General features: G+C 50.1%; 2 protein-coding genes across 2 annotated transcripts; one reads left to right on the forward strand and one right to left on the reverse strand.

The window, feature by feature from the left end:
* Positions 1–17559: 17559 nt before the first annotated feature.
* LOC103649150 (DNA glycosylase superfamily protein) lies at positions 17560–22061 on the reverse strand. Its single transcript, XM_008673484.4, has 5 exons — positions 21314–22061; positions 18828–18885; positions 18637–18720; positions 18389–18530; positions 17560–18240 (listed from the first exon to the last, which is right to left on the reverse strand). The coding sequence occupies exons 1-5, from the start codon at positions 21882–21884 to the stop codon at positions 17830–17832; spliced, it is 1266 nt and encodes a 421-aa protein (XP_008671706.1). The 5' UTR covers positions 21885–22061; the 3' UTR covers positions 17560–17829.
* A 17473-nt stretch (positions 22062–39534) lies between these two features.
* LOC103649151 (uncharacterized) lies at positions 39535–41162 on the forward strand. Its single transcript, XM_008673485.1, has 6 exons — positions 39535–39633; positions 40293–40368; positions 40477–40562; positions 40729–40830; positions 40941–41022; positions 41107–41162. Exons 1-6 carry the CDS (start codon positions 39535–39537, stop codon positions 41160–41162), a joined length of 501 nt encoding a protein of 166 aa, XP_008671707.1.
* Positions 41163–71477: the final 30315 nt, after the last annotated feature.

Genomic DNA, 71477 nt, shown 5'->3' on the forward strand with positions numbered 1-71477 from the left:
GATTGTTGTCTACAACTAGTATCATAATAGTATGAAAGTGGGTACAACCAATTCCTGATCTCGCGCGAGTGCTAGAAAAATCACTCGTCTTCTACCGAGATCCTAATTAAATAAAGCAACTACTCGACCTAGCATACTAGTATCCATCTCAAAAGGATTCCTGAGATCATGCAACTAGGGTTTCAAACAACTCCTACACCTAAGTGCACATTCAATCCTACAATCATTAAGTATAGTAAAATAGCATAAATAACAGGTTATGCATAAACCGGGGCTTGCCTTCCAAGGCTGTGGCAGGCAGGTCCTCTGGTGCAGGCTCTGGTGCTGGATCTGGGGCTACCTCCTGAGCAGCTCCTTGCTCCGGCACGAGGACGTACTCTCCGTCAGCAAGGTTACAGTCTATCGAATTGCAATGAACATGTATGTCATGATTATGCAGGATTTAATAACATTATGCTAAGAGAAGAAAAACTAAGTTAAAGAGTAACTTAGGGTTTCTTGGTCATACGTGGCTTTTAGTGGTTTATGCTTATCACTCTAAGTTTAGGTTTTGGTAAGGATAAGCATAGTGAATTGGTATTGCCTCTATATATTTCAGTGGACAAGTTATAAAGGGTTTTAGGATGACACAATTTTCTATTATTCATCTTTCCCTTTTCTTTATTTTCTTTTTTATGGTTTCTAGTGTAGGTTTGAACTACGACAGTGGTTTAATATTTCCCAAAAATTCTGTCAAAATTACAGTGGGCTGCTAGGGGTCACTATAGCCTATTCTAGGAATTTGGGGTTTAAAATAAAAAGGCTATGCTTCAGACAAAAATGACAAAAGTTGTGTAAAATGGGCTACTTTGCACTACATCCCTTAATTAGGGTTGGGTTCTGCCCTAAGGGTCATTTTTGTTGGCATCTAACAGTAATAATAGGCTTCTGTGCAAAAAATCACAGAAAGTTAAGGGATGGTTATTTAGTTATGATTTTTTAAAGTTAAATGCCAAAAAGGCACTTTCTACTACCTTATTATTTGAAAAATGTCAAACAGCAGATTTTATATTTTTCCTAAGTTCCTAATAACAAAACATTAATTATTCCAAGGGTTGGGGTGTTTTCACCTTGGGGTTAGTTTTGTAGGGTTTTTTCTAAGTTTTTCTTGTTTTCTAAAAATAAAAGGGATCCTACTTATTTCATACTAATTCAGGGTGTAATAGATTTTTCTAGTAAACTACATTGAATAAGTACTCTAACAAAAATAGGAGCGCCCTCTGGTTCATTATTTAAATCACCTTTTCTATTTTTCTTAACCTTAAGCATATTGTAAATTAAAGGGCAAAAGCTACCTTAATGGGGTGAACAGAGAGATTTAGTATTTTTAAACAGGTCAGTAGGTGGATATAAACTTCTCCAAATTTTTCTAACCCTAGTTAAATAGTGCAACTATTTTTTATCCCTATTACTTAGCTTTTGGTTAAAACAATAATTAAATCAGAACCCTAAAGTTTTATGTAGTACATAGGGGTTTTATATTTTCCTAAGTAGTTTACATCATTTAGAATCTGACAAAATTGGTTTGACAAAATTTGGATGAACTAAACAGATGTTATGAATTATTAAAGTTTCTGTTCAAATTTAAAATCAGATTTAATAAAGGTTTTCTGGAAAAGCAGTTTACACCGAGGACCCTTGGGTATTTCCAAACTAACCCTCTCAGTTATACCCCCGCGCTATTATTCATTTGAGTCACTGACATTTCACAAAACCCCCCAGACTTCTTTCCTTCTCCCCCGCGGTCCTTCCCTAGGTTTAAACACTACCCGCAAGAAAGAAAAGGGTGGCACGGCTTACCGGCGGCGAGATAGGTCCGGCGAGGGGCGGGGTTGGCTCGGGGAGGCTCTGGCGGTCACAGTGATGTACGGCTCAACAGCGGGGATGGCCGGAATCGCTCGGTCCACGCGCGCAGGCAGGTGTCCTCGTCGGCGGCGGGTGTGCCGGCCAAATCATGGTGATCTGGTTCAATCCAAGGGCACGGTGAGCTTCACGGGGTGACGTAGAGACCGTGTGCATAAGGAATCGGAAAATGGTTCAGTGGATTACCCGGTCCACGCACTCCGGCGGGGTTGTGAACTCCGGCGACCGTGGACTGGCCTCTCCGGCGAAGCAGGCTTCGATTCCTCGCTCGGGGAGCTTCACTGAGGTGTGCTCACTCGTCTCCGAGGATCGGACGGGGTTGGGAAAGGCTGGGCTGGTCGGTCTACGGCGGCAGGGGCTCGGGTGGCCGCGGACAGGCCGTGCACGGGTAGACGACGGTGAGCTGAGCTCCGGTGAGGTTTGAGCGTGCACGGAAGAGTGTGGTCGACGCCTGAGCGGGCTTTATAGGCGCGGGCGCGGGCCATGGTGTCGGCTGGACGTTGGCGCGACGCGGGGCGCGTGCGGGCGTGCTTTAGCGCACACAGAGCGCGTCGAACACGTGGAGCTTTTCTTCTGCCCGTGTTCCACAGCTCACCCAAGTCGCAAACGTGCGAATCTTGGCAAAAATCCGGCGCGAGTCTTTTCCTGGCACCTAGGGCTGTCTCTCATCCGTGAGTTGCCATGGCAGATATGGCCTAGGTAGGGAGATCTTCGGTCGCCAAATCAGGTATGTCACTCTGCCCACCTCGCGACAAAAACCATGCCAAGGCATGTCAAACGTCAAGATCTCGGGCTCAGCTTTTTCCAGTGGGTGCCCTAGGTGGTATGCCACATTTTTGGTATAGAACATAGGTGGTTTTGGTGCCATCTTCAAGGTGAACATGGTTGATCTTTAGTGTAGGTGTAGTTTTTGACTTAGAGAAAATTAGAGAGCTCTAGCTCTCTCTCTACTTAGGGAATGGATTTGGGGTTTCTCCAGGGGTCTTTTTGCAATATTTCCTTCCCACAATTGCTGGTTATAAAGTTACTCAAGGTTTGGTTAAAGATTAACTCATGGTTTGCACATTTGCCTATTCTTTCCCCCTTTTAACCATGGCTCTGGAAGATAGGGTTCAAGAGAGGTCTAGGGTTTTCTCTCCTCTTGTCCAAGGTAGTGAGTGCACAAAAGCTTGAGTGATGCTCTTAAGTCATTAACCATCTTGATTAACACATGGTCTCCAAGGTTCTTATGTTCTCCTTAAGTTATTACCACATGTGATCACAGTCTTTAGCACCAAGGTGTGCTCTAGCCATGGTAACACCTGAGGTATTACAGCCCTCCCCCCTTAGAGGAATCTCGTCCCGAGATTTTAGGCAGAGTCCTCTAGAGGGTGCTACGAGGGCACGATGGTGTGATGCTCCTTCTTTTGTTCAAGTTTCTCTAGTTAACTGCTCTTCGAATGTCATTCTCTTTGCAACTTCAGAAGGAAGCCCTTTTTAAGTTAAATTCACAACTTAGACTATCCTTGCTATCTAAGTTTTTCTTATAATTGTATTCAAAGGGCAGGTGGGGGTGGGGTTTCGGGGTTACGTACCGACTCCTTTGGGCAGAAAGTCGGGGAAGCGGGAGCGTAGAAAATCGTCCATCTCCCATGTAGCTTCTTCTGCTGAATGGTGACTCCACTGAACTTTATACATTCTGATTGACCTTGCCCGTGTCGATCTCTCCTTCTGATCCAATACCTTGACGGGGTGCTCTTGATAGGACAAGTCTGGTTCTATCTCAATGTCTGGCTCAGGTAGCACTTCAGTGGGTAGGCGGACACATTTCCACAGCTGAGATACATGAAACACATTGTGAACTGCTGACAGGTGAGGTGGCAATTCCAATTGATAGGCTACGGGTCCACAACTGGCTTTGATCTCATAGGGTCCAATGTAGCGAGGAGCTAACTTGCCCTTAATCCCGAATCTCTGGACACCCTTGGTGGGTGATACCTTAAGATAAACATGATCTCCCACCTCGAACTGCAGAGGCTTCCGCCTCTTGTCATGATAGCTCTTTTGCCTGGCCTGAGCAGCTTCTAAGTTCTTTGTAATGACTCTGACCTTTTCCTCTGCCTCAAGTACCAAATCTGGCCCAAATATTTCCCTTTCTCCTGCTTGAGACCAATTCAGCGGGGTCCTACACCTTCTCCCATATAAGGCTTCAAAAGGTGCCATCTTTAGACTGGACTGATAGCTGTTATTATAAGAAAACTCTGCCAAGGAAAGACACTTGTCCCAATCTTTGCCGTAGTGTAGTGCACATGCCCTTAACATGTCTTCCAAAATCTGGTTTACCCTTTCTGTCTGGCCATCTGTTTGGGGATGGTATGCTGAGCTTCGTATTACTTGGGTCCCAAGTGATTCTTGCAGCTGCTCCCAAAAGCGTGCCACAAACAGTGCTCCTCTGTCAGATATAATGGTCTTTGGAATACCATGCAATCGCACTATTTGATCAACATAAATTTCTACATACTTCTCTGTCTTGTGGGTGGTATGCACTGGCAAGAAATGAGCAGTCTTGGTCAATCTGTCCACAATAACCCAAATAGAATCATGGTGCCTGGAGGTATTGGGCAATCCTACGATAAAGTCCATGCAAATGTCCTCCCATTTCCAAGATGGTATGGGAAGGGGTTGCAAAGGGCTTGCTGCCTTCAAATGACTAGCTTTAATCCTCTGGCAGGTGTCACACTCGGATATGTACTTGGCAATTTCCCTCTTCATTCTGGTCCACCAATATAAAGATCTGAGATCATGATACATTTTGTTGCTACCAGGGTGCATGGAGAATTTGGAAAGGTGAGCTTCATCCAATATCTTCTTTCTGAGCTCAGGGTCCTTGGGAACAACCAATCGATCTCCAAACCATAGAATTCCCTTGTTGTCCTGATGGAAACACTTGTATTTCTCTGCCTTCCGCTTGATCATTTCTTTGATAACCTAAACACCCTTGTCTTCAACCTGGGCCCTGACTATTTGCTCTTGTAATGTGGGTTCCACCGAGATGTAGTTTAATTCACCTGAAGAAACAACTTCCAGGCTCAGCTTGCACAACTCATCACACAGGGTGGTAACCCTTGCATCCATGCTCATACAATTGCACTGGGCTTTTCTGCTCAAGGCATCTGCCACAACATTGGCTTTACCCGGATGGTAATGCACCTCCAAATCATAGTCCTTGATTAACTCCAACCATCTCCTCTGCCTCATGTTCAGATCTGCCTGAGTGAAGATGTATTTGAGACTCTTGTGATCGGTGTAGATGTTACAGTGAGCTCCCATCAAGTAGTGTCTCCATATCTTAAGAGCATGAACCACAGCTGCCAATTCCAGATCATGTGTAGGGTAGTTCTGCTCATGGGGTCTGAGTGCTCGGGAAGCATAAGCAATGACTCTGTTATCTTGCATCAAGACACAACCCAATCCCGTACCAGAAGCATCACAATAAACTTCAAATGGCTTGGTGTTGTCAGGTTGAGCCAGCACTGGGGATGTTGTCAAATGTTGCCTCAAAGTATGAAAGGCATCTTCGCACTTTTGGCTCCAATCATACTTGACTCCCTTCTTCAACAGTTCAGTCATTGGTTTGGCAATTCTGGAGAAATCCGGAATAAATCACCGATAATACCCTGCCAATCCCAGAAAACTTCGAATTTGCTTCACTGTAGTCAGGGGTTTCCAATCCATCACCTCTTGTACCTTCTCAGGATCAACTGATATCCCATCCTGAGAAATTGTGTGACCCAAGAATTTAATCTCCTTCAGCCAGAATTCACATTTAGACAACTTGGCATACAATCGATGGTCCCGCAGCCTCTGAAGTACAGTATGCAAATGTTTGGTGTGCTCGGCCTCATTCTTGGAATAAACCAGAATATCATCAATGAAAACGACCACAAATTTGTCTAACTCTGGCATGAATACTGAGTTCATCAAGTACATAAAATAAGCTGGGGCATTGGTCAGCCCAAAAGACATTACCAAAAACTCATAAAGCCCATATCTGGTTGAGAAAGTTGTCTTGGGAATATCACTGGCACGGATCTTGATCTGATGGTAACCCGAGCGAAGATCTATCTTGGAGAATACCTTGGCTCCTACCAACTGATCAAACAGAACATCAATGCGGGGCAGTGGGTATTTGTTCTTGATAGTCACCGCATTGAGAGGGGGGTAGTCAACACACATTCTCAAACTCTCATCCTTTTTCTTCACGAATAAGGCTGGGCATCCCCATGGTGAAGTACTTGGGCGAATGAATCCCTTGTCCAGCAACTCTTGCAATTGCTTTTTCAGTTCTGCCAATTCCGCGGGAGGCATCCTATAGGGTCTCTTGGAGATAGGAGCAGTCCCGGGTTGCAATTCAATGGCGAACTCGATGTCTCGGTCAGGTGGCATCCCTGGCAATTCATCCAGAAAAACATTCGGGTAGTCACAAACCACTGGGATCTTTTCCACTATGGATTCTATCATAACGAAGGCACAAGAACGGGTGCATCCCTGGTCAGGCAAATATAGTGTGGTTTCACCATAAGTCGGTGAGTGCACCTCAATGGCCCTAGCTGCAATATCAATCACATCCTGATGTTTGGTCAACCAGTCAGTTCCCAATATGATATCCACACTATCCAAACCCAAAATGAGGAGGTTGGTTTTAATTATCAGACTACCAAACTTTATAGGCACATTCTTGTTAATTTGGTAAGTGGTAACCCTGCCTCCCGGTGTTGAAATTGTGATACCCCCATTGGTGTGGTGAAAAGGTAATTGGCACTTGGCACTAAATTTGGCACTGATAAAACTATGCGATGCACCAGAATCAAAAAGAATAATGGCAGGATAATTCAAAACTGTAAAGATACCAGTCATAACGGGTGCCCCCTCTGGAATATTAGCCATGGTGGTGAAGTTAGCCTACCTTGCCTCACTTGCACCTTCTGCCTCTTGCCTTGGCTCTGATTAACATTCTGCCCCTGCTGGTTCCGGGGGCATTTCTTGGCATAGTGTCCGGTGTTGCCACAAGTGAAACACCTGTTGTCATTCCCCTGGCGATACGGCTGCTGCTGCTGATTGTTCCTCTGAGCTGGAAACTGGGTGTGGTTGGGTGCCTGCTGCTGCTGCTATGGTCGGATCACCCATCTCCCTGGCTGCTGCTGAGGTCCCCTGCTCTAGGTGTCAGACACAATCCTGAAGCGTTGTGGCTGAGCTGAGGGTCCTGCCACAGGGGTCTTCCTCTTCTTTTCTTCCTGTCAGACTGTGATGCAATCCTCCTGGGAGATAGCCATGTTGACCAACTCATTGTAGCTGTTGGCACTGACGGTGTTGAGATGGTCACGGAGCTTAGTGCTGAGCCCCCTCCTGAACCTGTCTCTCTTCTTCTCGTCCGTATCTGCATGATACCCAGCATACTGGCATAGGTCATTAAAAGCCTGAGCATACTGCAACACTATCCTGTTGCCCTGGGTGAGTGCCAGAAACTCGTTGAGCTTTCGGTCCATAATCCCGGCTGGTATGTGGTGTCCCCGGAAAGCTGCCTTGAACTCTCTCCATTCCACCTCTCAATCCTCTGGCTGCATGGCAAGGAAATGGTCCCACCAAGTCCTTGCGGGTCCGCGAAGCTGCTGGGTGGCGAACCTGACTTTAGTGACCTTTGAACAAGCTCCATGGAGTAGCGGGAATTTGGATTCCACTACTCTCAACCACACATCTGCATCAAGTGGGTCCTCTGCCCTTGTGAACAATGGAGGCTAGGTACTGAGGAACTCCTGGTAGGTAGCTGCCGCGGGGTGACGCTGATGGTCCCCACCACCATAATGCTGAGGTGGTGGCTGACGCTGAGCTAGCTGCCTCAAGATCTCATTCTGCTGAGTCATTAGCTCCTGCAGAGTGGGAGGTGGTGGCGGCGGTGGAGGAACGCGCTCATTCTGACCACGGCGCTGTCTCCCGGCCATCTGAAAAATCACGTATATACTTAATAACATATCTCCAAGTTCAAGGTTTAATCACGGCGAAAGAGTCAAAAGCAAATTGATAGATTCCGACATAAACCAAAAAGGATTTCAAAAGGCATAACTTTCCTTCCAAATTTAAAACTGACACCATCCATCAACCAAACTTCCAAAAGAGTTTATCACGGTTACATCAATGGTCCCAAAAAGACTCAACTCTACCCAGCCTAGTACCCTATGGGTGCAAAAGCTAAGCTAGCGGTGAGGAGTCCTACCATCACCAACTTCTAACTCTATCCCTGACACCTAGTGAGCGAACGAGGCAACACTCGACTCGGGGGAAGGGGGTCTCCCTGAGCCAGCAGTGTCCACGCTGGAGGCAGGCTCCTCTCCTCCCTCAATGTCGACGTCCTCGTTGGCCTCCATATCCTGGATCTCCTGGTGATGCATATCCAGGTGCTCATTAGCCTCAGCTAGCTGCTGCTGAGTGTTAAGGAGCTTATCCTCGAGAACCTCGATGGTGTTCTCCCTGGTACCCACTAATTCCTCCAACTCTTGGATCTCATTGGATAACTGCTCCACCTGCAAATCCTTTTCCACCATCTCAGTGGATAAATCAACCACAAGCTCCTCTCTGTTGTCCAACGTGATCTTTGTCGCCTCCAATAGTGCCATCAGATGGGACATCGCCTCACCGCGCATCACTTGCAGACGGTACAGAGCATTCATGCACCGTACGGTCAAGTGCGCAGTCTGACCTGGGTAGATGGCCCAGATGTCCTTGGCATGCTCCACCCGATCCTTCCACATTGGGTCGGCCTCCCTTTCGGCGGGGAACAAGCCAATGGGGTGGGTAGCCAGCTCCAAGGGATGGAATCCGCAGAAAGTGGTCAATCCGTGCAGAGCAATTGCCTCTATCGTGTCCTCATCCCGGTATCCAAAAGACTCAGAGTCCAATGAACGCCATCTTGGCTGTAGGGGATGAGGCTCCAGAGTCATCCTCACCCTACAGCGGGGCACTCGATGCTTCTCAAACTGTTGCACCGCATACTGAGGAGGCGTCGTGTATCCGGCCCCCTGAAGTACCTCCCACAAAATGCGGGGAAAGCCCTCCCGTGCAAGCCCGTCAGTGTGGGACAGTGCATTTCCATCATCTGAGGATCCGTGGGAAGCCATCTGTGCACGGTTAAGCGTAAGTAAAAGAAAAAGAATTATAAAAAGAACAAGCAAAATAAAACTCAGCTTCTCTCCAACTATAAACAAAAAATGGTATTAGGATACTTAGTTGGTCACCATTTTGTTTTAAGTGTTTACTTAATTATCCATTTGCTTAATTAAGAATGCATGCATGCTCGTCCTGAACGACCTCACAACAATGTAAAGGGAATAGGGAAGAACTCCCATCCTTTAAAGTGGCCTGTAGGGCCTAATCACTTAGCCACCTAACTACCCCTCTATCATCCTAAGGCTTCACGTCCTAGGTCTATCCTGATCGTCCTACGATCTATCCAACATTTGTTTCTATCAAGTTTTACTTCGAAAAGGATGGTATTTATATTTTATTGATTCCTCTGTGGTGGTACAAGCTCCGATACCAGCTGTGGCGGAACTGCCCGAATGATTCCAACTTAAGTGCCTAAGCCCTGCCTTAGAGGCTAGACCACACTTAAATGGGAATAACCCGTCAATCCCTCGGATCTAGTCCGACACGGCCACTAACAGGATCAAGTACCACAATCTCACTCGATGGTGAGTCACAGAGCAAATACAATAAAGCATAAAACCATGCATGTAAGAGTATTAAATTATTACATCACCATCGGAGTGTTGCAAAAGTAGTCCTCATTGTTCGAAGTGCAGCGGAAATAAACTAACGGTAAATAAACAGAGAGATGGGGAAGCCTGTCCCATCACTCCTCATGCTCCTCCTCAGCCGAGGTAGGGTCCCACTCGACAGTCCAACCTGGTGGCAAGATGGACGGCCAAGTCACTCCAGCAACCATGTCCTCCAGAGAACCTGTAAAAATTATGCCACAAGCAAGGCTGAGTATACTAATACTCAGCTAGACTTACCCGGTGTGAGGAGTCTACTCCTCTACCTCTAGACATGCAGCTGTTTGGCTGTGGGGTTTGGTTGCCAAAAGCACTAGCTGAGTTTCTAAGTCAAGTTTTAACTTTGTCAATTTAAGTGTGACTCTCTTAAGGCTAAATGTGTACTATCTACTCATACATAGTAGCAAACATTTTTAGCAATCAACATCTTATATCAACTCATCATATTTCCACTTGTTACTCAATGCAGTACAATGGATCAAGCAGTCTCATTAGCTGCGAGAAGCAGACGATTTGAATCGAGTTTTTTATCCTTGCAAGGTAAACCTAAACACACGACATGTAGGGGCACTCCGTCCCCACGCACATCAACCGTCCCCATCGATCCCCTGGCAACAGATCAGGGCTCACCGCCTTGGCGTACAATGCCTCACTGACCCCGACTGCCGTCGTGCAGTGACCGCACTTGTACCCACCATAACGGAATGGGAGACCACGTCTCAGGTCGCGTGAGGGGATATGTCTGCGGGCAGGTTCACTCAGGTACTAGGCTTACCGATTTACCATATTTCTCGGTATGTGTTTAGTACGTTCAAACGCTTGACACAGGTATCCGCACGTTAATCCTTATTCCATTTTCCCATCTCGTAGACAACCAATCCCCATGGATTGTTGTCTACAACTAGTATCATAATAGTATGAAAGTGGGTACAACCAATTCCTGATCTCGCACGAGTGCTAGAAAAATCACTCGTCTTCTACCGAGATCCTAATTAAATAAAGCAACTACTCGACCTAGCATACTAGTATCCATCTCAAAAGGATTCCTGAGATCATGCAACTAGGGTTTCAAACAACTCCTACACCTAAGTGCACATTCAATCCTACAATCATTAAGTATAGTAAAATAGCATAAATAACAGGTTATGCATAAACCGGGGCTTGCCTTCCAAGGTTGTGGCAGGCAGGTCCTCTAGTGCAGGCTCTGGTGCTGGATCTGGGGTTACCTCCTGAGCAGCTCCTTGCTCCGGCACGAGGACGTACTCTCCGTCAGCAAGGTTACAGTCTATCGAATTGCAATGAACATGTATGTCATGATTATGCAGGATTTAATAACATTATGCTAAGAGAAGAAAAACTAAGTTAAAGAGTAACTTAGGGTTTCTTGGTCATACGTGGCTTTTAGTGGTTTATGCTTATCACTCTAAGTTTAGGTTTTGGTAAGGATAAGCATTGTGAATTGGTATTGCCTCTATATATTTCAGTGGACAAGTTATAAAGGGTTTTAGGATGACACAATTTTCTATTATTCATCTTTACCTTTTCTTTATTTTCTTTTTTATGGTTTCTAATGTAGGTTTGAACTACGACAGTGGTTTAATATTTCCCAAAAATTCTGTCAAAAGTACAGTGGGCTGCTAGGGGTCACTATAGCCTATTCTAGGAATTTGGGGTTTAAAATAAAAAGGCTATGCTTCAGACAAAAATGACAAAAGTTGTGTAAAATGGGCTACTTTGCACTACATCCCTTAACTAAGGTTGGGTTCTGCCCTAAGGGTCATTTTTGTTGGCATCTAACAGTAATAATAGGCTTCTGTGCAAAAAAATCACAGAAAGTTAAGGGATGGTTATTTAGTTATGATTTTCTAAAGTTAAATGCCAAAAAGGCACTTTCTACTACCTTATTATTTGAAAAATGTCAAACAATAGATTTTATATTTTTCCTAAGTTCCTAATAACAAAACATTAATTATTCCAAGGGTTGGGGTGTTTTCACCTTGGGGTTATTTTTGTAGGGTTTTTTTAAGTTTTCCTTGTTTTCTAAAAATAAAAGGGATCCTACTTATTTCATACTAAACCAGGGTGTAATAGATTTTTCTAGTAAACTACATTGAATAAGTACTCTAACAAAAATAGGAGTGCCCTCTGGTTCATTATTTAAATCACCTTTTCTATTTTTCTTAACCTTAAGCATATTGTAAATTAAAGGGCAAAAGCTACCTTAATGGGGTGGACAGAGAGGTTTAGCATGTTTAAACAGGTCAGTAGGTGGATATAAACTTCTCCAAATTTTTCTAACCCTAGTTAAATAGTGCAACTATTTTTTTATCCCTATTACTTAGCTTTTGGTTAAAACAACAATTAAATCAGAACCCTAAAGTTTTCTGTAGTACATAGGGGTTTTATATTTTTCCTAAGTAGTTTACATCATTTAGAATCTGACAAAATTGGTTTGACCAAATTTGGATGAACTAAACAGAAGTTATGAATTATTAAAGTTTCTGTTCAAATTTAAAATCAGATTTAATAAAGGTTTTCTGGAAAAGCAGTTTACACCGAGGACCCTAGGTTATTTCCAAACTAATCCTCTCAGTTATACCCCCGCGCTACTATTCATTTGAGTCACTGACATTTCACAAAACCCCCCAGACTTCTTTCCTTCTCCCCCGCGGTCCTTCCCTAGGTTTAAATAGTACCCGCAAGAAAGAAAAGGGTGGCGCGGCTTACCGGCGGCGAGATAGGTCCGGCGAGGGGCGGGGTTGGCTCGGGGAGGCTTGGTCACAGCGATGTACGGCTCAACGGCGGGGATGGCCGGAATCGCTCGGTCCACGCGCGCAGGCGGGTGTCCTCGTCGGCGGCGGGTGTGCCGGCCAAATCACGGCGATCTGGTTCAATTCAAGGGCACAGTGAGCTTCACGGGGTGACGTAGAGACCGTGTGCACAAGGAATCGGAAAATGGTTCAGTGGATTACCCGGTCCACGCACTCCGGCGGGGTTGTGAACTCCGGCGACCGTGGACTGGCCTCTCCGGCGAAGTAGGCTTCGATTCCTCGCTCGGGGAGCTTCACTGAGGTGTGCTCACTCGTCTCCGAGGATCGGATGGGGTTGGGAAAGGCTGGGCTGGCCGGTCTACGGCGGCAGGGGCTCGGGTGGCCGCGGACACGCCGTGCACGGGCAGACGACGGTGAGCTGAGCTCCGGTGAGGTTTGAGCGTGCGCGGAAGAGTGTGGTCGACGCCTGAGCGGGCTTTATAGGCGCGGGCGCGGGCCATGGCGTCGGCTGGCCGTTGGCGCGACGCGGGGCGCGCGCGGGCGTGCTCTGGCGCACACAGAGCGCGTCGAACACGTGGAGCTTTTCTTCTGCCCGTGTTCCACAGCTCACCCAAGTCGCAAACGTGCGAATCTTGGCAAAAATCTGGCGCGAGTCTTTTCCTGACACCTAGGGCTGTCTCTCATCCGTGAGTTGCCATGGCAGATATGGCCTAGGTAGGGAGATCTTCGGTCGCCAAATCAGGTATGTCACTCTGCCCACCTCGCGACAAAAACCATGACAAGGCATGTCAAACGTCAAGATCTCGGGCTCAGCTTTTTCCAGTGGGTGCCCTAGGTGGTATGCCACATTTTTGGTATAGAACATAGGTGGTTTTGGTGCCATCTTCAAGGTGAACACGGTTGATCTTTAGTGTAGGTGTAGTTTTTGACTTAGAGAAAATTAGAGAGCTCTAGCTCTCTCTCTACTTAGGGAATGGATTTGGGGTTTCTCCAGGGGTCTTTTTGCAATATTTCCTTCCCACAATTGCTGGTTATAAAGATACTCAAGGTTTGGTTAAAGATTAACTCATGGTTTGCACATTTGCCTATTCTTTCCCCCTTTTAACCATGGCTCTGGAAGATAGGGTTCAAGAGAGGTCTAGGGTTTTCTCTCCTCTTGTCCAAGGTAGTGAGTGCACAAAAGCTTGAGTGATGCTCTTAAGTCATTAACCATCTTGATTAACACATGGTCTCCAAGGTTCTTATGTTCTCCTTAAGTTATTACCACATGTGATCACAGTCTTTAGCACCAAGGTGTGCTCTAGCCATGGTAACACCTGAGGTGTTACATTTATAGGCCGCTCAATCGCTCGTACTGCTTCAGCTAGCGAGATGATACTATGTGGAAGTGTTGCGCCGCTTGTGACTTCCTGTTATGTTGAGCTTGTGTGGGTTTTCAAGGGTCAATTGTAATGTAATGACCCATTGTTAGGTGAGAGCGAGGAAGAGGGACATACCTACGCTTGACACACGGAACTGATGCTTTAATATAGTAATCATTAAAAGGTCGAGAAATGTATGAGTTGAAAACGACTCTGTCCCTTCTTTTTATAGGCCGCTTTCAGCTGGCAAGGTGGTACTATTGTGAGCGTTGCGCTACGTGCAACTTCATATCATGTTAGACTTAGATGGTTTCTCAAAATCCATTTATAATGTAGCGATCCATTGTTAGACGAAAAGCGGAGAAGAGAAACAGATTTACGATTGAGGCACGACGCACGAAACTGTTGTTTTAATAAAGTTGAGAAGAGATAGAGATGATGTGTCTCACAGTCTCATAATGAAGGGAAGGAGGTCCCGCGAGATTTCAAACCATTTCCTTTTATTTCTAAGTAATTTAAACATTTTTAATTTTTAAACTTCTGCTTGCAACCCAAAATCAATTGCTGAGTTTGTTTCAGATATTCGACACCAAGAGCTCTGCACGCTACTTAACATACATGGACGTCGTAGCTGAAGGAATCGAATACTTTGTCGTACGTGCTTGTAAAAAAACAATGTTGAAGATCATGCACAGCTCGAGTTAAAGAATATGCGCCCTTTCATGATGAATGTTGATTGATCGATGATTTCGTAACCGATTGGTGCAACTCGAGTTGAAGATTATGCGCACTAGTGCTGCTCCTGATGCCCGTTTTCAATTTCCATGCGTCCCTTTGTGTCATCTAAGGCTGTCTCCAACAGAGCCGGTAAAATGTCCTCTACCCTAAATATAGCGTATATATGTATCCTGTAAGCGTCCAGCAACAAACGTTAAATCATCCGCTATAATATAGCGGCTCTCTCTCTCCCTCTATTTCTGGCGGACACACGACGCTGGCTATGCACTATTCAATCACGAACGCCAACTCCTTCCATTCTCTCCTGCGCTTGCTCGTCGTCGTCGTCGTCGAAGTCGTTTGAGCTCTCGACTGCTGAGCTGGACGGCCTCGCCGCCTTCCCTGTCCCTGCCCCCGGCCATGGAGCAGAAGATGTCGAACCATCACCAAGCTATGCGTCCGAGAGGGAGTAGACGAGAGACGGCGGAGGCGGGAGGTCGACGGCTGGGGAAGACATTGGCAAGGTGAACCTCATGATGCTCGTCGCCAATGGCTGGTGCTCAAGGAAATGTTTGAGCCCCTCGGAAATCACGGACGCCTGGCTGGTGCTCAAGGAAATATTTGAGCACTATAGTCTATAGACATGAACGATGTGATGTATTTTTTTTAAAAGTCGGATAACCTTTTCCTTATATAAACACGAGTAGTAATGTAGGATACAAAATGTAATTATTTTTATTAGTTTCTAATTCATTTTTGCTAGAAAGGATTTTTATTGCGAAATCTGGCACACTGTAGATATAGAGGACTGAATTTAGAGAACATTGCTGTAGATGATGAAAATATAGAGGACAGAATCTTTTAGAGTGTGCTGTAAAGGACAGAGAATATTCTTTTAGAGGATGAATTTTAGGGGACGTTGCTGGAGACAGTCTAAAGCGTTGAGACTGACACCTCAACGATTTAATCACATCGTTTAATTGCATACACTAGTCTCCCTTTCCACCTTGTCACGCGTTCGAAATCCAGCAAATTTTGTTGCTTTAACTCGGAAATTGAACGCTCAACTTTAATTGAAATGAAGAAACCGCTCAAACCAAAAGCATATTAGTCAATTAGTGATCTCATGATTTTAAAATATTTATAGGACTCATATGAGACCAACAAAATAAACGGATCGCAAAACCGACAACGAAAAGTCTGAATCGGTCTAAAACCGTATCGATTTCTAGTGTTGTTTCCAGCATCTTAAAATTTAGTTTTTAAGTGCAAAACTGATCCAAACGGACTCCGATTGAGCTGAAATTTTACACATGCATTGACAAATGATTTTCAAGGTCGTCTCCATAAATTTTGAGCTCAAACGAATTTGTAAATCATCCGCATATCAGAAAACACTAACATAATTGGGGTTTGCCTTTTTGATCAAAACGAGTCCAGATCATTCCACAACCAAAAACTGTGCAAACCAGAGGATCTTAGTGGTCTAGGAACTAAATCAAACCTAGATGGAAACCCAAAACAATCTTCAACTCAAGAACTCAGTGATTCTCACAAAAATCAACTAGAGAGAAGAGAGGGATTGAGAGAGGAGAATCCAAATGAAAACCGCAGCAGGATGAAAAACACGACTTGAACAAACGCTGGACCAGGGGTGGTTACGACCACCCTTCCTCTCAAAATCACGAGTACACATATGTGAATTTTACAAAAGCACCTGCGAATCTCAGGGTTAAGAACTAGAGCAACCAAGAAACTGGAAACTAGGGTTTTCTGAACAAGAGTCTAATGAGATAGTGTCCAAAGAGATAGCTGAAACAACTAGCCCATCCATCTATTTATAGAGGGTTGTTACTACTTCCTAAACTACCCCTAGATACATGTAGCATATCCACTTTGTCAGGGGAAATGGACCAACTCCTCGGATATTGATATGATGGCCACGCGCTCCACACGATGTTACTTCGCCTCGACGCACCCTTCGTGATGACACCACGTGTCGCCTTCGATTTTAGTAGCTAGGTGGTTTTGCGGCCCAACCACCGAAACCTTCGTGAGTAGCGCACTGCATGTGCGTCCCTACGTCCTAGACACGTGTCCCGTCAGTCCTCGATCGCACTGGTAACATGACCCGCTTTGCCATGTCCTCGTGTCGGTGAGTGTTCTGATGTCAGGCACTGCGGCTAGTTACCTGACGACTCTGGTACCTCGGTCAAGTCCCACCGCTTCCGGTCCATCGGCATGAACCCGCATGACCTTCACCTTCGCTGTCGACCACCATCCCTGTACTCCATACCTGCACACCACGAGTCGAGAGACATAGTTGCACAACACAATAACTCATGCCTCGGTTAGTCCACGACTCAACTCGAGATGCTACCCGTTGACAATCACTCATCATCAATCTGAACCACAAGGGATAAGTCAATCTTATGCTCACAAATAGAGGGTTGAATGTTCACAAGGTAAACAGTCGTAGACACAGCTTCAGCTCAGAACTGCGAAGGAATAGACGATGTCAAGAGTAATGCACGAGTAGACGATGCTTACGCTCAACAACACCGTTCTGAGCATGAGCATCAATACAAAAATATTTAGGAAGGGTGTCTTGCTCAGCGAGAAACTGATAGAGAGAGCGAGACAATCACTCACCTACATAATCGACCTAGAAACACATTGGAGAATCAAATTGGGTGTGAACCATAATAGCAAAATTCTAATAAACCGTGAGCATTTAAGCTCGTGAATCCAAGAAATATACTCATGTGAAACGAGAAAAATTATCAATGAAGGTCACAAGTAACAAAGTCTCCCTTCAAAACGAAGGAAACCAAGTCCCATACATCAGAATAAACAAGATCAAAAGGTAAAATAGTCAATTTCTCTGATTTTCTTCGGTCTCATTTTTATATAGAGACCAAAGAGGCTAAGACACTTGATAAAAGAAGGGAGAATCTTAAACTAGCATTTTCTTGCCTTTTCTTGTTTTATGTAACTATGAAAAAAGAATGACAGGGAGGCTCTTTGTTTGCTTCAGAGTGAAAGAGAGTTCTGTACAATTATAGTACGAACATTTGTGCTATTTGGTTGCTTGTGGGTGTGAAATCATGCTGTATTAAATAGCAACACAATGGCAATACTAAAATGATATCCATGGTTGATAATAGCTACTGTACATGTAAGCATTAAACCACTCGCAGACACTAAAATGACAAACATGTTCTCGTTCGTTAGTCACCAGCATAGCATGCAGGTAACTGAAATTCCCTGCTACGAGATGCTGATCACAGTGGCGGTGGCGGCTCTCGATGGCTCCAAGGCGACGCACTGCACCAGCCCACAGAGCATGCTCAACTCCTGGTCGCTCGCCGCCGCCGGCGGCTTCTTGCAATTGTCACCGCCGTAGCCCTCAGGCGCCGCGCAAGATTCGAGGTCGCAGCACTCCTCGAAGCGGTAGCAGGTAACGAGGTGGTCATTGGCCATGCCGACGGCCTGCATGAAGGCGTAGACCACCGTCGGCCCGACGCCGAGGAACCCCCGCCGCATCAGGTCCTGGCTGATGGCGTCGGCCTTGGCCGTCCGCAGCGGCACCTCCCGCGTGTGCCGGTATCTGCCGACCGTTGGCTTGTTGCTCAGGAAGCTCCAGCAGTAGCTGTCGAACGATCCGAACTCGTCGATGACCTGTCAGCAGCAGCGTATGTAGTAGTTGCAGAAATCGATCAATATTAACACTTGCAAATTATTGGTAATAATGTTTCGGCTCATCAAAATTTAGGTGCGGGGCAGATGGATAGGATAGAATGGCGTGCTGCGTGCATGATCACCTTACCTTCAGCAACTCACGTGCGTTTTCAATGATTATGCGCAGCCTGTGTTGCGACAGCAGGGAGCTAGCGGGGCTGCTTGGCGCCAAGAACTTCTTCTCGTTCAGCTTTGCCACCAACTGAGGGTCAAAGTTCATGAACACTTCCCTGTGCAGTGTAATCGCTTTTGAGTTTGTTTTAGGACATCTGAGATGTTTTGGTGAGCAGTTAAAATATCGACTACGACTATACTGTGAGTCTGTGGCTGCTTTACCTGAAGGTGTCCCTCTTGCTGAGAATCGCAGGCCATGCCATCTCAGCCAGTGCACCAGACAGAGTCAGCATTTCGAACAGTTTCCTGCGGTTTAGGACTAAAAATCGTAACTTTTTCAATCCACTGCTGATCATACGTCTCAGAAAATAATAAAAAAAAAATTAGCTGATCTGAGCAGGTTTAGAGCATACATGTCGTCATGTACTGGAGCTCCCCACTCTTGGTCATGGAAGGCAGCGTAGCAGGGATCTGTTGCAATGCAAGGTCACATCGATGAATTCCTTACAGTCAGCTGAAAGCAACTGGTCATTCTAGGAGAAGGCTCAGTAAACTATTACAGGTTTTCAGATTAGGTGGCTTTACATTGGAATATTTGGTAACAGATTAAGCATTTCATTATTCCAACAAATTAAGATCAGTATTCTTCTAATAGAATAATATATAGCATTTAAACTTGTTCTTCGGTGTTGAATCTTGAGGCCAGGAGCAGAATATATATGTTCTTGTTCATGGAAGTAATTATAGGTCCCAGCCGAACAGGGTGAACAAAGGTAGCACCGGTAGCAGCCTAGCATAGCAGGTAGGATAGGACTGACTGATGACTAGGAACAAATAAGCAAAAGCTCCACAGAACTAGTAGCACTGAAAAGATTGCGAGCATAGCGCTACATAAACTATCTACAGTGATCATGGCCTTCCAGCTGCTAACCGTACTGCACAAAAGATGTAAAGCAAAGCTATGCATAAACTAAGAGAACAGCAATGATTAGGCATATTATCCTTGTAAAGAAAAAGGTCGCGATATGGTCAGCTAATACTTTTCATTTTGAGGCGACACCTTTAGGTGAAACTGGAACAGTGTGTGGAAAATTCAGGTCCAGCTGATCATGTACTGTTTCAGATCGAAGCCGTCATACTTTTTGGGTTGTCCATTAGGCGCCTAAAATCGGTTATATTCTATCCACAGTAGCCAGTTTGGCAGCTAGGTTTAATTGCAGAAGGCACTGCTGCCACTTTATACATACTGAGCTCATACTTCAGAGTTCAAACAGATGTAAATTTAAAAGGGTTGGATGAGCTACGGTTTAATTAATTTCCGAAATATATATTACTTCCGTCAGGTAGGTATAGCGTGCAATGGAATCCCCTTTGGAAGATAAAAATCGACAAGTTGCTCGATAACCGACAGCCCACCAGATATTTCAGTGCATCTTTTTATTCTAGTAGTATTTTTTTTATGCCACTGCCACCAAACGGCTCCTGTGATGTCATGTATGATCTAAGCGTCATCTATTGTCCAAGATTGGCCTAGGCGTCTTTATCATGCAATGCATGGTAAAAAAAAACATCTTGTATATACTCAGGAGACAGTATGTATCGTCTAGTGTGGATGTAAAGCTCCCTTTCCAGCCCGTCGAAATAGAATTATAGAAATGAGCAAGCCTATGCTAATTATATTGATGGAACTATAGCCTATATGCTAATTATGTTGATGTCGCTAAATTCGACCTTTTGAATGAGAAACAAGAAACTTTAGTCTTTAGCAAACATCGCAAGTGAGAAGCACCCATCCCTGATGCAACTTCGAAATAAAGAAATTAAAATAAACGCCCGGGAAAAAAGATATCTAAGGGCTATGGCGGAGTAGAACTAGAATCTATTTGAGAAACTGACATGACTAGAGTTATCTGAGAACTCGAAGATATATCATAATCTTCCGGCCAAATATCCTAGTGTAGCTAGCAAACACAGCATAGGTATCGATCAGTCACCTAAATTGGAGGTAAGGACAAGAGTTCAGAAAGTGGATTTGCTGTATTTTTTTAGATAATGGAAATAAAATTCAGCTTTCACCTCTACCGAGGTTAGGGCCAAGGTTTTACAAAACTAGTAGCATCGCTGACTGCGCACTAAGAAGGGACAAACCTCCAAACCAAAGTAGAGGATAAACCCCAAAAAACACAAACCCAATACCAACGAAAAGTAAGATTTCATTACAACGCAATCCTATTTGTAAATCTCCAACCATAAAAAGCGAAAAAAAATGCATGACCACCGTTTCTCTAAATGTAGGCAAGCATTCCTTACTAGACCAGCCGCGTCTTCACTTCTACCTAATGGCATATACAAACTAGATACTATATTATGGTTCTTTAAGCACTAGATACACCTAAGAAACCCCTTCATACAATCCAATATATCTAAGCCTTATATTTTATTCACTAGAGCCTCTTGAGTACGACTCATTTACGTGAGTTGTATGTGTGGAACCGTATCTAGACTTAGAGAACTGTGCCAGAGACGTTCCTTTACAAGATATTGTCTCTTGTGTTTTTAATACCCTTTAAGATATGTAAGACATTTATGTGTGTTGTACATGCTCTGATCTCTCCAACCAAATTGATTGGGGGGTTGGGGGGGGGGGCTGGCACTAACTGTGTACGTATGTATATTGTTACAATTGATATCTGTTAATCTAGATGTAATAATCTAAGAATATATATGCATGATGTCTATCATGAGTTCATGACAAATTAAAGGTGAAAAGCAGTCGTCTAAAGTGTCTAGTATATATGTTGTAGGTCTTCGTATACATACGATAAGCTAGCAAATGTGTCTTGACCTTACCGAAAATAGCCATAAATAAGCTCATGAATGATTTGTTTTGACCACCTACCACTGTTAGGGGTAATCCAGGGGCACCTCGGCGGCCCCGCTGACGCCGCCGCGGTGGGTTCTCCGTTCAACAAGCCGCCTGCTACCACCGGCGGCACCGCCTGATGGTGAACAGTAGTGGCCGCTGCACCGCCGCCTGGCACGACGCCGCTACTAGCGACCTTCCTGGACGCCGACGCCGCCGCCGCCGGCCGCGCGGAGGGAGGTCCGGCAGAGCCCGCCGCCCTCCGCCGGGGAGCCCCCGCGGGCGGGCCCGCGGGGCGGCGGCCGATCCGGCCCGTGGACGCCCGGCTGCAGAATGACTCGGTGGACGCCTCCGACGCGCACGAGACGCTGAGCGAGGACGACGGGTGCACGTAGCTGCTCCCCCGCCCACCACCGGCGACTGCGGCACGGCGCAGTAGCATGGACGCCGCGGCGCCCCTGGCCGACGCCGGCGACGGCAGCAGATTCTTTCTCCTGGCCGACGCCGGCGGAGGCGGCTCCTTGTCCCTGGCTCCAGGCGGCTTCGGAGACTGAGACAGCCTCCGTGCGGCCCCGGGCACACGGGGAGCCGCCGCCGCCGACGACATGGCCCGGGGGACTGGAGCGTGCTAGCTACACTACACCTACACCTAGCCGCGCGAGAGAGTGGAGTCGTGCCCGTGCCTGTGCTCTCTCGCGCGCGTAAAGTGAGCTTGTGCCGACGCGCGCGCGCGTTGTGAGCGAAAGCGAGAGACGATCGGAAGAGCCGGAGCAGGTGATGAGCCGGTTAAGTAGATAGCGCGGTAGCGGCCGCAGCGTGTTGTAGCAGCCAGTAGCGGAGTGGCGCGCAGGGCCGCACCGCGCCGCGCGGTGGGTGGGAGGTGCAGCCGCGCAGAGGGATCGGAAAAAGGAGGGGTGATGCGGACGCGCGCGGTAGGTGCCACGTCGAAACCGTATCGTCGTCGTCGTCATGGGGAACGTAACTATACAGACGACGGACCTTTGATGCAGTAGTTAATCATGGCGATTAGCTAGTAGAGATCATATATATGCACGAAAGTGACGAGACCACGTACGCCCCATGCCATGCATGGTCGGAGCACGTCGATCTGTACCAGACGGTGGAAGCAGGGATATATAGATTTTCTGATGGATAAAATGAGATATGCATGCCCTATTGGCTTGTTTCCTTCCTGAATCCTGACCTGGCCGGTCGCTACTGCAGATCCATGGAGCTGGTGAACCCAAACAGTTTAATAATCTTATTACTTCTATTTTTAAAATAATAAATTGAATTATTTTTAATGAGTTGATATATATCTCTACTACTAATTATAAGTCTATTGTAGGCGTCCACACCCCCGGTGCACGTTCTGCCTCCAGCTCATCCCTCCTGCATCCCGCTCGCCCGCCGCATCCCTCCCGCATCCCACAGTCGCACCTTCAACGGCGGAATCCAGGCGCACCCCCGGTGCACGTTCTGCCTCCAGCTCATCCTGTTGGGGCAAAGGCAAAGGCGCCACTCTTCGCTCGAAGTCTTCGCTGCAGCAGCTGAGCTAACAGAGACAAAACAGGCAGGGACACCCTTCGCATGTACCGCACCAGACGAAGACTGGCGACGAAGGGCGTCCCACAGTGCAGCCTCGTCCAGCTCAGAGGCCCACGTGTGATCCGGCCCATCGTTACGGGCCCCGCGTGGCCGCCGTGCGTTACGGGCCTAATTTGTAAAGACATCCCTGTAATTACGGTCTGTAACCCCGCTTTATGGGAATATTCTGGGGATAATCTAGGTAGCTGAGGGCACATGCGTCCTTAGCTCAAGGCGCTGCGCGCTCAGGTACCTATAAATACCCCTGCACAGTGCCCGTGAGAGGCCGGATTAACAGAGCTTTTGCCATCTAGCGCGTGTGCCCTGTTGACACCACTGTTCACCCTTGTTGGATCCCCTCGCGACCGAGAGCAAGTTCCAACATTTGGCGTCCACCGTTCGTGCTACGAGAAAACCACCCGCGATGGCACCCAAGAGAGCTAACCCGAAGGCCGACGAGGCTGCGAAGGCAGCACTGCTCGCCGCAAGAAAGGGCAAGGCCCTCGCCCTCACCCACTCCACCCACCAAGAGGCCACTGAAGACAATGTTCCTCGCGCCTGCGAAGACGACACCCTCCGCACCTGCGACCCTGAAGGACAACCGCAGCGGCCCTCAGGCTTCGCACCACCGGAGGGCGCAGACCTCACCGAGGACGGTGAAGTCCTCGGCGTCTCAGCAGAAGAACAGCTACAGTTGCGCGCCCTGCGCCTCAAGAACCGCAATCTCCAGAGGCAGAAGGAGATACTGGAGGCCAAGCGCCAGCGTGTGTCCGCACTAGCCAAAGTGCGGCAAATGATACACGACGAAGAGCAGAAGGCCCAAGAACTCGAGCGGGAGATTGCGCTGATGCAGCGCGAAGGCCACCCCGGCCTGCAGCACGAGGCACCCCTCCAGCAGCGCGCACAACTCGAAGACACGCGCGAAGACCACTTTGGCCTGCAGCATGGGCCCCCCTGCAACACCGCGTGCAACCGGAGGACCCGCGCTTCCCCCAGCGCGACTTCACCTTCCCGCACGCCGCGCCGTTCCAAGGGGTCAACTATCTCGATGAGCGAAGTCCCCTGGCGCCACACCTGCAAGTGACGCCTTGGCCAGCTAATTTCCGGGCAGGGACCTATCCCAAGTACAACGGCAGCACCGACCCGGCTCAATACATAATGAGTTATCAGGTCGCCGTTGCATCTTCTGGAGGGGACGACGCCACAATGGCGAAGTCTTTCATCATCGCCCTCGAGGGCCCGGCACTCACCTGGTTCACCAGGTTGCCTCCGTTGTCCATTGATTCCTGGAGAAGTCTCCGGGACAAGTTCCTGCTCAACTTCCAAGGGTACCGCCCAGACACCGACGCCCTGGCCGAACTCTCGCTCTGCAAGCAGCTGGAAAAGGAGACTCTAAGGGAGTATTACCGCAAATTTTTAACACTCAAATCACAGCTGCCCTCAGTCGATGACCAGATTGCCATCCACTATGCTATCAGTGGCCTTCGCGCCGGCGTCCTGTACAGCCACTGCATCAGAGATCCGCCAAAGAACCTCCAGGAGTTATATCAGTTGTTTGAAAAGTACGCCAGATCCGAAGAGCTCCACCAGCGCAAGATTGAGTCCCAAAGGAAGCCAAAAGATGCCCCACAGTCCAGCCGCACGTGGACAAGGACTCCGCAGCCAGACTCCGGTCGAGACGGCCGCAACCAGCAGCAAGTGCACAACATCGTCAACCAGCATCCCGCTGCTGACCCCCCTCGCCGCCAGGAATATCCCCCCAGGGCCGCGGAAATGGCACTCGTGGTAGGGGCCGAGGGTGTCACACCCGGTTTTGAAGGTAAACCGAATGTGAACCATGTACGTGCCAGGATCAGAAATTCACGTACACAGCGATTACATAAATGACTCATCATAGCACAATGCTTCGAATACAATAAAGAGTAAGTAATAATATAAAAGACTAGAGTCATTTACATAATATAATCAAAGTACACAGAATAGAAACGTAGCCAACGTAAATAAACCCACCACAGGCAGCTGACTAGGGGAGGTCGCTAGCCTAATCCTCAAACTCGTCGATGTCTTGGAACTCCTGGAAGTCTCCTTCCACGGCTTCGTCTTCTCCTGAGCAGTGGTTGCAATGTGGACAACCTGGTGTTTTGTGGTAAAGCAAGGGTGAGTACACATCAACGTACTCAGCAAATGTCCTGTTTGGCTGAAGTGGACTATCTTTATGTGGGGTTAAGCTCAAGCAGTTGCTTTTAGTTGGTCAGGTATTTATTATTAGTGGTTGCCAAGTTTTAGTAATAACCAACCTGTGAACCATTTCCTCATCGAGGAACATCATCATCATAGTCGAACCAAAACCATAACATAATCCTTGCATCTCGAACCATCTGTATCTCTAATCAAAGAGGATCCCAAGGCTGCTCTTAACCGTGAGCATGGCTGATATACCAGTTTCACTACCCTCTGCAGAGGTCGCACACTTTACCCATGAGCCGTGATTCCCTCTCTAGCCCGGGCTTGCAAGACCCTTATTCACTCCCAAGGTGAATGGCCAGGGATTCACTACGAAGCCTTTACAAAGATTCCCTAGAGGTCATAGCTGCCCGTTAGGTTTCTCCAGTTTGATAAACACAGTACCTCTCCCCGCAGGAGGGTGACTAAAAAAGCAAAACGAAAGAACCTCGGCACTCAGCCTCGGCAGAGCAAGCACTGTGCCTGGACCCCATTGACGGCACGACGGCGAAGCAACTACACTTCTAGTTCCTCTAATTAATTAGCTAAGGGCACACCATTCCACCCTCATGGTTGCACTGTTATCCCGGGTGGTCTCTCAACGAACAGGTCCTTACGGAGAGGTACTCGAGAAACAGCCCGAGTCCCCTAAATGCCACAAGTATATCATCATATCCAGAATAAAATCATAGTATCATCATTGTATCTCATCATGTTCATTGATTAAAGTAAAGCGCTAGCATGTAGCTAACCATAGTAACCCAAAAGGTAAATCAAGGACAAGGTAAATAGAAAGCTAGTAAATCCTTAGGTTGTTCATAGTATGCGGGACAGTGTATTATAAAGTAAATGGGACATAATGGGTCAGAGGACACTTGCCTTCACCAAACTGCTGATCAGGGACTTCCTCTGCAACCTCCTCGGGAAACACAGACTACTCGTTGTCTACGTAAAATAATCATTCACACTATGCACTTGGGAAGATAACAAACAAAAAGCAACATACCAAACATATGCAACAGAGAGATCACAAGTTCATAGTAGAAAAGGGGATAGGCACTCTGGTGTTCCCTAGGTCTAGGGTAGAGGACTATACAAAGTGATTCATTATCCACTAATCAGGTTTAAGTCAGTGGTGGGGTTAAATCCTTGCATGGTTTTAAGTTCCTAAACTTAGGTGTTTAAGTCCATAAACTTAGGTGCTCCAACTTTTACTAAAGTCTACCAACTTCTAATTATCTCAAATAGGGTTCCAATAACCTTAATCCTATCCTAATGATTAACTATTAATTGGTACATGGAAACAGCAGGGAAACATTGTTTAAATAGATAGACAAAAATACCATGAGCATTTTGCAATTTGAGGCACCTAATTTGGAGTTCATATGACAAAGTTATGAATTTTACAAGTTTAGGGGTTAAAAATATACCCTAAATACTTATTTTGAATTAAATAAAAGGTCTGAGGACCTAACTGTAAGAAACTAGGGACGGCGGGTTTAAATTTCAGAAAACCGGGGGTCTCTTTAAGAAAACGCGCGGCGAAGGGGTATCGGGCTCCTACGGCCGTCGGATCTCAGATCAACGCGCAGGATTAGACCCGCGGGCGGGCGCGCGAGCGCGCGGCGGTGAAAGGGAAATGTGCCCTTGGGCCATTTCTAAGTATTTTGGTGATTGAGTGCCAACTCAAGTGCTCAAATGTGAATTTATGCAACGGATGAATAAAGTGCAAATCAAGAGCAAAGGTACGTTTCTAAGTCTTAGTACATTGGTTTTGTGTACTAATATACTTGTCTAAGTATTGGAAACAGGAAGAAAAAGAAAAGGAAAGAGGTGGCTGTATACAGCCAAGGGGCTGTATACAGCCAAGGGGCTGTTTCGGTCTGGGGCACCGGACTGTCCGGTGGTGCACCGGACAGTGTCCGGTGCGTCAGGCTGCCTTGGCCGAAGAGGCCGCTCTCGGGAATTTGCTGACGGCGTACGGCTAAAATTCACCGGACTGTCCGGTGTGCACCGGACTGTCCGGTGAGTCAACGGTCGGCCGAGCCAACGGTCGGCCGCAGAATCTGCGCGCGACACGTGGACTGGCCAACGGTCGGAAGGAGGCACCGGACTGTTCGGTGTGCACCGGACTGTCCGGTGCGCCAGATCTGCAACGGTCGGCAACGGTCGGCTGCGCTGTTTATGGAAATAAATCGGGCACCGGACAGTGTCCGGTGTGCACCGGACTGTCCGGTGCGCCCGACGACAGAAGGCAAAGATGGCCTTCCAGATTTGTTCTCAACGGCTCCTAGCTGCCTTGGGGCTATAAAAGGGACCCCTAGGCGCATGGAGGGAAACACCAAGCAACCTTAGAGCATTCTTGATCATCCACACTCAGTCTTTGCGCATCCGTTTGTCATTCTCAGTGATTCGAGCTCCGTTCTAGTGAGAACTTTGAGATAGTCTTTTGAGCTCGATTCTTGGTCGTGTGTGTGCGCATTTTGCTGTGGATTTGTGTGTGTTGCTTCCCTCCCTTACTCCGTATTTCTTTGTGAATCTCAAGTGTAAGAGCGAGAGACTCCAAGTTGTGGAGATTCCTCGCAAACGGGATATTGAAAGGAAAAAGCATAACATTGTGGTATTCAAGTTGATCATTGGATCACTTGAGAGGAGTTGAGTGCAACTCTCGTCCATTGGGACGCCACAACGTGGAGTAGGCAAGTTTTGTACTTGGCCGAACCACGGGATAAACCACTGTGTCTTCTCTGTGTTGATCTTTTGTGGTATTGTGTTTTGTTGAGACTCATCTCTAGCCACTTGGCGATTATTGTGCTAACACTTAACAAGTTTTTGTGGCTATAAGTTTAAGTTTCACAGGATCACCTATTCACCCCCCCCCTCTAGGTGCTCTCAGGCGGCCTGAGTGGCTGACAGGCAAGGCCGGGCGGGCAGCGCGAGCGCGGTGGCTGACAGGCGGGGCCAGCGGGCAGCGCGGGCGCGGGGTGTGAGGGAAGCGGCCCTGGGCCGTTGGATCTCCGGTAGGCGGCCAGGATTGGGCCCGGGCTAATTGAATCAGGGCCACCCGATCTGGGATGAACGGCGGGGGTCGGGTGGCCGGCCTTGGCCTTTCCTACGGCTAGCTGGGGCGGCGGCGCTCATCCCCGCGGCGGAGGACTCGCCGGAGACGAGGGGCGCGGGCGCTCGGCGGGTCCCTGGGGCGACCTGAGCGGTCGGGGAGGTTGGGGAAGGCGCGGGGAGTCTTCTGGTGGGGGCTAGGTCGGGACAGGGGCACCGGAGGGGGGCGGTTCACGGCGAAGCGGCTCGGCGGCGGCGTTAATCAACTCCGACGAGGAATTAAGCGCAGCAGAGAGCAATACAAAGGTCGATAGGGGGCGGGAGAGGTTCCTTACCTCAAGGCGTGCTCCGGGGACTCCTCGGTGGCGGCAATAGCGCGACGGCGGCCCAGGGCGACGGTGGCGGACCTTCGCGGTTGCACGGAGGACGGCGAGTGAGCGCGGGCAGAGGGAAATAGGGAGGGGGAGGGGGAATTGGGGCGTGTCCCGGGTTGCGGACGTCGGGGCGGAGCTCACCATGGCAGAGAGCACGGCGGAGCTCCGACGGCGACGGGGAAACGGCTCGGGCGGCGATGGTTAGTGGCGGCGGCGCTCTGGCGTGTGCGCAGCGAGGGGGAGGTGAGAGAGAGGGGTCTGCTGGTGCACAAATGAGAGAGAGGGAGAGGGCGAGTGGGGTTCTGGCTCAGGTGGCCGGAGCGGGGCGGTTGCGAGCTCCACGCACGACGTGGGCGCGGAGTCCGCGGCAGCGCGCAGCTCGGGCGGCAGTTACGCGGAGAAGACGGGGCTGACAGGCCGGGCCCGCGAGCAGAGAGAGGGGAAAACGGGTGCGGGCGCGCGGAAGGCGGCCGCGCTGACGGGCGGGCCCGCCAGGGCAGAGAGAGCGGGGGGGAAAGAGCGCGCGCGCGGGGGATGGGCCTAGCTGGGCCGAAAGGCTGAGGGGGGCGGGGGAGTGGGCTTCTTTCCTTTTTTTTCTTTTATTCTTGAATTGTTTTCCCTTTTTCTTTTATTTATTCTATTTGATTCAAATCCAAATAAGCCACAAACTCAAATTAGACTTTCCAAGAATTATGCACCAAACAAAAGTGAAATCTAGGGTTCAACATGATGCAACAATTCATACTCCCTTGGAGTTTTAGTTAATAGACTATAATTACAATTAAAATAAGCACTTTTCTCCTATAGAAATGAGAAAGAAAAGATTGGGGAAGGATGAGAAAAGGGAAGTAACACCTGAATTTTGGGTATAGAGCAAAGAAAATTTTCTACTTCAAAATTCAGGGTGTTACAGAGGGCGTGCGTAGCCGCCGCGCCGATTCTACTGCCTCTTCCATGGCGAAGACTGTGCCCACCAAACCAAAGACTGCCTCGAAACGAAGGCTACCAGAGACAGAATGGCACGGGCGCAGCCAGCCGACAACCCCAAAATTGTCGCGCACAATTACCAGCAACCTCCTCCACCATATATCCACGCTCCCGCCCCGCATCCATCGCACCACGCTTACCAACACCATCAGGAAGTACAAATCGTACCTCCTCCACCCCCACCACCACACCAGCAACATCAAAACATCCCCCATGCCCCAAAGCAGGAAGACTTCGCCGATCAACCATATCGCGGGGTCATCCACATGATAACTGGGGGGTCCAGCACTAACTTCGACACCAAGCGGCAGAAGCGGGACCATTACCGCAGCATCAACCATGTCGCCGTCACGGGTCCAGTCGTGCAGACAAAGTGGTCCCACATACCGCTAACCTTCGACGCACGGGACGTCGACCTGCGCAGTGCCCCCCACTGCGACGCCATGGTTATCAATTGCAGCGTGGCAGGCTGGGACCTGCACAAAGTCCTAGTTGACAACGGCAGTCAGGCAGACATCATCTTCCTCCACGCCTTCGATCGCATGGGCATAAGCCATAGCCTGCTTAAGCCTTCGGACAACCCGCAGTATGGCTTCGGTGGCAAGGGCACCTTCCTCGTCGGCAAAATAGAGCTGCCTCTCTCCTTCGGTGTAGCACCCAATGCCCGAAGCGAGCAAATAACCTTCGACATTGTGGACATGGTATATCCTTACAATGCCATCATGGGCTGGGGCTCCATTAATAAGTTCGAAGCAGCCATTCACGGACTGTACCTATGTATGAAGATTCCAGGTCCGTTAGGCGTCATCACAGTCTTCGGCAATCAACAGACTGCACGCAACATAGAGCGGGACTTCGTGCCCGGTCAAAGAAACGTGCACTGCCTCACGGCCCAACGCGAGGTCCCCGCGCCTGCCAGCCCAACCAATAAGCAGCACGACAAGGCCCAGCTGCAGAGCAACGACGGGACCAAGATTGTCCCCCTCGACCAGGCCACGCCCAAGCAGACAGTCATTATCAGCGAAGACCTTACTTCGCATGAAGAAGAGAAGCTCCTCTGCTGCCTGACCAAGAACAAAGATGTCTTCGCCTGGTCGGCCCTCGATCTGGTCGGGGTTAGCCGTTCAATAATTGAGCACAGTTTGGGAATCGACCCTTCGGTACGGCCGAAAAAGCAGCGGCTTCGCAAGATGTCCGACGAGAAGACGGAGGCCGCCAAGGCAGAAGTGCACCGCCTCCTGGAAGCCAAATTCATCGAGCCAGTGGCTTACCCCACATGGCTCTCCAATGTCGTGATGGTACAGAAAAAGAGCGGGAAGTGGCGAATGTGCATCGACTTCACCAGTCTCAATAAAGCCTGCCCCAAGGACAATTTCCCGCTGCCGCGGATCGACAAAATAGTCGATAGCGCGGCCGGATGCGAGGTCATGTCCCTCCTCGATTGCTTCTCCGGTTACCACCAGATATACATGAAGGAAGAAGACAAGGCCAGCACCAGCTTTATAACACCCTTCGGCACATATTGCTTCATCAGAATGCCGGAGGGACTCAAGAACGCCGGGTCCACCTTCTCCCGGCTTACCAAAACTGTGCCCGAGGGGCAAGTTGGCAGAAACATATTCACATATGTGGACGACATCATCGTCGCCAGCAAGAGCAAGGAGGACCACCTCGCCGACCTCGCTGAAACATTCGCGAACATGCGAGACGCACAACTCCGCCTAAACCCGGAAAAGTGCGTATTTGGCGTTCGCCAAGGCAAAATATTAGGCTACCTGGTATCACACCGCGGCATAGAAGCCAACCCAACCAAGATTCAGGCCATCTTAGACATGACGCCTCCGCAGTCCGTCAGGGACGTCCAGCGCCTGACAGGCAGATTGGCCGCTCTCAACAGATTCATTTCCAGGTCCGCCGAGCGAAGTCTCCCCTTCCTCAAGACACTCCGTGGTGCAAAGGACTTCGCCTGGGGACCAGAGCAGGCGGCGGCCTTCGCCTCATTAAAACAGTACCTGACAGAGTTGGCCGTCCTTACCAGCCCCGACCCCTCGCTCCCCCTGCTGCTCTACGTCGCGGCTTCGCCACATGCGGTCAGCGCGGCACTAGTGCAGGAGCAGACTGTCGAGGGCGTGGTCCGGCAGTGCCCCGTATACTTTGTCTCCGAAGTGCTGACGCCGTCCAAGTGCAACATGATAGAGCTGGAGAAGATTGCCTACGCAGTCGTCATGTCGTCACGAAAACTGCGCCATTACTTCGAAGCATTCAAGGTCCGAGTCACCTCAAATAGGGGACTCGGCGAATTATTCAGAAACCCGGAGGCGTCGGTGAGGATTGCCAAGTGGGCGGCCGAACTCTCCAGCTACCACATCTGCTTCGAGCCCAGGACAACTATCAAATCTCAAGTCCTGGCAGACTTCGTCGTCGACTGGACTGGGCCAACAACACAGCCAGACCCATCCGCAGAGAAGGTTTGGACGATCCATTGCGACGGCGCATGGTGCCATGCGGGGGCAGGCGTCGCTGCAGTCATCACCTCACCAGTCGGGGTCAAGCACAGATATGCAGCACGACTCAGCTTCAATCTGGAATCCGACAGATGCACAAACAATATAGCAGAATACGAAGCAGTCATCCTCGGCCTCCGCAAGCTGAGGGCCCTCGGAGTCACCACCTGCATCATCAAAACAGACTTCAAGGTAGTTGTCGGCCAAGTCGAGAAAGACTATGCGGCAAAGGACCCCGCGCTCATGCAGTACCTCGCGGCCATCCGAAGTATCGAGAGGCAATTCAAGGGGTTCACCTTGCAGCATGTGGATCGGGCCAAGAATGAAGAGGCCGACGCATTGGCCAAGGCTGCCGCCAGGGGCGAAACTCTGCCCTCCGACGTGTTCTTTCATGTCATCGGCACGCCAGCCGTCCGGAGCCCCGAAGGGCTCCAAATAACCAACGACAGCGAGGGCCACCGCATAGTCAACCTTATCATGACCGAGGACTGGCGGGCACCAATAACCATGTTCCTACAGGGGTATTATCATCCAGCCGACATCAGTGAGGCCAAGCGCCTCAAACATCGAAGCCGAGACTTCGCACTGATTGAAGGCCAACTCTACAAAAAAGGGGTCAGTCAGCCAATGCTTAAGTGCGTCACCGAAGCCGAAGGCATGCAGATCCTACGTGAGGTCCACAGTGGCACGTGCGGCTCACACGCAGGGCCAAGGGCCCTAGCTGCTAAGGTGATCCGTCAGGGTTTTTACTGGCCCGCAATGATCTGCGCCGCAAATCGGGTCACACGGTCCTGCGAAGCCTGCCAGAAGTTTTCTCCTCGGTCAGGCAGCCCCTCGCAGTATACAAAGCTGATCGCCCATACATGGCCTCTCCAGCGCTGGGGCCTGGACATCGTCGGGCCCGTGCCCACCGCTCAGGGGAACCTTAAGTTCGCCTTCGTCGCTGTCGAGTACTTCACCAAATGGATTGAGGCGCGGGCTGTCTCTACAATAACATCAAAGACTGCCCAAAAATTCTTCTGGCAGAACATTGTTTGCCGCTTCAGAGTACCGTCCGAACTAACAGTTGACAACGGCAAGCAGTTTGACAACCAAGACTTCAAAGATTTTTGCTTCTCCATTGGCACCAAGCTTGCCTTCGCTTCAGTCTATCATCCGCAGTCCAACGGGGTCGTGGAACGCGCCAACGGGAAAATCTTCACAGCTGTCAAGAAAATGCTCCTTTATGAAAAGAAGGGCAGATGGTCCGATTTGCTACCTGAGGCAGTCTGGGCACTAAACACGACTGAGTGCAGGGCGACCGGGTTTACTCCCTTCCGCCTTCTATACGGATCGGAGGCCATGACCCCGCAAGAAATAAAGCATGGGTCCCCGCGAACAGTTCCGTCAGCCGTCCCCGACGTGGACGAGCCAACTTCAAAGGATCTCATTGACGGAGACCGAGTCTTCGCCCTACAGGCCCTAAACAAATACCAAGCCCAGACCAAAGCGTGGCGCGACCACTCAGTCATCCCGAGGGAGTTCAGCGAGGGGGACCTCGTACTCGTCCGGACAGCTCGGACGGAGTCCAAGGGCAAGCTGGAGCCTAGGTGGGAGGGCCCCTTTATAGTCAAGACAAAAGCTTCCCCCAGTGCTTACAGGCTCACAACGCCAAACGGCGAGGACCTGGAGCACTCCTGGAACATCGACAACCTCCGTAAATTTTTTGTTTGAACTCCTCAGGGCTGATTTCGCCCTTGTAATTCGCAAAAACAATCTTGTATCGGCCCGTACTCTTTTCCTCCCGGGGGGTGAGGTTTTTAACGAGGCGGAGCCATGTAATATATGTGTGAAAAATCCCCCGCAAAAACATGCGTCGAAAAAAGACCGCGACGACGGTCTTCGGCATTCGACCAACACGAGGTCACCGCGAGGCTAAGCGCTAGCAACCCTCGCGTGCGACAAATCCGCGCAGAAGTCGCCTAAGGGTGCAGCCGGACTAGCACAACAAGTGCGAAAAAACCAAAGTCTATCGCGAAGACTATCCGCGCAGAAGTCGCCTAAGGGTGCAGCCGGACTAGCACAACAAGTGCGAAAAAACCAAAGTCTATCGCAAAGACTATCCGCGCAGAAGTCGCCTAAGGGTGCAGCCGGACTAGCACAACAAGTGCGAAAAAACCAAAGTCCATCGCGAAGACTATCCGCGCAGAAGTCGCCTAAGGGTGCAGCCGGACTAGCACAACAAGTGCAAAAAAACCAAAGTCCATCGCGAAGACTATCCGCGCAGAAGTCGCCTAAGGGTGCAGCCGGACTAGCACAACAAGTGCGAAAAAACCAAAGTCTACCGCCAAGACTATCCGCTCAGAAGTCGCCTAAAGGTGCAACCGGACTAGCACAACAAGGGCAGAAACGACAACATCAAACCGTCCGCGCCAAGACCAACTATAATCACATCAGCACCACAGAACAAACTAGACAAAGTACACAATGCCTTCGCACACATATACAAGCGAGGGCACACAACTTCATCATACAAGCCTCTACATATACAAGCGAGGGCACCACACTCTACATCGGCTCAACCTTAGGAATAATTCCCATCTCCCTATAATTAAATAACATTATCCTAAGCTCCTCACCCGCAAAAAGACTTCGCAGTTCCCCTTCACCTGTATTCACGGCGGCCGGCAAAGACAACAGTTCCTGCCGGCCAGCCCCACTCACACGAAGCTGAGCCCCCTCCGCCCCACTAACTCTACGTTTCGCAATCGCCCTTCGTCGTCGTCGCCCGGTGCTAGGACCTGGCGCATCTCCTGCGTCCGCGACGCGCGGCGAAGCCTCCGCCGCAGCCACATCCAAGGCCGCAAAATAGTCCAAGTCCTCCTCCGACGACTCCTCAGTCCACTCAACCGAGCTCCCAGAGTCAGCACAACCAAAACACTCAGATGCAGATCCACCACATTCATTACCATCTTCCGCGGTCGAAGCCGCCAAAAATTTAGTAGTAGCGGTTGTGTGCGCAGGCCCAAAATCTTGAACCTGCGCAGCAACCAAAATTCAGCAACATATACAAATTTCCCTAACCCTCTACACCCACTACGCCACCTGCGACGGCCCTGACGTTGCGGGAGCCTCCGCCGTTGGCTCCGCCGTTGTTTCCGCTGCTGTTTCCGCCGCCACCGCTGCGGGATCTTCAGCACTCGGCGCAGCGGCTGCGAGGGCATCAGGCGCGCCTTCGGCGACCTCCAGGGGCAGGTCTTCGCCGGCCACAGCGGATGCGGGGGCGCCCGGCGCGTCTTCCGCGGTCCCCGGGGTCGGCTCCGGGTCAGACAGCATGCTGTTCAACGCCCCGAAGTCGTCCACCCTCTCGCCACGCGCCGCCTAAGACAAAACACACAAAATTCAGCAAACACACACACAGCCTACATCCAACAAACACCAAACAAACGAAAACGCTACCTGCGCCCTCGCTGTCTCGGCCCGCTCCCTGACCACCTCGCGACCATGCAGACCCCACATCCGGTCGTAGAGGGCTCTGGCGGATTCCTTCACTACGGGGTCCTCTACCTTAAAGATATCTCGCTCAAAATCTTCATCGGCTTGGTCGAAGACCTCGAAGTGCCTGCACCCTTCGCGGGAGAGCGCGTTCATCGCCCCCTCGCAGGTGACCAGGGAGGCATACGCCATAAATCCCTCCACGACAGTGGGGAGTGCTTGCAACTCCTCCTGTACCCACTCCAGGCAGCGAAGTCCGGGCTCCCGGTCCGGCACCTCGAAATCACCGGTCCCCGCGCCCAGCCCACGGTATGTATCCACAAGCAGCTGGCGCGTCCGCTCCGCCTCCGCGCGCGACATAGCCTCGGCCCTCTCCACGCGGCTCTCCAGGGCGGTGAGCCGCTCCTGCAGCTGCTCGGCGCGCTCCCTGGCAAGATTGCCCTCCGCCCGTGCCAGGTTAGCCTCCGCCTGCGCAGCCTCCAACTGGCGCCGGAGGTCAGCCTTCTCTCCCTCCAGCGTGGCCACCTTGTCCGCCAGCTTGCGGCACTTGCTGTCGGCGACCGACTTCTCACGGACGGCGTCAGCATGTTGTGTCCGAAGTCTCTCGACTTCGGCAGCCACAGCTGCCGTGAGGGCCCCCGACGCAGTGCGGCTGGCGAAGTCAGCCACCTGCAGAGCAATCGTAAGATCGCGGCCCCAGCAAGCCGATAAAAAAAGGGGGGACGAAGTCCAGCTCAGCGGGCCTGACTCAGCGCCTCTGTCACCTCCTTCAGCCGGCGGGTCGCAGCGCCCGCCTCATCCATGACAACAGCGAGGGCTGACACCTCGCCCCAGCGCTAAGAGCCCCGCCCTTCGCCTTCGGCACTGCGGCAGCCGTCGTGGTCGCCGCGGCAGGCGCAACCATAGCAAGTTGGCCCTCGCCCGACCCTGCGACGTACCAACGAATAAATTAAATTTAAAAAAAGAATAAAAAAATATAATAAATAAATAGAGCCAACGACTTACCACCAAGATAGTCCTCCACACTAATATCGGTGGCGAAGTCGGCGACACGTTTGCCCGACAACGGCAACGCTCGGGCCGCCTTCGCGACCTCCGCCACTCCGCCGGACGGCGGCACCGCCTTCGCCGATTTCAGGCCTCCGGCGCCTGCCGTTGCCTCCGGCGCCTTGCTAGCTGCAGGGACGCCCGACTTCGCCGCCAGCGGCGGCCGGCCTCCGCCGGAGGCCGCAGCCTTCGCAGACCCCCGCTGCCTCTTCGGCCTGGCTTCAACAAGCCTGACAGCCGCCTGGCGCTTCTATGCAGCCCATTGGCGATCCTTGTCCATCACTGCTGACACAACAGCAGCAATATTCCGCCCGTAAGGAAAAACCCTCCATTCACGAACCATGCGAGATGTAAAAAAGTCCCTGCCAGCCGCGCGGGGGATAGGAACATTCCTAGGCCAACAACCCCCGGTAACCCTCAGCATCCGAGCCGAAGACTCCCGGAGCTCGGGCGAAGACATCCTTTCCCCCGGGGCCGCGCACGTCCTCATCAACTCTCTAGCAAAACCATCAGAAACCCCAAGTCCTCCCATAGCAGTACCTAATTTTCTCTTTTTAGAGGATGGGGCGGCCGCCGGCGCAGGGTCGTCTCCAGTCTCCACCGCCGGTTTCTTCCCACGGCGGTCCGCATCGTCTTGACCAGGGTAGCCGTCATATGGCAATTGATTTAATTCAAAAACCCTGTTCAAACGGTCATTCGACCCGCGGATATCCCAGCTGCGCTGGCCCTCCGTCCTCGGCACGTAACGTCCAACAAGCCGCACCGCCCCATCCTCCGCCTCACGCACAAAGGCGGCCGGATCGCGGTTTTGCAGATTCAGGGCGAAGGCGGGACTCCGCACCACCCTACCGCCATGGAAAGGCATCTGGCGAGGGCACACTTCGCCCAACGCCCAGCCATGCGCCAAGGGCCACACCCCGTACGCCACGAATTCTTCAACCAAGTCGCGCCCACTGCTCAGACCGGCGGCGCACCGAAGGGCCCCTTCGTCCACATCCTCCTCCGCCACTTCAAAGGGCGGGTACACTGAGTAAAAATGAGAGCACATCTCGGACACGGGGAGTCCCTCATGGCCTTCGACGGTGCCCTCCGCAACGTAAAACCAAAATTCATTCCAGTTGCTCCACTTGTTGCGGGCGCAAGGAACCAACTTGACTACCTGCATCGTGGTTTTGCTGGTCTTCGGCGTGAATGTGTAGGACCCAAACTGAGCGACTTCGTCTCCAATCATCCTCTTCTGCCAGTGCAAACAATAATACTTCGCAAACACTTCGACTGATGGCTGTCCGCCGTACGAAGTCGTCGCCCAGACGTACTTCGACAGAGCCACTATGGCATTCGGTGTCAGCTGATGTATTTGAACGTTGAACTTGCGCAGGACTTCGCCAACAAATTGGTGCGCAGGCAAACGGAGTCCGGCGGCGAAGAACGCCTCGAAAACAATCAACTCGCCCTCCAGCTCGGGGACTTCCTCCGTCCCCGGGACTCGAGCAACTCCGCCGCCGAAGTAACCCAACCGCTGCATATCTTGCACGCGGACCGACGACATCCGCGATACGCCAAAGTCAACAGAATCGCCGGCGCGCAACTCCTCCGCCATTAAACTACTCAACGTCTCAGACGAGGCGGCGGCCGGCGGCGAGGGAACGGCCGGCGGTGTAGCGGCAGCGGAAGAAGACGAGGACGACATCGCTACGTACCGTCGGCGGCGGCGGGCGGTCTGCTTCACTCGAGCCAGATCTCCGGCGAACGAGAGCGCGGCGGGCAGACGAGCAGCAAGACGACGGAAAGGGCGGCTAGGGTTTTCGCGGAGCGCGGAAGGTGAAGTTCAAAAAGCGCTGACCCCCGCCCCCCTTTTATAGGCAGGGCGCGGCTCTTCGGGAAACCCGCAATCCAACAGGGCGCGGCGCTTCGGGAAACCCGCAATCCAACAGTACGCCGTCAATCAACGGTCATATCAAAAACCCCCGCGGAACCACTTCGAGCGAGGGCAGCGTCTCCGCCATCTAGCGACGTCTTCGGCACCAGGTGACTTTGTCGAACTGGTCCCTCGGAGGGCAAATGTTGGGGCAAAGGCAAAGGCGCCACCCTTCGCTCGAAGTCTTCGCTGTAGCAGCTGAGCTAACAGAGACAAAACAGGCAGGGACACCCTTCGCATGTACCGCACCAGACGAAGACTGGCGACGAAGGGCGTCCCACAGTGCAGCCTCGTCCAGCTCAGAGGCCCACGTGTGATCCGGCCCATCGTTACGGGCCCCGCGTGGCCGCCGTGCGTTACGGGCCTAATTTGTAAAGACATCCCTGTAATTACGATCTGTAACCCTGCTTTATGGGAATATTCTGGGGATAATCTAGGTAGCTGAGGGCACATGCGTCCTTAGCTCAAGGCGCTGCGCGCTCAGGTACCTATAAATACTCCTGCACAGTGCCCGTGAGAGGCCGGATTAACAGAGCTTTTGCCATCTAGCGCGTGTGCCCTGTTGACACCACTGTTCACCCTTGTTGGATCCCCTCGCGACCGAGAGCAAGTTCCAACACATCCCTCCCGCATCCCGCCCCGCCCGCGGCCGCATCCCTCCTGCATGACCTTCCATTGACACAGATATGGAATCCCCCGCCCCAAATCTCCCCTTCCATCGTCGCCCCATCCACCCTTCCATCGGCGTCTGCATCTCCCCTTCCATCCCACGCAGACGCACCCGCGCTCGGCCAACCGGCCACTAGCCATGGCCCTAGCCTCGCTCCCTTCCCGGATCCCGCTCTCAGTCGCTAGCCACATCCCCTGTCTCCCTCTTTGCCCAAGCATAGCCCCACACAGCGCGTCTTCTGGCCTCCGGCCAGGAGTGCTCGCCGTCTCGCACCGGTTGCCTGGTGCACGGGCGAGAACCGGCCAGAGATCGAGGATGCCGACCATGGCGAGCTTTGGACTCTCCTACCCCACATTTGCGGTGACAACCAGGTGTTCAGTCCGCGGTGTGGTGGTGGTCGCTTAGTTCAGTCCGCCATGGAAGGTGCAGCCGGCCAAATGATCATCCTGATCCTCGGCATCGTTGTCGCAGCACCCATGACCTTCTACACCATCAACTTCATGGAGATGCGAGATGTAAGCTTCGGTTTTCCCATTCTTATCCCTCCTGTCTGCTAGCTGTTGGTTGGTTTCCCTTTCATTCTACATGCTACAACTATGGCCCTGTTTGTTTCGGCTTCTGGCAGCTTCTGGCCACCAAAAGCTGCTGCAAGACTGCCAAATGCTCAGCTTTTCAGGCAGCTTCTATAAAATTCGTTGGGGGCAAAAACCATCCAAAATCAACATAAACACATAATCGGTTGAGTCGTTGTAATAGAAGGAATCCGTCACTTTCTAGATCCTGAGCCCTATGAACAACTTTATCTTCCTCCACACATAATCGTAATGATACTTAGATTCTCCCCACAGCCAGATTTTCAAGAAAAGCTGGTCAGAAAAAAGTTGAACCAAACAGGTCCTATGTTTGGGCACGTCGTTCACCACGCAACTTGCGATACACAGAAATCCCTTGTGGCCGATGAGTCAGGTGGACGTCAGTGCCAGTCTCACCGGAGGGTTGAGCTCGACAGGAAGAAGGCCAAATGATTGGCCACCCCGCCACTTGTGGCCCTGGTTTGAGACGGGACTAGCGGGGGATGAAGATCCAGCTGCTACTTATGAATTTGTTGGTTTCAAGATGTGGTACGCGAGTGAGTGTGAACATCTGAGTATTATTAAAAAAACAACTTCCATAGCAACTGAAGCACCCATGGGCCCGCGACTACAACTCGGACGACGAAGACTCGAGGAGGAAGGTCACGACGATCAGCAGCAAGAGCACACATTGAATCCCCGCAGGGCCACATCCTCCATGGTGATGACGACTAGGCCCTCTCCCACCCTGAGACAGATGATGATGAGGAGGGGCCTCTTGCTCAGCCTTCACCAGCTTCGAGCAAGGCTACAGGGTGTTCCACGTCGCCTTCCTTAAGATCATGTCCAAGAAACTCCCCGATGATCCCCTCGTAATTCATTCTCACCTCCCATTCATTCCAATGTAGGTTTGCCGCATTTCGTCATTTCTTATTGTTTGTCTGGTTGTTGTACGACACAAAAATCATTAGAGACCAAGCGAGGAAGAAAAATGTGGGTTTTCTCTGATAGATTGCTAACAAGCTTCATGCACATTAGGGTCCAATCCTGTCAGCGCGCAAGACATTGGCGGCCGCCAAGTTAGTTGAAGTGGTAGAGGAGAACAAGCCAAAGGGGGAGGCTCAGAAGGAGAAGCGAGTGGTATGTCTCTCAACTCATCCCCCTTCGACATTGCCTGCACTCTCCTTGAAATGTGGTTACTGCAAGCCATCAATTGATTTGCTCTTGTTTGGTGGAAAGGAAAAATCTAGGCAGCAGAGAAGGGCCATGCCATACCTAAAGACCACTTGGACAACAAAGAGAAGGAGCTCATCAAGGCTGCAACCAAAGGGGGTAATGCTCTGTTCTTAAATACCACGACATTTTCCATCATTTGTATTGCAGATTACACGAATTGTTTGGCTAATGGCCAATTAGTTGTCAGGTTGTTCAATGCAGTAAGCACACTCACCAATCTTGTTTGCTCTCTATAACTTTGTACTTTTAAAGTTTCTACTCTACCAGTGGCAGATCTGCATAGGAACCATTGGGTTTAGCTGACACCAATGAACCAATTAACTAAATTAAATAGCCCAGGAAATAAACTAAACTATACGAGTGTAGGACCATATACTTCATGTTGGAGACCTGGCTGGATAGTCCGATGAAGCTTTGAGTTTGTCTCCTCTCGTTTCCATCGCTTCGGTTGCTTGGTTCGTCCTCATCGCTTCATTATGTGCTGCCACCAGTTTAGGTGTGATCCTCTTCCCCAGTTTAATTCCTTAAATCGTCTTCTCAATTTTCATAGACCCATTCTAGATTAGGGATTTAAGATTGGTTTGATTTTTTATGTGAACCTTGAATGATCTGGGGCATTTGGAACACTATTTCTAGAAAAAGAATTCGGTCATTGGATTTAGACAATAATACAACAAATATTTCAAGACTGATCCTTAGATTGAAGCAAGCAAATGTTGGAATTGCTAACATTTCAAAGCCTGGTACCCAAAATCAAAGATTATATTTACATACTTCAATTAATTGTACTTGTTCAAAACTTGTGAAAGTAACATATTTTTTATTTAATTATACTAGGAATGAGAAAAATACCTATATATTACAAAGCATCAAAGTGTTTTTTTAAACATGCAAACACACGATTTTAGTATTTTATTAAGCTGGGTTGTCTTCATCCTTTACTTTAATGTAATAGCCATGTGTAACTAATATCTAATATTAGTGATTGAAAAAATACTTTAGTGTGATATAGTCTTGTTATTATTTATAGTTATGTGTATATTTGTGAGCGAACACATTGACAAAATTTTCTAGCTCCGCCCCTGTACTCTACTTCTCTTTTTTGTAGTGAGATGAGCTACGGTTACTCCACCTATTCCTGCTTCCTTATTGGTATTAGGTGTTCATCGATTATGTATGAAAGTAGGACATAGCTAAATGGGTATAGTTTGTTCAATATAATTATTTTGTCCAATGTCCAAAATGGCCTCACTTATTGACTAAAAATGATAGTGGAAAATAATTTATATGGGTATGAGTATTGTTTGCACCAATGGTTTGATAGTGGCAATCATGTGAAACTATACACTAGCAAACATGTAGGTGAACTGCATACACATACACATATATACCTTTTGATTTGTGTTTGCAATATTTGTACCTAAAGAAGAAAATCTCCTTGTGTGCTCTCTTCACGGGTTTAAAATCAGTAGTTGAATACTAAGTATGTGAGTATGTGACACTCGTACAATTAGTACAGACATATGTCACCAGACCAAATGCATTTTGTAAATCTAACCAAGGGGGCATATTTTTAGTGATGGAGTGGACAAGGACATCCTTGACCAACCATTGTTACTGGTTCTACGGCTCAAATGCTAGATGTTTTTAAAAGAAAGAAGCTAAGTGCCTAACTCCTCTTTGGGTCCGTCTGAATCAGATATCTGAAAGAGATCGGCCTCAAATACTTTTTTCTCATCAATGTAAGGAAGAATTGGTACCTTCACATAACTTGACAACAGATTATTTTATAAAAATGTGTAGTTAATTTAGTTCCCTAACTTGTCTTTGGGTCTGTCTGAATCATGAATTATATTTTTGTTGTATATAGAAAACTCGGTACATGTTGAGCACATTATTTGGATTCTTTTATATGTGTTCTTGTTGTAAATGAGTATCTCATGATGCTAGAGGTCATGTCGTGACTTGCTTGTCTTCTGGAAAGTTTTTTAGATTATGTGTCCATCATTTGAGTAGAATAAAATTGGTGAATTTGCTAGGATAGTTTCACTGTGTTCTCCCTGCTTCCATTTAGAAAATATAAATTACTTGATGATTATAACTCACTAGAATTATGACAGTTTCAATGAAGGAGAGCTGGACAATCTTAAAAGAATCTTCGAATGGAGTTCTCTATTCATGAGTGATCCTCAATTTTTTTTTTGTATGGACTCGAGTGGTCCACAAAACCCCCCTCATTATATTGACTGACAAAATTGTAACCGATGTTAGTCTTTTTAACTCAACTTTCTAGACCTTTTGGCTAAGATAAAGTGTAATATATATTCTTGTGTGCCGTCGCAACGCACGGGCATTTACCTATATTCATATATAAGAGTAAAAAGTAGTTTGATATTGAAGCCTCCGTCTATAATTCCGTCCCGGACCCCTCATTGTCATAGACTTTTTTTCAATGTGATGATCTCACGCTCTCACTGCTTATTAGGTGATCTGACTGCTTATTCATTGTTGTATACACACTAGCATTCTGGAACATCATTCTAAAAGAGTATAACACCTTCCGTTTGTTGTATTCTCTCTCTCTCTATTTTTTAAGCAATAGGGGTGATCCCTACAGTCTTTTTATTAATTATGGAATGTATTTACAGATTGCACAAGAGGAGAAGAAAAGGAGAGGGGAGGTTCGTCGTTGTCGTTCCTATTTTACAATTGTTGCAGCCAGATTTTGACTTGGTCTTCTAGCGAGGCCCTTATTATTATTCTGTAACAGACGAGGCCCATTTCCTTTTTGGAACATATCTTTGCAGATTCTCGTCGCGGCTAGGACATTCTCAAATATACAACTGTTTCTGCACTTTCATATGCACCAAAACATAGTGGTGATGGCCTCCATTCTCCACGACTTTATCAGTTGTTGCTGCATCATCCTTTGAATCGCTAGGAAGGGAATGGAGGTGGGGTAGGGGGGTGACAATCCTGTTGGAGACCAAAAAGAGCAGCGCAGGCCGGACGGTCCGCGGTCCGGACAGTCCGCGGTGATGGCGCGGACGGTCCGCGCGTGCGCAGAGTCAGTTAGGGTTCATAGTTTCTTGCGGGATTTGTTACCTAAAACCGCGGGATTAACTCGGAAATCAGTTGAAAGCGGATCCAGACCTCCCCTTTATATAGATGAAGGGCTACGGCCGATTGAACCCCCAACAATCGAACAAATCAAGTCTATTTCTCGTTTTTACCTTACGCATTAGGAATAGTTCTAGTCTAGTTCTAGGTTAGCCTCTCAATCCTCAAATCCTCCGCTTCTCTTCGACTCTACGTCGATTAGAAGAGTCTAGGTCGGCCTGCCGAGCCTAGACAACTCCTAGGATCTCTCCTCCCCGACAGGGTCCCTCCCGGGAGCGAGATCCAGGCGCCGCCGGCGACCTTTCGCCGCCCCCTGCGCACGCACGGACCGTCCGGCCCTAGGGCGCGGACCGTCTGACCGTCAGGCAGGAAACCCGAGCTCCTGCACCCGGTCACGGACCGTCCGGCCCTGTGCCGCGGACCGTCCGCGCCTGACCAGAGAGCACCGCCGCCTCACTCCAGGTCGCGGACCGTCTGGCCCTGTGCCGCGGACCGTCCGCGCCTGACCAGAGAGCACTGCCGCTGGTTCTTTTGAAGTGTTTGGCGCCTCCAAAAAGGTGTCAACATACTTTTTGGCGACTCCGCTGGGGAAGGTGTTTAGATCTACTAAAAATCAGGCCCTCAAATGGCCGGTTCTAAAGATCACACCGATATCTCCCCGGACAATATCCTGAAGCCGGCTGTTGAAAGTCTGACGGCCGATGAGCAACAACAATACGAGGACTACATGCGTCAAGCGAGGGAGAAATTCTTATCACAATACACGGTGTATCGCCACCAGAAAGTTGTCGAACATGGAGAGACCGATGTCGCATCTCTTCTATCTTCGCTTCAAGTCCCCAACGTAAGTAAACCCGACGACATCCAATTTATTAAACAGTATGTAGATCATCAGCAGAATCAAATGAAACAACAGATTGGAGGGTTAGAAGAGTCAATTAGAAACTTAACGCATACGTTGGAGAAGTCTGTTGCTCCTAGTTTTCCATCATATGAGACTAGTAACAGGATATCTATGTCTAATACATCGGCAACAAATGGGGATTTGCAGACCCAACCATTATATGGTATGCCGATGAACTCATATCCAGGGCAAGTACCACCACTGCCATCCCTGCTTGGCAGATCGGCGCCCCTGAATACGGTCGGACCGTCCGAGCTTCTGCCCGGACCATCCGGCCCATATGCGGACCGTCCGGCTTGCTCTGCCGGACAGTCCGGGGCCGCCCTAGGACCGCCGCCGCCCCTGCTTGGTAGATCGGCGACCCTGGACGCGGTCGGACCGTCCGAGCTTCTACCCGGACCGTCCGACCCTTACGTGGACCGTCCAGCTTTCTATGTCGGACAGTCCGGGGCCGTACCAGGACTACCGCGTGGCGCCCCAATAATGGCGAACATAACTGGCCAGTTCGGATGTACCACCGTACAAACCGGATACACATATGCAGAACCTGCTGTTGCACACCATGCACCAAATTATTACACACCACAGCAGTAGTATGTTTCGCCCTCTACATATTTAAACCATAATGCACCATACAATCACAGACCGATCAACACTATCGATCGGTCACGGCAAGAAGGTCGGTATACTAATACCCGACCAAATGAGCCCCACAGCCCAGGATCCGGTGGTCTACCATCGGGTGCAATGGAAAAAATTAGGGAAGAGATGACTGAACTATTTCGAGATAAGTTCGGAGTTAGTGTAGCCAGAGTAGGGCAATCATACCAAAAGCTGTATGATCACCGGTTTGACACTGTCCCATATCCACAAGGGGCAAGGATACCGGAATTTTCTAAGTTCTCTGGTGAGAATGGGAGAAGCACATATGAACACATAGGCCAGTTTCTAGCACACCTAGGCGAATTGGCTGATGGAGAAGCATTTCGTGTTCGGTTATTTTCTTTATCCCTTACCGGTACCGCTTTTGCATGGTACGCCGCCCTGCCTCCTAATTCCATTAATTCCTGGAATGAGTTAGAAAATAAATTTCATGAACATTTTTTTGCCGGGGAATATGAATTAGGATTAGCTGACTTAGCTTCAGTCCGACAAGGACGCGAAGAATCGGTTAATGATTATATCCGGAGGTTCCAGGACACTAGAAACCGATGCTTTCGGATCCATGTTGCAGACAAAGAGCTAGCAGGGCTAGCTTTTAATGGGTTGTTATCCTACTTGAGACAAATTAGATGGGACCCAGTTCTTTTCGATAGCTCAGCTACATCGGTGGGCTTTAGCCTGTGAAAGCCGATTTAAAGAGACATCAAAATCGGCCGCCCGTACTATACATCTAATAGAGCGTGATAGTTCAGATGATGAATCCGCAGATGTATATACCGCTGAGTTTATTTGGCCAGCAAAGGCCAAATCTTCAGCATGTTCTTCCTCACAGCCGGTTCAAAAGAATCGGCAAGAAGATATTAAATTTACCTTTAATGTTGCCAAATGCGATAAGATATTTGATGAGCTACTTAAAAATGGCAACATTAAATTAACTCATAATATCCCTCCTATAGATGAATTAAAGAGACGTGCTTATTGTAAGTGGCATAATTCTTTCTCTCATGCCACCAATGACTGTAATGTTTTTCGTCGACAGGTACAATCGGCCATAAATGAGGGCCGATTGGCTTTTCAGGAAATGTAAGTGGACACACAATCATTTCCTGTTAATACAATAGATGTCGCATGCGAAAAGGTCTTAGTTCGGCCCAAAATGACAAATAAAAGCAAAAGCAAAGACATCATCATTGACGAGCCTCGCACGTCAAATATATCGCAAAAGGAGATTGCTCGAAAGGCTCCGGACGATAAGGCTAAAAAGTCTGGAGGCATCGGGGGGCAGGCACAATTAATGAGCTAAGCACGACAGCCTGGCCTGAGCATCACAGACGGTATGACACCTACGTGCGGACGGTTCGGTGTTCAGACAGACGGTTCGGTTAACTCTGCCGGACAATCCGCCTATGGCCAAAGGCGTCACCCTCCACACAAAGCCTTAAAAGGGAAAGAGACGCAACAGCAAAGCACATATGGTCGGTTGATCAAAACTGACTCTACTTTTGATCAGTTGCTCTCCAAGAATACTAGCAAGAAGACCGTTCTACGTGATCGGTTAACGAAGAAACCTCGGTCACCTGCTTAAACAAAACGGGTAAACAAAACGGCTCGAAAGGCGACACAACAAGCCTCGCCTATTCATCCTATGAGACCAAGGTACTTTCCACCCGTTTACTCATCGTCGGTATATTATCCTGTTCAAACATGAAATGGTACGATGATGAATCCATGGTATATGTATAGTCCCTTTGTCTATCCAGGCTGGGGGGCACCTCCATTCTATTCCTTTTGATCCATTGATCAAACGGTCATGGCTGAGAAAGATAAAATCCGAAACGGCCTTTATATTGGTGCTTTATTGAATGATCTCCATATTGAAAAGTCGGTGACTTACATCAGGTTTAGTTCATATGCTTTTGGTTCATCAACCTTCACCAAAAGGCAGGGGGGCATATGTTGGAGACCAAAAAGAGCAGCGTGGACAGTCCGGCCCTGAGGCCGGACGGTCCGCGGTCCGGACAGTCTGCGGTGATGGCGCGGACGGTCCACGCGTGCGCAGAGTCAGTTAGGGTTCCTAGTTTCTCGCGGGATTGGTTACCTAAAACCGCGGGATTAACTCGGAAATCAGTTGGAAGCGGATCCAGACCTCCCCCTTTATATAGATGAAGGGCTACGGCCGATTGAACCCCCAACAATCGAACAAATCAAGTCTATTTCTCGTTTTTACCTTACGCATTAGGAATAGTTCTAGTCTAGTTCTAGGTTAGCCTCTCAATCCTCAAATCCTCCGTTTCTCTTCGACTCTACGTCGATTAGAAGAGTCTAGGTCGGCCTGCCGAGCCTAGATAACTCCTAGGATCTCTCCTCCCCGACGGGGTCCCTCCCGGGAGCGAGATCCAGGCGCCGCCGGCAACCTTTCACCGCCCCCTGCGCACGTGCGGACCGTCCGGCCATAGGGCGCGGACCGTCCGACCGTCAGGCAGGGAACCCGAGCTCCTGCACCCGGTCGCGGACCGTCCGGCCCTGTGCCGCGGACCGTCCACGCCTGACCAGAGAGCACCGCCGCCTCACGTCAGGTCGCGGACCGTCTGGCCCTGTGCCGCAGACCGTCCGCGCCTGACCAGAGAGCACCGCCGCTGGTTCTTTTGAAGTGTTTGGCGCCTCCAAAAAGGTGTCAACAAATCCCAATGAGCTACCAACATCTCTTAGCATAGCTACATTGCAGGAACATGTGACTCGTGGTTTCTCCCCTTTGAAGTATGTAGTTTTCACACGTACACACTCAAGGGCCATGTTTCTTCTTCTAAGTAGGGGTCTAGTGTGTTCAGTCTATCTTGAAGAAGAAGCCATAAGAACACTTTGCTTGGGTTGGTATTTAGGTTTTTATAGCCATTTGAAAGCAGGAGATGGATTGGGTCACTTCCCATCATATGTTTGTAAGGTTTCTGGGAGAGGAACTATCGGTTTAAGGAGTACACGTCCACCCGTCATGGCGATCAGTACGTGATTTGTTGCCTCTGCAAAGCAGCATCAAGGAGTTGATACTGCTGGAACGCCTCCGTGTAGATAATGGTACATATAGAAGGTGTACTCAAGCATTTTCGCCCCGGATGCTAATTTTCTGTAATGTTAATTTTCTGTCACAATTAATCATAACCCGAAGTTGTTACATACAGTACCTCTTTTTCTTTTAGTTGACAATTAATCATTGTGGATCTCCCTTCACCAACTAGCGCGTTCTATGGAACATGCATGGAGCTAGCCATGGAGGCTTCTTTTGAGTCCCGGCCTGCGTGAAACTCATTATTCAAGTGACCATTGCAACAACGACCCACTTCTGTTTTTTTTCTCTTGGGAACATGTGACAATTGCAACCCGCTATAAAAGTTGTCTTAACATTGACTGAATCATACCGGACTCATCTACACTAAATAGAACAATATCGTTAAATTGTTAAAAAATATCTATACTATACTTAAAGCACCAGTTTCAATGATCGTTCTGCGTCATATTTTTACAAATAACCCCTTACATCTATCTTAAATTAACCCGCTGTATTCCTCCATGCACACAACCTCCACGTCCGGTCTGTTAGCCAAAAAAGTAGTGCAGGAGGTGGGGTTCAAACCCAAGCACTGATGGAAGAAAGACATGAGACACTGAGTGAAGCCATCTAACTAGTAGAACATCATGGTTAATTATTTTTAATATTGACTATAAATTGTATACATGTATATACGAGTTTTGTAAAATAAAAAATATAATCGTGTCGGGCCAGATCAGTACTATGGGTAGTGCTGAGGCTACGACCCAAGCACGACACGACAATCTTGTCGGGCTGGCCCAGACACTATTAAATGGACCGTGCTTCGGACTAGCCCGCCAGACACAGCCTATTTGGTCATCTATACCTCCACACGATAATGATGGTCCTCGCCTAAGTTGTCGCCGCCTCTTTCGTGACTCTGCTTCTTTTCTCTCTCCCCTCGTGCCTCCGTCTCCGCGCCACCCGTTCTCGACAGAGGGCGTGAGAGCAGGCGTCTCCTTCCCGTATTCGTCCGACACCAGCCCCGACACCGCCCCGCGCAGTGGCTATTGCACGTCTACTAGGGTGTTTCACAACATGCACGCACCATCGTTTTCACCGTCGTCGGACGTCCCGTTCGTCTTCCCGGTCTCCGCACTGTTCTTCCTCCCCAACCTGCTGCCCCTGCCCACGGTCGCAGTCGTGCGCCGACCGACGCTCGTCGACACAGGTACGGGCGAGTCAGTCTTGCTCCTGGCTTTTATTCGTGCGTGCCGCCGAGGAGGACACGATGGCGCCTGCCATGCTTAGGTTATCTTGGCGATGACGAGTCCAGATCTGAGATATTGGACAATCAAGGCCCGTAGCGCGGCAGCAGTCGGCATATGCTACGGAGTTGGTGGTGGTGTTGTGTCCGCCTCGGCGGGTCTAGGGCTAGAAGGCACTCGCATTCTCTCGTCCTTTTCGGACTGACGTCTGGTGCGGGTGCCTCTCGGTTTGGAGCTGATCTGGCTGGGCTTCTTTCTCCGCTTGCGTGCTCTCTCCTTATATGTATCTAACGATATACTACCTATATCGCCTTCAGATGTCCATGTCTTCGTCATGTACTTCTTCGGTAACGATCAGGTATGACTTCCTCTTCCCTTTCCCTTCCTGTTATACGAAACCTTGGAAGTGGGGGAGACGAGGGATGGGGGACTCTGATTTGCTGTCTATGGTACACATTCGATGGCTCAGCATCGCGTGTCTACATGCCATTTCCTTTACCACGATGTCGACTCGGTTACTCAAATAAAAAAATATGTGGAGAGCAGAGATAATCAATAAAAAATCTTGAGATCTTTTTGGTAGATAATTTATGTGAGTATTGTTGTGAGCCGTCGCAACGCACGTGCAACCGACTAGTAATAACTTAAATTCGACTGGACACTATTCAATTAAGATAACCAGCTCGGTTCGCCCCCGACTACTATTAATGATATGGATTCTCTCTTTTTTTCACTTCTACGTACGTGAATTAGTGTTGTGGCTCAATTTTAATTACATTATGGTTGATAATAATAGCATAACCTTTGCACTCAGCCTTTTCTATTCACAATTCCTAAATGTTCTGATGCATTTTATAATGTGCGAGGGCATCACTAGTAGAAAAAAACTCAATGCCAACGATAGGGTATAATTTTTACTATCGGTTTTAGTAATTGAACATCAGTGAAATTCCGACCCAAAGAACCGCCAGTGAAAATATATTTTTATTGGCGGTTTTCTTTACAAAATCGATAGTACAAATCATGCATTTTTACTGGTGGTCAGTAGAAACCATATTTTCACCGATGGTTTCTTAAGAAAACGTCACTAAAATGCACAATTTCTACTGCCGGTGAAAACCCGCCAGTACAAATAATTTGAAATCGATTTTTTAGTTTTTCAAATGCCTCATTTGGAAAATCACCGAAATAAAAGTTGTAGATCTCTAAAAGTTATGAAACTTTATAGTTTTCAACTTTTCATTTGAAATCATTTGGGCTATCAAAATTGCAACTGAATTTGATAAATTTTAAAATACAAATTTCGCAAACGGCCTCGAATAGAAAAAAGTACTAAAATAAAACTTGTAGAACTCTAAAAGTTATGAAACTTTGTAGTTGACGAGTTTTCCGTTTGAATTCGTTTACAACCTCAAACAACTAATTTATACTCGATTGTTCTAATATGTGGGAAAACTGCTATTTAGACACAATCTAAGTGGTCGATGGAGTGGTAGAAGAGGTTTCACGCGAGGGTGAGGTGTGTGCGGGCTCGAGTGCCCGCAGTTGTGTAGCGCGTGAATTTTACGTGAAAAGTATCGTGGCTTGCGATAGAGGGCGAGGCCTCCCCTAATTAAAATATTTTCTCTCTTTTAAAAACTCGTTTTATGTTTTTTGTAATTATTTATACTGTAGGTTTGAATTTTATGTGAAAAGTGTCGTGGCTTGCGATGGAGGGCGAGGCCTCCCCTAATTAAATTATTTTCGCTATTTTAAAAACTCATTTTATGTTTTTGTAATTATTTATACTGGCGGTTCGAATTTTACGTGAAAACTGTCGTGGCTTGCGATGGAGGGCGAGGCCTCCCCTAATTAAAATATTTTCGCTCTTTTAAAAACTCATTTTATGTTTTCTGAAATTATTTATACTGGCGGTTCGAATTTTACGTGAAAAATGTCGTGGCTTGCGATGGAGGGCGAGGCCTCCCCTAATTAAAATATTTTCTCTCTTTTAAAAACTTATTTTATATTTTTTAAAATTATTTATACTGGCGGTTCTTAGTTACACGTCTATGAAAAAATTATTTATACCGGCTTTAACATCGGTGGTTTAAAAAACACTATTGTAAATAGGTTTTTAAGTGTCACTATAGAGCTTGTAATGCACGAGACAAACTAGAGGCCGCCGGGAGCACCATACATAACTCCCACTCTCACCACCTTTCTAAACTATACAAGATTTTGGGATGTGCTCTTTCAGTTCCAAAGTACAAATTATCAAGATTCTCTGGACACATACATATATAGCTTTTGTCATACGCTTAGATATACGCTACGCTACATGTAGATATATATATATATATATATATATATATATATATAGCAAAAAAAATTACCATGTTTTTATTGGTGTCTGGAAATATAATGAATATGAACTTGTAATAAGAAAGAAGGCGTTTGGTTCTAAATTAAGTTGAGGGATAAATTTTGATCATCGAATTTAGATTAGAGGGACGATGGTGTCTATCGTCTAAAAAATAGATGCGTGCCATTTAACAACTCCTAATTATTAACTTTATTTCTCCAGTCCAAATAGATCGATCGCGGGGCCGGGGTTTCTTAGAGCAACTCCAGTAATTCTCTAAAAGACTTTCTAAATCAATAATTTAGGTAGTTAACATAAAAACTATTCTCCAACAGTTCTCTAAACGAACTTTCTAAATTTAACAACTTGTCATCTAACCTCATTTTCTCTCTACATTTGGCAACCATTTATTAACTCCCTAAACAAAAATGTTGACTGCATTATGTAGTTTTTGTAACTTATTTTTTATGTGGGATAGATGCAAAACAAAATTACAACCTATATTTAGAGAACTATTGGAGAACTCATATTTTTTTACCCCAAAAGCCATTTAGCAACTTCTTAAATCTGTGATTTAGAGAGCTAAAATTTACATAACTATTGAAGTTGCTCTTATGAGCAGTACAAGTCAAAGCAATCGCTTGTCGTCTTGTAGCAGAATCAATTAGGCTAACCTTTCCCATCAGTTAGTTCATCCGTCTTAAGATGGTGGCTTAGTTTAACCCTCTACTGTACGTACATCATGTGTTGAATAATGGGGAATCTACACACTATCATATCATACTCATACATACACCCCCAGCAGCCGTACAGATGCCATGGATTTTGTATGAAACTTTTCAGGCGAACGGACGGTTGGTTGCACAGCTACTTGTGTTTATATCCATATCGGGGGCCTAGCTAGGTGGTTGTGGCCTTATTATATGCACTTGTTGGGCGACATTTTTTATAAAAAAAAAACAAGTATACTCAATTTGGAATGGATATATACGTACCACAAGTAGAAAGGTGCCGACATGTTCCTTCTCTCTCTCGCTTGGCAAGCAACATAAGTATAGATAGTACGCGTCATTTTCTTTTAAAATAATTGGTATACCATTAAAAATTTATAACTTTAGATATATATTATTGGTTTTACATGTTATTGACTTAAGTGAACCCTACATGTAAGATAGTAATAGTATATATCTAAAGTTGTCATCTTTTAATGGTACAGATCCAAATTTTAATCTTCTTTCCTCTGGTTGGGAATTCATTTATCTGTGTTTTTTATATAAGTCGGAGAGCAGGTGGAACGTAATGCTTTCCAACGACCGATATTGACGAACAAATGGCAGGTTTTAATTTCTTTCCCTCTTTTCCTCTGTCCGTACTCCGGCCACTGCTGGCATCGCAATTGTACTTTTGTTAGACGAGCGAAACTTTGTTTGACTCCATATATTTCCATATGGCATGCAATTGGCATTATCAAGCGTGACAGGAACATCGCTACAGAACGTATACAAGTGATAGCAACGGTTCTCTGATGTGCTCATGGGCCAAAATTGTTGCGTCGGCAGCATACATACTAGAGTTCACCGAATCGGTTGATGGGTCAAAACCCACGCCCACAGATAACCGGTTTTTCGCGATAAACTGGCGAAAATCGGTACAATCCGGCCGAAATTGAAATTGCACAGTTTTTGAATTCGAAACGATTCAAAACTGATAAATCATCCAATAAGGCCGATAAATCGGGTCATAGCCTGATAAACCGATGGCATAGAAACAGAAAACCGAGCCATATGTGTTTTTGCAAATAAAGCACAGGTCCCATAATTTGAACAAAAAGATGACCCCAAACATTATCACAACTCAACATTTAGCAGTTCAAATACATTACATGACATTGTTTCATAGTTCACATTCACAAACAACATCGAAGATACATATACATGCTTCATAGTTCATCGTTGATCCTCCGTCGAAGATCATTCCTACGGGGTGAATTCCACTGATATTGTGCTTGTGCCATATTGTACTCCTCCGTGATAGCAACATAATACCATGTTCACGCATCAACTGTGCCTTGTACTCTCCTAAGTCTGACCGGTCCACGCAGAAGTCATACTCCACGACTCTACCAACATTATCTTGGTCTTGTGTACCGTATTCGTCTGGGACTCCCCTACATAGCTACGAAAACATGGTTAGATATCAATCGTTATTTTATTGAGAACTAAACGTAATGGAACCTATGAAATGTATTGGAGCCATGTGAGACCCACCAGCACCACCATTGCCACCATCACTGCTACGGCCAGCACCAGCACCACTATCACCAACACCGCTACCGCCACCACCACCACCACCAGCAGCATCATGGACCTTGTCAAGCTCCCGCCAAAAGTAATCAACAGTGTCCGGTGGAACGATGCGACAACCTTGCACATTCCTCCCACACGATGCAAGGTGTTGCTTGAAACGTATAGCACCACCCCCTTCCATTTTTTTGTAGTACTTGCACTTGAATCCAGGATATATGTTGTCCCTGTGTTGCCATACTGGATCGATCCGATCCAACATCCCTTGAAATAACAACACGAACTGTTATTACCATATATTGCAAGTGCCACTGCTATTTTAAAAGATTTCAAACAGAAATGGGGGAAAATCTCCAAAACCTAGCTCCTACTCGGCTTGTCGACTAACCGGTGTTTCTGGCCGATTAATCGGTAACTCGGCTTGATAAATCAGCACACACAGCCGATTAGCCGGTCCTAACTGATGGGACGTCTTGGGGCCTAAGCCGGATAATCAGATCGATTTATCACTACCTCTACATCGATTAATCGATTGAACCGGGCACCGTCTTTTCGATCCTCTAGGGCAGCTAGCCGGTGCTTCGAGCGGCACCGCCTGTTCAGGCGACGGACGATCGGCATCACCGACCGGACGAGGATGGGGGAGGGAGAGAGGAGGGTTTGTCTTGCCTGTGTTGGCGACTTGGCGTAGGGTTTAAAATGGGTCATTTGGGTCAAGTGAAGAGGCAGCTCATTTAGTACGTTTTCTTTTTTTATTATTTTTTTTCAAACTTCATTGAATTTTAGTTTGAAATCAGATCCATATTTTAAGTTCGATTTCAATGAAAAGTCTTAGAATAATCCATAGTATTGTAAGAAAATTGGCACAAAAAATTATCAAAATTTATAAATTTTCTCAAATTCAAACCGGTCATCTGGCCTTACCGGTCGGGACCGATTACCGGCTAGCCCGGTTTGCCAAACGGTTTAGTGAATCTTGATACACACTCCTTGTTCTACCTTGACTAGGTGAGTACCCGTTGCGGGAACATATAATAACATAATAACTTATATATAAAATGTGTCTTATATTGTTATAAAAAATATTTCATAATCCATTTGTAATCCTAGCCATACATAAATTTTGTTATTTAAATTTAGCTGTTTCACTACTCCATTGCAACCATCAGTATCATACAGACTTCGATATATGCCATGATTTGCATGGTCTCATCATTGAAGAGCACTTGTCATACCTGACGGTAGAAGTTCCCCGTACATTGTCAGTCATCAGATACGCACCACCATACACGCTTGCTTAAACAAAAAAGCAAGTGTATCTGTTTGCGAAGAGAACTAAAGGCAGGCCGGCACAAAAGCTACCCCGACGATGGCGAGTGGTCATTGTTGTCGGTCCTCCTCTGCGTCACATCTGGTGCCAAGATGACGCCATAGTCCTTGATATAGTAGTCGTCGAACGCGCACGACATGGCGAGTACCGATGACTCTTGGCTGGGCTGCCAAACGAAGTGCACCCCGAGCTCATCAGCGAGGTAGTACACGTAGCCGTTGCACCACCGTATGTGCTACTCCTCTACATAAATCTTGTTCGAGGACACTCACACACCGTCAGCAACGACCGTCGACCCAGCGCACAAGAATTTATGGCCGGTCAATAGTGACTTACGTGGGAGGTTAAGCTTCAGGTGGATGATGAGCTGGACGGTGTGACGGCGCCGTAGTCGGATGTGGTGCCCAGAACAACCCGAGAGTCGTCGGCGTTGGCAACGACCATGAGGTCCCCCTATTTGAAGATGGACAGCGTGGTGCAGCCGCTCTGGACCGCGTCCAAGCGGCGGCTGCGCTGGAGCTTGCCGAACACAGCGACGCATGCGGTCACGTAGTACTGCTTCCAGAGGTCGAACTGGCAGTCGCCAAGCTTCTTTTCGTCGTCGATGAGCGACGCCAACGCGAGCGCCTCCTGCCAGTGGTGTTTGTTCGGGGTTTCCAAGTAAGAAACATGGATTCATCTTTGACGTTAGTTTTTGAAAATGACTCACAAGTCAGAGCCATGGAAAAATATTACGGAGAATAAATGTCACACATATAAAAAAGAATTTAAGTTGAAAACATTATTCAAACAAAAGAAATTGCATGCAAGGCTCTTTTTTAAATACTACTCCCTCCATCCAAAAATATAAAATTCAGGAATCTCGTTGATAATTATCTACTACTACACATTGTGCAAAGGTAGCAGGTGGGCTTTGGGAGAGATGTAGTATATATTTTTACTGTAACAAATATTGATATAAACACACATGTGGTGTAGTGGTAGCTATGAGCACATTTGCTTGAGAGGTCGCAGGTTTGAATCCCATTGGAGCCACATTTGTGTTTTTTTAATTTAATTTTAGCTAGGCGTGGGATGCACGTGGGAATGGAAATTGCGGGGAGGGGGAATGAGAGGTGGTAATGGGAATGGCAGAACAACACGGAATGACAGCCGGGAATGGGAATGAGAATGTGCTTTGCGGGGTGGGGAGACAGTGCGAGAATGGGAATGGCAGAACAACACGGAATGGCAGCCGGGAATGGGAATGAGAATGTGCTTTGCGGGGAGGGGAGAATGAGAAAAACAGTGCCGGGAATGAGAATGGGAATGGGCTTTGCGGGGAGGAGAGAATGAGAAAGACAGTGCGGGAATGGGAATGGCAGAACAAAACATAGAATGACAGTCTACCTCTTACCGCCTTAATAAGTAGTAGAGATACAAGACCTTTGTAGCTTGTTCACGAGTAAACAAACATTGGCATCATATGGCAGAAATAAGCACCCCCATCCAAAAAAAAAAAAACAAAAACAAAACAAAAAACAAAGAGCAGACATGGAAGAGGCCGTTGTCTTACTAATCAGTTGTCTAGTACTAGTTTATAGCCGGTATGTTTTTTTATGATTAGCATATATCTTTGCCAAACAACTCTTAAAGCACTAACAAATACTCGTTTTTTTAGTGTTGCGATTAAGTAGTACAAAAACAATTCTAACTTGTAGACTGTGTATTACTGCGGGGTGGGGGTGGCAGGCTGGTTAGCAAAAGAATTAACATCGACTTTTCCCTGCAGTTTGCTAATCTTCCAAGTTCGTAGTGCATTAGAGCAACTAATCTTCCATACCTTATGCAGTTATGGTGCGCAGACAGCTCTGTTGTTGTTGAGGTGTGTCACATCACATACTTACATAAGCAATGATTGGGGAGTTGGGGCTTGGCCGACCGAACAGCGTAGTACAATACAACAGCAGGGACCAGGGAGCAGTCCGCAGGAGGAGACAGGAAAAGGTTCGGGTTTTGGGGGCCCGATGGATTTCGGATCACCGCCGGGTTCGCGTGCTGGGCTGCGTTCCCGTGCCAGTTTTTGGGTCTTGATCAGGTTTCAGTTTCGGGTTTCGGGTTTCGGGTTTAGATCCCACCATGAATCCGACCCGTTGACACGGGTTGACAGGATCAAAGAGCGTGTTTGAGGGTATACATGTCCAAACGGGTGGGCCATGCCAGCCCGGCACAGGCCTGCCTTCATCCCGGCACGTTTCGGCCCGTTAGGTTGATGGGCTGTGCCGGGCTGGGCCACCGTGCCACATCCCAGGCCCATGCACGGCCCGCACATAGCCGTGTCGTGCCGGCCCGGCCCGTAGCCCGTTAAGGTCCGCCGTGCTTTGACCGAGGTGGGAAGAAAAATAAGTAAAAAAAGACTAAAAACAAGCTTTGCTAGGTTTCGACCGGTTGGAGGGTTTAAAATGCCTAGCTACACCACTCTAGCCAACTAAAACAAACTTATTTTGTGTCTAGACTATTAAAGTTGCTTTTAATATACAAAAAATGCACTGGGAAATTAAAAAAACTAGTCGGTTGTCCGTGCGTTGCGACGGTTTACAATAATACCCACGTAAACTATCCACAAAAAAATTCAAGATTTTTTATTGATTGTCTTCGTTCTCCGTATAATATTTTTTTGATTTGGCTAATTGATGTTATTGTTTACTCCATGCAATATGTCTTGGTACAACACAACCGATAAAGTAAGCGATTAGAAGAGAGTTCACAACGACTGACTGAACGAACATAGATTATAAAATGACATAATTCCACCGTACAGAGACCAAATAAGAGAAAGTTTGTGAGCTCAAGTTTCTAAAATAAGTCACATAAACTCGAACTTATAAAAAAGATAGATAAAAAATATGGAGTGATTGCTAAAGTCAGGCATCAATAAAAACTGGATGCGCTCCATATAAATTATGCTACTGTCGGCGTTTTAGACCCGCGAGGACCCTCAACCGACTAGTGAATTTGTTGCTGCGTGTCCCTGCCCAGATGGGTTGATGCAAGATGGAACACAAGCGGGAGGAATGAGGCTTATATTATCTTGCACCGGGGTGCTCGTAGTAGGGGTTACAAGCGTCGCGAGAGAGCGAGAGAGAGAGAGGGGGAGAGAGTTCGGCCCTGAGGTGAGGTGCCTGAGCTGGCCTCCACCGTGTCTCTCCTACTCTGCCTGCCTCCGCTCGTCTCCGTCGTGCCCGTCCGTCTGTGCCTTTTTCCCGTCGTTGCGTGCCCGTTGTCCCCGTGAACGTGCCTTAGGAAGGCCCTGGACATCCCCTTTTATAGATACAAGGAGATGCCCAGCTGTACAATAGGGTGTAGCTATGTGCTAACGTGGCTGGCGGAGAAGCGCCTTGAGCCCTGTAGAAGCATAGCTGGCGGTGCGGCATGGATCCTGCTGACGTTTGCTTGCTTCCGTAGGGGGTTTGAGAGCAACCGACGTCATGCGTGCACGCGGGGAACCATCATTACCTGTTGCCGGAGTAACCTTAGATGGGACACCGGTCTTGTTCCTTCATAGCCTGAGGCAGCTAGCTAGGAGTAGGGTAATGATGCATCCCCTGTAGCGTAGTTGGTCCGAGGCTGAGGTCGGGCGAGGCGGAGTCTTCTCCTGAGGCCGAGGCCAAGGTCGGGCGAGGATGTGACTCCTCCCGAGGCTGAGGCTGAGGCCGAGGCCTGGGGTCGGGCGAGGCAGAGACCTTCTCCCGAGGCCGGGGCTGAGGCCGAGGCCTGAGGTCGGGCGAGGCGGAGACCTTCTGCCGAGGCCGAGGCTGAGGCCGAGGCCTGAGGTCGGGCGAGGCGGAGCTCCCTGTTGCGCCCGAGGCCGAACTCGTGCGAGATCGTGACTCAGTTTTACCCTAGTGGTTGGCACAGTAGCCGGAGCGGGGCGAACAGTGTTGTTTTCCTGTCAGAACGGTTAGTAAAGGGGCGAAGTGACTGCGGTCACTTCGACCTTGCCGACTGAGGCACGCGTGTCATGATAAGGTGTCAGGCGATCCCCGCATTAAATGCGCATGCGATACGGTCGGTTGGTAGGGCGATCCGGCCGAGGTCGCTGCACGACAAAGTCTACCCGAGCTGGGCTTCGGGTGAGCCGAGGGTGCGTCTGCTGACTGAGGGGACCCTCGGGCGAGGCGTGAATCCGTCCGGGACTACTGCCCTTGCCCGAGGCTGGGCTCGGATGAGGTCGCGTCCCCTGGTAGATGAGGCCTGCGCTTTATCGATCGTTTATGGTTTGTTCTGAAGATGTTTTCCGACCAGATTAAGGAGCATTAGGGGTACCCCTAATTATAGTCCCCGACAGTAGCCCCCGAGCCTCGAAGGGAGTGTTGGTACTCGCTTGGAGGTTCTGCCGGATTTTTTGCAAGGGGACCGGCCCTTCTCGGTTATATTTTGTTCCGGTGGGTGCGCGCGAGCGCACCTGCCGGGTGTAGCCCCCGAGGCCTCGGAGGAGTGGTTTGACTCCTCTGAGGTCTTAATTCTTTTTGCGATGCCTTGGTCGGCCTTGTTGTTCCCTCATGCGGCCTGGCCGTAGCCCGGGTGCACGGTCAGGCTCCGAGTTTTCACGCTGGTTTGTTGACGTGGTCAACTGTTTGGTCGTAGCCTGGTGCGAGAGCAGCCCCCGAGCCTCTGCACGGAGCGAGAGGACGATCAAAGACCGTCTCGACTTTTATTGTACGCCCCTTCGTCGCCTCTCCGCAAGGAGGAAGGGGGGAAAGCGCCATGTTACCCTCGGAGGGCACAGAACATGGTGTTTCCAGTGAGTTGCTAGCGGGTAATCCGAGTGGACGCCCGAGCACCGTTTGATAAGGGTCGGCTAGTGGCCCAGAGACGCGCTCCAAAAGTACTTGCGGGTGATTTGCTAGACCCGGACCCATTCGATAGGGTCCGAGGGCTCGGTGCCTCCCTCTGGTGGTATTCCATTACAAAATCGTTCCCGCTGGTCTCGGAAATGTCCTAGGGTACCTCGGGAGCGTAGCCCGAGCCTCAGCCATGTAACAGACGTACCCAGGGTCATCCCTGACTCTGCGTGCTCTGGGGCGGCTGTCGAACCCTTCCGAGGGGCTAGCCTTCGAACCCCTGATCAGTAATGGGCTCGGAGCCCGAGTGCTCTGGGGCGGTTGCCGAACCCCGGAGGGCGCAACCTTCGAACCCCTGATCAGTAGGAGGGCTCGGGGCCCGTTTCCTTCGCTGGGAAGGATCCTTTTTTGAAATATCCCCTTTCCCGGTCCCTGTGGCAAGAGAGAGAGAGAGAGAGGAAAAGAAAAAGGATACGAATTTAAATAATGTGGCGCACCTTTTTTGACGCGGTCATCATGACGGAGGTGAAACGGCGCCCGCTTCTCCTGCCGGAGGTGTCGCTTGCCCTTCGACTTTGAATTCCGCGACGGGTTCGGGCGAAGCCTTGGGTGGATCTCGCCCGGGCCTTTATATACCCGAAAGAGGGGCCGGTGGTGGTTCTTTACCCCGCCATTTGCGCTTGCCTCCTGCTTTGGTTTCCGCAACCTAAGAGAACAGCCAGAGAAAAGGAAACCGCGCACCTCATCCCTTCTGCCTCCACCACCTCCGTTCGGCGATGGCTGACAAGGTGACCGTCGTTCCGCCGCGTGACCCGTGGCCTTTCTCCACCGTTGCTGTGGAGGATCTGGAGGCCCTCGTCACTGATGGTTTGCTCCGTCCTCTCTCCGGTGGGCCACAGCCGGAGTGGATGGCCCCCGCGAGCGAGGCCGACCTGACTCCGCCGCTGGGGTATGTGGTCAGTTACATCCCCTTCCATGAGCGGGGGTTTGGAGTGCCAGCAAGCCGCTTCATGCGGGCGCTCCTGCACCACTACGGGGTGGAGCTACACAACCTCAACCTCAACCCCAACTCTATCGCGCAAGCGGCCATCTTCGCGACAGTTTGCGAGGGTTTTTTGGAGATTGGCCCTCACTGGGACCTGTGAACCCATCTCTTCTCCTCGGAGTTCTTCGCCGCGACGACGGAGGCGAAGAAGGTCTGTATGGCGGTGCGGGCCAGTGGCTGCACCGTCCAGCTGAGGTCGGGGCGCGCGCAACAGTACATCTCTGCCTCCCTTGTGTCTTCGAACAAGGGGTGGCAGAACCGGTGGTTTTATCTCTAGAACGACGGCGGGATGCTTCCGCCGTTTTCTCAACGAGTGGTGACCGCCGCCGGCATTAACTGGCGCTGGGGGGCCACACGCAAGAACCAGGAGAAGCTCCAGCCCATTCTGCAGGCCTTGCAGAAGTTACGAGATGGGGGCCTTACCGCTGCGGGGGTCGTCGCCGCTATCCATCGTCGGAGGGTGCTCCCTTTGGCAGAGCGGCTTGCGGAGATGAAGCCGGGGGTCTATTTGGAGGGCTCGCGGATGTCCTCGACCCCCCTCTCCACCGACGACCTCCTCAAGCGGGTAGTAAGTACGGTAGGGAGGCCTGATGCTGGTGCCCTTAGCCAGCCCGCGATGCGTCCCGACCGTGGGTATGTGTCCCTGGTAAGTGTCCGATCCTCCTTCTGTTTTGCGCCGAGTTCTCTACGCCTTTGATCCTTACTGTTGGGATTTTTGTTTGTCCCTAGGGGTTGAGGATTTATAAACCCGTCCGGCCACCGGTCCTGGAGGACGCGGTGGACCAAGCCGCGTGGAGGCTTGCCGCGGAGAAGGAGAAGACGGACGCGGAAAAGTCTCGAGCTCACGAGAGGATGCTAGCTCGGGAAGCCTTGGAGAAGCGTCGTCGGAGGCAGGCGAGGGACGGGCTCTCGAGGGAGTCATCGTCGGAGACGCCTGACGACGACGACGACGATGATGATGATGGCGATGAAGACGACGACATGGCGGCCCGACTTGGCCTCAACCCGGACCCGAGGCTAAGCCAGGGGTCGCCGAGCCAGCCTCCAAGTGGGCTGGCACCATCAGTGCTTGGGGCCAGGACACCAAGGTCCCAATCTGAGGAGCGGAGGCAGGCCGAGGGGGTACTTGACCCCTTGGCCGAGACAATTGTCGTGACTCCGGGGGGTCAGGCCGATCCGCCTGTCCCCCAAGAGCAGGTGCCTGTGCTGGCTGCACCGGAGGCAGGTCCCTCAGCCGTCGTGACGATGCCTGGGCAGGACGCTCCCTCGGCGCCTCGGGCGTCCGAGGCAGAAACGGTGCCGAAGCCGGTGGCGGGGCAACCCTCGGCAACGCCTACAGGGATAGGGGCCCGAGGGGCCTCCCCATAGACACGATTGGCCTTGCCCCAGAGCGGGTAAGTATCTGAGGATACCTTTGTTTGGTTCTTTCATTGTGTGTCTTGAACTTTCCGTCTCTCTCTTTCAGCAAGCGACGGCCCTTAAGACGAAGCCGGCCTCGGTGGCCGGTGCTGCGGCGCACCATGCCAGTTGGTTGGCCTCCACACAAGGCGCCCTCCAGCGGGGGGCCCAAGAGGCGCGAGTTGCCATGGGGCAAGCCTCCCAGGCTGACCCCCCCGTTGGAGCGGCCATCATGCCGGGGGAGGCTGCTGACGCGGCCACGGCCCCGAGCCCTCCTGACTTGTCGTCGGCGCCAGCATCGACTCCTGCCGGGGCTGTCGCTGATTCGCCCGTGGAGCCGCCCATCGCCGCCTACGTCGGGATGGTTGAGGCACCGCCGCCCGTGGTCATCCCTGACCTCCCCGTTCTCGGCCATGAGGAGGGGGCGGCCGTCGTTGCCGAGGTTGGTGATTGGAGGTTCGCCACCTTAGCCGAGGAGAGGCCTAGTATGTCGACGACGGTGGTACCCGATGCATCGACTGCAGGGGGACCCGACGCCCAGGTGGACGGGCGTGTAGAATCGTGGCCTGTCCTGGGGAGCAGCGGCCTTACTCCTGCGTAGCTCAATCCCAATGAGTGGTGCGGGCAGCCGCTCTGGTTTTGAGGCCACGGTACCTCGGAGCCCCTCCTCTTCCTCAACGATGAGTTGGAGGAGAAGGCTCGGGATAGTTTTCGTGAGTATACCGAGGCGGCGATGAGGTCGCTTCGGTCAACCATGGAAATCCTTTCCAGGGACGTTCCCAGGGTTTTCTAGGTAAGGATTTAGACGTTCACCTTGTGTGACTAGGGCGTTCTTTGTGACATCTTGGTTTCCTTCCTCAAGAGCTCACGAACGCGAGCACCGCCAAGTCGCTGTTCATCCGCCGCGAAAGCGATGTTTGGGAGTCGCTGCGATCCTAGCGGGCCACGCTTGCCGAGGCCAATGAGTGCCTCGCCCAACGGAGCGCCGAGGTGGCAGACCTTCGGTTGTTCTACGATGGGCTGAAGTTGGAGGCAGCAGCGGCGCGGACAGAGGCGGCGTCGGCACGAGCGGAGGCTTTGTCAGCCCGGGAGCAGGTGGCTTCCCAGGCTGAGGAGGTGCGGCAGCGGCAGCTGGAGCTTGGCCAGGCTATCGGTGAGCGGGACCAATCTCGGAGCCAAGATGCCGAGGCCGTGAGCCGGGCTGAGGCCCTTAGGGGTCAACTGGCTGAGGCCACGGAGCGGCTGGCCGAGGCATCCACTCGGGTCGGGACCCTTGCGGAGAGCCTGGTCGTGGCCGCCGGGTCTGCCCAGTCCGCCCAAGCCGAGGCCTCACAGCAGCGTGCCCGGGCCGAAGGTATGTTTTGCCCGCTTTGTGACTTTGTTTTTGTCTCCATTCTTCTTCTTGCGTCTGAAGAATTTTGTTCGACTGTCTGCAGAGTTCGAGACGGCTCTTAATGAGTCCGTCAAGAACTGCAAGGCGCTTGTTGAGGCGGCTGAGCAGATGGAGGCCGACCGTGTGGCCATGTCCAAGGCTACCTCGGCCTTTTGCCAGGCCTTCGGCCTCGACGACGTCTCCTCGGGTAGCTCCCCCTAGAGTCATGTGGGCCTTGGGCGGCCATGTGCACAACAGACTTCGCGGGGCGCTGCACCACGGCGTTAGGCGGGCCTTCGCCGTGCTCGCTTCCCACTACGACGTGGATCTGGAACGGGTTAGCGCGGGGTACTACTTACCCGACGAAGAGGAGGCTGCCTTAGCCGAGGTCCAAAGGCTTGATGTGGCTGTCGAGGGCCTGAGTGCGGCGCCGACTTCCTCCTTTGAGGTGGAGATCCTTCCGCCCGCGTCGTCGTCTGAGGCCGGGCCAGATTCTGCTGAGGGTGGAAATGACGCCGAGCGTGCTGCTCCTCCTCCTGCCGATGTCTGAGCCTGCAGAGACAGTTTGCTTGAAGTATGCGTATGTTTTTTGCGGCCGCTGAGGCCTAAACACTTTAATTGTCGAATTATAAAGCTGTGTTCTCTTTCCTCTCATTTCGAGCGTTAAGACTTGTTCGGTAGCGGAATCCCTTGTTCGAGCGTGAGTTACTTTTCGCGGAAGGTGATGAGTGAGGTATCCGTATCCTGGAGGCGTAGGAGTCCCTCGGCTCGGTCGGCCTTGCTGCTTACGTGTTCTCTCATCGTTTTTAGGATTCCGATATCGATATAGTCAAAAAGCACAAAAAGTCGTTTTGGTAGAAAACTTTTCGAGCGTTCGGACTTGTTCGGTAGCAGAATCGCTTATCCGAGCGTGAGCTACCTTTCGCGGAAGGTGATGAGTGAGGTATCCGTATCTTGGAGGCGTAGGAGTCCCTCGGCTCGGTCGGCCTTGCCGTTCAAGGTCTCTCTCACTCGTCTTTAGGATTCTGTTATCGACGCAGTCGAAAAGCGCGAAAGACGTTGTAGTAAAAGACTTTTCCGAGGAAAATTTTGACGTAGAGAGGGTTCCCCCCTTCTAGCCCCCGAGGGAGGGTTGGGCTTTGCCGAGGCAAGGCTGATCCTTCCTTGATGGTTAGACTTTATTTATGTATGTAAAGAAAAGCGAGATACATGAACGACTTGAAACATTTTAAGGGTAAAAGCGACGTAGTTGTTCAATGTTCCAAGCGTTGCTGTAGACCTCGCCTTGATCGTTGGCCAGCTTGTATGTCTCGGGCTTCAAAATCTTGGCGATGATGAAGGGCCCTTCCCAGGGAGGAGTAAGCTTGTGGCGCCCTCGGGCGTCTTGTCGCAGCCGAAGTACCAAGTCTCCCACTTGGAAGCCTCGGGGCCGAACCCTTCGGGCGTGGTAGCGTCGCAGAGACTGCTGATACCGCGCCGAGTGTAGTAAGGCCACGTCCCGAGCCTCTTCCAGCTGGTCCAACGAATCCTCTCGGCTGGTCTGGTTGCTTTGGTCGTCGTAAGCCTTTGTCCTCGGGGAACCATATTCTAAGTCCGTGGGTAAGATGGCATCGGCCCCATAGACTAGAAAGAACGGCGAGAAACCCTTGGCCCGGCTTGGCGTCGTCCTCAGACTCCAAACCACTGAGGGTAGTTCTTTTATCCACCGCTTGCCGAACTTGTTGAGGTCGTTGTAGATCCTCGGTTTTAGTCCCTGCAAAATCATACCATTGGCGCGCTCAACCTGCCCATTTGTCATTGGGTGAGCTACGGCGGCCCAGTCCACACGAATGTGGTGGTCTTCGCAGAAGTCTAGGAACTTCTTCCCAGTGAACTGTGTGCCATTGTCGGTGATGATGGAGTTTGGGACCCCAAAGCGATGGATGATATTTGTGAAAAACGCCACTGCCTGCTTGGACCTGATGCTGGTTAAGGGTCGGACCTCGATCCACTTGGAGAATTTGTCGATGGCGACCAGCAGGTGCGTGAAGCCTTTGGGTGCCTTCTGCAAGGGACCCACGAGGTCCAGACCCCATACGGCAAACGACCAAGTGATGGGTATTGTCTGCAGGGCTTGAGCGGGCAGGTGCGTCTGTCTCGTGTAGAATTGACACCTTTGGCAGGAGCATACAATCCTAGTGGCGTCGGCCACCGCGGTCGGCCAGTAGAAACTTTGTCGGAAAGTGTTTCCGACGAGGGTCCAAGGTGCTGCATGGTGACCGCAAGCCCCCGAGTGTATTTCTTGTAACAGCTCTTGTCCTTAGGCGACAGATATGCATCGTTGGAGAATGCTTGAGGGGCTGTGGTGGTACAACTCTTTTTCATCACCCAGTAAAACGAACGACTTGGTGCGCCGAGCCAGTCGCCGAGCTTCGGCCTTGTCGAGGGGCAGCTCTCCTCGGAGGAGATATTACAGGTATGGGGTCTGCCAGTTTTGGTTTGGCGTAACCCCATTCCGCTCTCCCTCGATGCGTAAGGCCTCACCCTCGGCGGCCGAGGGTACCTCAGGCTGGGCCGAGGTCTCGTCGGGTTCGGGCGCGTCGTCGAGTTTGATGGATGGTTGTTATATGTCCCTAGAGAAGACATCCGGGGGAACCGACGTCCGCCCCGAGGCTATTTTCACCAGTTCATCCGCGGTCTCGTTGTACCGTCGAGCAACATGGTTGAGTTCCAGCCCGTAGAACTTATCTTCCAAGCGCCGAACTTCGTCACAATAGGACTCCATTTTTCGATCGTGGCAGTGGGAGTTCTTCATGACTTGGTCAATGACGAGCTGCGAGTCGCCGAACCCCTAGCTCGACGGCGATGCGCAACCCATTAATCAAAGCCTCGTACTCGGCCACGTTGTTTGACACCGGAAAATGGAGGCGCAACACGTAGCGCACATGTTTCCTGAGGGGTGGGATGAAGAGCAAGCCGACACCTGCTCCTGTTTTCATCAGCGACCCATCGAAGTACATGGCTCAAAGTTCGGGCTGGATTGGAGCTGTCGGCAATTGGGTGTCGACCCATTCAGCCAGGAAGTCCGCCAAGACTTGGGATTTTATGGCCTTCCGAGGAGCGAATGAAAGTGTTTCGCCCATGAGTTCCACTGCCCATTTTGCTATCGTACCTGAGGCCTCTCGGCACTGGATGATCTCTCCCAGGGGGAAGGATGACACCACAGTCACCGGATGAGACTCGAAGTAGTGTCGCAACTTTCGTCGTGTCAGAATTATTGCGTATAGTATCTTCTGGATTTGTGGGTAGCGGATCTTGGTCTCGGATAGCACCTCGCTGATGAAGTAGATCAGCCTCTGGATGAGCAGTACATGACCCTCTTCTCGTCTCTCGACTATGATCGCGGCGCTGACCACCTAAGTGGTTGCGGCTACGTAAATCAAGAGGGCTTCTCCCTCAGAGGGGGGAACAAAGATGGGCGCATTAGTAAGGAGTGCTTTAAGGTTTCCGAGGGCTTCTTCAGCCTCGGGGGTCCAAGTGAAACGCTCGGTCTTCCTCAAGAGGCGGTATAAGGACAATCCTTTCTCGCCAAGGCGCGAGATGAAGCGGCTCAGGGCTGCAAGGCATCCCATGACCCTTTGTACTCCTTTTAGATCTTTGATGGGTCCCATGTTGGTGATGGCCGTGATTTTCTCTGGGTTGACCTCGATGCCTCGCTCGGAGACAATGAACCCTAGGAGCATGCCTTGGGGGACTCCTGAAGACACACTTCTCGGGATTGAGTTTCACGCCCTTTGCGCACAGGCACCCGAAAGTCACTTCGAGGTCGGAGAGGAGGTCGGAGGCTTTCCTTGTCTTGACAACGATGTCATCGACATAAGCCTCGACTATTCTGCCGATGTGTTCTCTGAACACATGGTTCATGCACCTTTGGTAGGTTGCACCTGCATTCCTCAAGCCAAATGGCATAGTAGTATAACAATACATGCCAAAAGGCGTGATAAAAGAAGTCGCGAGCTGGTCGGACTCTTTCATCTTGATTTGGTGATAGCCTGAATAGGCATCGAGGAAAGACAGGGTTTCACACCCAGCAGTGGAGTCCACAATTTGATCGATGCGAGGCAAGGGGTAGGGAACCTTTGGACATGCTTTGTTTAAACCAGTGTAGTCTACGCACATCCTCCATTTCCCACCTTTTTTCTTTACAAGCACAGGGTTAGCTAACCATTCTGGATGGAATACCTCTTTGATGAACCCTACAGCCATTAGCTTGTGGACCTCCTCGCCTATGGCCCTGTGCTTTTCTTCATCAAAACGGCACAGGGACTGCTTCGTGGGTCGGGCACCGGCTCGGATGTCCAGTGAGTGCTCGGCGACATCCCTTGGTATGCTAGGCATGTCCGAGGGACTCCACGCAAAAAATTCGGCATTTGCGCGAAGAAAGTCGACAAGCACTGCTTCCTATTTGGGGTCGAGCTCGGAGCCGATTCTGACTTTCTTGCCGGTGTCGTTGCTGGGGTCGAGAGGGACAGACTTAACCGCCTCGGCCGGTTCGAAGTTGTCGGCGCGGCGCTTCACATCAGGTGCCTCCTTGGAGAGGCAATCTAGGTCGGCGATGAGGGCCTCGGACTCGGCGATGGCCTCAGTGTACTCCACGCATTCCACGTCGCACTCATAAGCGTGGCGGTACGTGGATCTGACGGTGATGGTCCCGTTGGGGCCTGGCATCTTGAGCATGAGGTACGTGTAGTTGGGGACAGCCATGAACTTGGCGTAGCACGGTCTTTCCAACACCGCATGATAGGTCCCTCGGAACCCGACCACCTTGAACGTGAGGGTTTCCCTGCGGAAGTTGGAGGGAGTTCCGAAGCAGACGGGTAAATCAAGTTGCCCAAGGGGCAAGACGCGCTTACCGGGGACGATCCCGTGGAAAGGTGCTGCACCAGCCCAGATGTGGATAGATCGATCCCCAAGAGCCCTAGGGTCTCGGCGTAGATGATGTTGAGGCTGCTGCCTCCGTCCATGAGGACCTTGGTGAGCCAAGCGTTGTCGATGATGGGGTCGACGACGAGAGGGTACCTTCCTGGGCTCGGTACGCAGTCGGGGTGGTCGCCTTGGTTGAAGGTGATGGGCTTGTCAGACCAGTCTAGGTAGATCGGCGCCGCTACCATCACCGAGCAGACCTCCCGGCGCTCCTGCTTGCGGTGCCGAGCCGAGGCGTTCACCACCTGTCCGCCGTAGATCATGAAGCAGTCGTGGACCTCCGGGAACTCCTCTTCCTTGTCGCCCCCCTTCTTGTTGTTGCCTTGGTCCTTGCCACCTTCTGCCGAGGGTCCAACCTTGATGAAGTAACGCCGGAGCATGTCGCACTCCTCAAGGGTGTGCTTGACGGGACCCCTGTGATAGGGGCACGACTCCTTGAGCATCTTGTCAAACGTGCTGACTCCTCCGAGAGGCTTCCGAGGATTCCTGTGCTCGGCAGCAGCGACGAGATCCGCGTCAACGGCGTCGCATTTTGCTTGCGCCTTCTTCTTGGCCTTCTTCTTCGTGCCATGCTGGACGGACGCCTCGGGGGCGTCTTCCTTCGGTCTTCCCTGAGGCTGCTTATCCTTCCGAAAGATGGCTTCGACCGCCTCCTAACCAGAGGCGAACTTGGTGGCGATGTCCATCAATTCGCTCGCCTTGGTGGGAGTCTTGCGCCCTAGTTTGCTTACCAGGTCTCGGCAAGTGGTGCCAGTGAGGAATGCCCCGATGACGTCTGAGTCGGTGATGTTGGGAAGCTCGGTGCACTGCTTCGAAAACCGCCGGATGTACTCTCGCAGTGATTCCCCTGGCTGCTGGCGGCAGCTTCGGAGATCCCATGAGTTCCCAGGGCGCACGTACGTACCTTGGAAATTTCCCGCGAAGGCCTTGACTAGGTCGTCCCAGTCGGAGATCTGTGCAGGAGGCAGATGCTCCAGCCAGGCCCGGGCAGCATCGGTGAGGAAAAGGGGGAGGTTACGGATGATGAGGTTGTCGTCATCCGTCCCTCCCAACTGGTATGCCAGTCGGTAATCCGCAAGCCACAACTTCGGCCTTGTCTCCCCTGAGTACTTGGTGATGGTGGTCGAGGCTCGGAACCGAGCCGGGAACGGCGCCCGTCGTATGGCCCGGCTGAAGACTCGCGGACCTGGCGGTTCGGGTGAGGGGCTCTGATCCTCCTCACTGTCGTAGCGTCCTCCGCGCCTGAGGTGGTAGCCTCGACGCATCCTTTCCTTGAGGCGGGCTCGACGGTCGCGGCGGTGCTGCTCACTGCAGAGGCAGTTCGGGGCTGCAGGCGTCTCGTCCTGTGTGCGCTCGGTGTGAGCCGAGGCTTCCCGCATGCATCGGGAGGATGTCGCACGATGCTTTGAGGGGCACCCTCGCCTTCGGGAGGCAGAGCTCTCGGCTTGTCGGACAGCGGCGTCTTCCAGGAGGCCCTTGAGCTCGCCCTGGATACATCGCCCTTCGGTGATGGATGGCTCTAGCATTGTTCGGAGTAGCATCACTGCTGCAACTAGATTCTGGCCGACCCCACTGAAGGCCGGGGGCAGCCCTGCCCTGGCATTGTCAACGATACGGCGTTGGACGTCTCGGGCCCGATGACGCGCTCCTCCGGCAAGTGCTCGGCCTGCCCACTCCTGCTCGATGTTTTGTCGGAGCTGCACAAGTGAGAGCACCTAGAGGGGGGGTGAATAGGTGATCCTGTAAAACTTAAAAACTTAAGCCACAAAACTTGGTTAAGTGTTAGCACAATAATCACCAAATGGCTAGAGAGAAGTCTTAGCAAAACACAATAACCACAAGAGAACAATCACAGAGATGACACAGTGGTTTATCCCGTGGTTCGGCCAAGACCAACGCTTGCCTACTCCACGTTGTGGCGTCCCAACGGACGAGGGTTGCAATCAACCCCTCTCAAGTGGTCCAAAGACCCACTTGAATACCATGGTGTTTTG

The sequence above is a fragment of the Zea mays genome, chromosome 2 (genome assembly GCF_902167145.1).
Source record: "Zea mays cultivar B73 chromosome 2, Zm-B73-REFERENCE-NAM-5.0, whole genome shotgun sequence".
Taxonomy (NCBI): domain Eukaryota; kingdom Viridiplantae; phylum Streptophyta; class Magnoliopsida; order Poales; family Poaceae; genus Zea; species Zea mays.

What these genes read in the sequence shown, in the direction of transcription:
- LOC103649150 (XM_008673484.4), bottom strand. Translation starts at nt 21,884, where the DNA reads ATGTCGTCGGCGGCGGCGGCTCCCCGTGTGCCCGGGGCCGCACGGAGG. An exon ending in CTGGATTACCCCTAACAGTG is followed by an intron (nt 18,886 to 21,313) that starts GTAGGTGGTCAA and finishes GCATTGCAACAG; the next exon opens with ATCCCTGCTACGCTGCCTTC. An exon ending in AGCAAGAGGGACACCTTCAG is followed by an intron (nt 18,531 to 18,636) that starts GTAAAGCAGCCA and finishes TACACTGCACAG; the next exon opens with GGAAGTGTTCATGAACTTTG.
- LOC103649151 (XM_008673485.1), top strand. Translation starts at nt 39,535, where the DNA reads ATGGAAGGTGCAGCCGGCCAAATGATCATCCTGATCCTCGGCATCGTT. An exon ending in ACTTCATGGAGATGCGAGAT is followed by an intron (nt 39,634 to 40,292) that starts GTAAGCTTCGGT and finishes CAACTTCCATAG; the next exon opens with CAACTGAAGCACCCATGGGC. An exon ending in GAAGGTCACGACGATCAGCA is followed by an intron (nt 40,369 to 40,476) that starts GCAAGAGCACAC and finishes CCTCTTGCTCAG; the next exon opens with CCTTCACCAGCTTCGAGCAA.